Below are 72089 nucleotides of genomic sequence, written 5' to 3' on the forward strand. Positions count from 1 at the left end.
GTATTATATTTGTTTCGAAGTAAAGAGAGAAACAAGAAGAGAGAATTGAGAGTTTAAATCTTGTATTTCATTGAATGACAATAACTTTACATTTAGGAGCCACTGCTCTATTTATAGACAACAATACAGTAATCAATAATCTACAAGTATGCCCTTCACTAATCCTAACCAATTCTGTTGTTGCCTTAATTGTATATTACAAGAGTGCCACTAACTAACTCTTTCTAACTAACTATATTACTCCCGCCGCAAGCCTAATCGGATGAAGAAACGGTGAGCTCGGTGGATAAGTGGCCAAACCGAGGAGCAGCTAGGTGCTTAGTAAAGATGTCAGCGAGCTAATCCTTCATAGAAATAAACCGAATCTGAAGCGAGTTGTTAGCAACTCTATCGCGCACGAAATGATAATCAATCTCTATGTGCTTTGTGCGAGAGTTGCTCATTGGATTTGAAGCCAAGAAGGTAGTACCTAGATTGTCACACCATAAAATAGGAGTGGGGAGAGTAACATGGAGTTCGGCCAACAAGTATTAGAGCCACACAAGTTCGGAACTCGTGATAGTAAGGGATTTGTACTCGGATTCCGTGCTAGACCGAGCCACAGTGGGTTGCTTTTTAGAGCCCCATGGAATGATGTTGGAACCTAAGAACATACAAAAATCGGTGGTGGATTTGCGATCATTGAGAGAGCCACCTCAATCGACATCGGAGTAGGCATGAAGAGAGAGAGATGTAGCCGGCTGAATAGAAATACCATGTGAAATGGTACCTTTGAGAAAGCGAAGAATACGCTTCACGGCTGCCCAATGTGTAGTGGATAGGGATTGCATGAATTGTGACACTTTGTTGACCGAAAAGGCAATATCGGGTCGGGTGTGTGGCATATTGTAGAGCACCTACAATCGAGCAGTAAATGTGCGGATCATTGAAGGGATCGCCATCAAATTTGGAAAGTGAGAAACAAGAAGAAAGAATTGAGAGATTAAATCTTGTATTTCATTGAATGACAACAACTTATTATGGTATCCAGTCCAGTTCATCCTTCTACTTGTGTTGGCACTCAAACCAAAATTATGAAATTCTTCGTAATCAACATTGGCAGTGACTCCATTGAATGGTACTCATTTTGATGGATCAATCAACGTATTTTAGCTTGAAAGCATGAAAGCAGTACGAGCGTACTTACCCCAAGGACGATCTAGATATGTTTTGTGGTGTTTTTGAGGTCCGATGCTACTATGATGTTGCTTTTGTGGATGGAGATACATGTATAATAGTTGGGGCAATTGCGGTTACTTGCTGTAATGGTATTTGATTGTTCGTTTAGAGGTCGGCGAACAAGGATTGTGCAATTTTAAAACACAATTGATGAATCCCCAAATATATTATTGTATTTGATGGCATTTGATGGTACTTGCTGCGATGGTATTTGATTGGTTTTTTTTTTAAATAGAAGAGTCATAATATTTTCAGTATTTATTTAGAAGTGACTTTTAATATGGGATCAATAACTCAAATACAAAATATTTTTATTTTTTTCGAGTAATAATATTTAAAATTTTCTTACAGCTGTAAATAAAAATAATATTCTAATAAATCAAATGATATAGTATTCTATCTATTTTACAAAAAAATAAAAATATTTCTAATATTTCAATACAAAAAATAAATAAATTATAACATTTTCTAATTAAATAAAAAAACTATAAATTCATAATATTTTTTTACAAAAACCAAAGAAATCAATCAACAAATTTATGTTATTCGGCCGTCGAAATATTTGGCAGCCCAATTCATTTTTCAGCCACCAAGATTCTCATCGGTCTGGGCATTTTTTAAGTTCTTGAAAATACTTAGGCATTTGTATTATTTTTTATTTAATGTTGGATATTAAAAAAAATCGAGAGATAGTATATATATCAGAAAATACACTGTGCATCTTGAAAGTTGAAACATAGCCTTTCATGATTACGGAAAACTTTGGAACAAACACTCAAATGGAGAGAAAAAGAAAAAGAAAAGAAGGGAAAGGAAATGGTATAATGGTTTATAAGTGAATTTTAGAGTCTTAAATATCGTTATTTTACTATTTTGGATTATATTTGATATATTATAGAGTTATATAGGACAAAGGGTTAATTTTCTATGTACCCTTCAAAAAATCTTTGGTTTCTTATTTACCCTTCAAGTTTTCAATATATCTTATTTAACCTGTAATTCTCACAATCATTTCTTATTTGTCACTTGAGTTGTTTGGATTAAAATCAGGCAATAAACAATTTATTATTTCCAACTATACCCTTCTGTCTCCAACTATGTTCCATTTCAAATTTAACAATTAGTCCAAGACTATGTACTCTAATGGCTTCTCGTTCAATTTTCTTTCAACTTCTAATATCAAAGGACTTCTCATTTAGTGCTTTCTAATTATTTAACTAAATCATTCAAAGAGGTCTTGTCTCCCTAACCAGATTAAACTTACTTGAAATTTCAATTTATTTGATCACTTGTGCGCTAATCAATTCATTTGGCAACTCCAAACATGGCATTCATTAGTTAGATTTAAACAAAAAATGAAATACGAAATTAGAATTACCATGGCTATGTGCAAATTCAACAACTTAAAAGGTGGTTGTTTTACGTTACACTATAACTCAAATTTCTTTGGCTGTAATCAAGTTTCTGTTTCTTTATTTTTTCTACTTCAAAACCCCGTAGGTCTTATACAAATAATACACAAATCTATTACAGTGTATTGTGGTTTAAGCCTTAGTACCTAGATCATAAGCATATTATTGTCCAGTCCAGTGATGCCTTCAAATCAAATATGGACAATCCAATGAATCTGCTCAGTTAGAGCTTATCATAGTACCTTAAAAGCAACTAGGATTCGGTACTCGGTATCAGATTTGTTTGCTTGAATATGGAGTCTTGATCTGACTTTTCTGATTGTCCTCTTTTAGAGATTTAGTTAACAAATTAGAAAGTAGCTAGGGAAATAGATGAGAAGTCATTTGATAATAGAAGTTGAAAGAGAAATGAACGAGAAGCCATTAGAGTACTACAGTACATAGTTGGAGACAGAGGGGTATAGTTGGAAATAACAAATTATTCATTGCCTGATTTTAATCCAAATAACTCAAGAGACAAATAAGAAAGGTTTGTGAGAGTTGGAGATTAAATAAGATATATTGAAAACTTGAAGGGTAAATAAGAAACCAAAGAGTTTTTGAATGGTACATAGAAAATTAACCCTATGACAAATGTGTAAAATATTATAATTTTAAAGGATAAATATGTAATTACTGTTTTTAGAGAGGGAAATACATAATATTGAAACTTTTGAGTGAGATACATGAAATTTCGTCTTGTGTTTTTAGTTCATTTTTATAGAACATGAGTTCAAGTTTCTCCTAAACTAATATTTTTATGAGACTTTTTCAAATATGGGAGCAATAACATGGACCGCATATGTGGCTCCGCATATCTAAATATACAGACGACATATCTGTATATGTGGCTCGCATATCCAAATATACAGACGACATATCTGTATATGTGGATCGCATATGCAGCCACATATTCAAAGCGGCATAAGATAAATTGTATATGCAGTCATATTTAAAAATACCACAAGTATTTTTTTATTTTAAAAAAGTGTAACTATACTGGGAGTAATTAACATAATACATAGAAAGAGAAAGAAAAACCCTGCAAACTAATTTGTCCACCAGTCTCTTGATAAAGTTTGTTCTTGCTTGAAGACATGTAAGCTTTAAACTACTTGCTACATAGGGGTGTTAATGATATCATTTTATCCATTTATCTAACTCGTATCGTATTTGATAAGACAAGTAAGGGTAATAATTTTTCTCCGTAAACTTACTTTAGATATCCACATAACATGCCATAATATACCAATTAAAATGAAAATTCAGTTCATCATATTATATTTTTTTTCAAAGAAAACAAAGTATTTTATGATTGACTAGAAGCCTCATTTCAAATCATAGTACTTAATAACTTATAACTTTATAGGAAACACACAACAATTTCAATCTAACGACGCAATAGCCACTAAAATGGTTCTTTTGTGTATGAGACAGATGTGTTCTCAATCCACACACTATCATTCAGTATCCTATCAATAGTGAACTGATACACACTAATTTGGTTCATGTTATAGTATCCAGTCCAGTTCACCCTCCTACTAGTGTCAGCACTGAAACCAAAATTATGAAATTCTCCGTAATCAACATTGGCAGTGTCTCCATTGAATGGTAGCCATCATGATGGATCAATCAACGCATTTAAATTTGATAGCATGAAAGTAGTGCAAGCGTACTTACCACAAGTATGACCTAGATATGTCTTTGTGATTTTTTTGAGATTCAGTGTTGCAATGATGTTGCTTTTGTGGATTGAGATACTTGTATGGTATTTGATTATTTGTTTAGATGTCAGCAAACAAGGATTGTGTAGTTTTGAAACACAACTGACGAGTCTCTGAATATAAAATCTACCGTCCCAACTATAGTGCATTCACAAAAAAACTGTCGATGGCGATATACGTACAAGGTATCCTGGTATGCCAATATAGTGCAATGGTAGAAAATAATAAAGTTCTCACTTGTGCGTAGTGCTACAGCTTGAAATTCTTGTGATTCGGCAATATTTTCTATTGTGAGATTATGACCAATGAATTTGTCAGCTTCAATTACTGCAAAAATCAAGACACAAGATAAAAAGTGATCATTATGTAAACAATAAAATAAGACAAAAAATGATTATGTAAATAAATACTCAACTGTCTACCTCTGTTATTCATTTTTATCGATCAGTAGTTCAATATATACTATGCTACGTAATTATTTTTCAAAGCATATATATAGGTTTTGCCAGCAAATTTGTATACATATATACATAAAAAAATCAAAACCATCTCACATTCCATAGAATATGAATCTTAGTTTCTCTACTTAAATTGAACCATGCAACATTGACTTGTAATTAACATGATAATAGCAAAACAATTATTGAAAGAACAATCATTTATGAAATATATGATTAGAAAGAAATAAAGTTATTTTTAATGATAACTCTCATTTCCATTAAATCATTAGGATTTAAGATAATTTCTTTAGCTACTTTTTGGTGTAAGTCTAGATCTAAAAATTCATACTTAAAATTAAGTCTAATGCTTCCATGTGATGTTAATGACCTCCCAGATCTAATAATGGAAGAGGAAGATGAGTCAATCCAGGCTCTCAGAGCTGGCAGCCCCCCAGGTCAAATGTCTGGAGACGAGTTGACGGATGAGGATTTATTGGATGAGTAGTCTTCTAGAATTTGATTGACTTTTGAGCTTTTGTTAGCTTAGTATTCATTTTGTTGAGAGATTAGTTTTTAATGTGATACTGTTTTTACTTGTATACTTTTATGTCTTTTGATATTGATAGTAAACTGTTGTAAGACTTATCGTATTTGATTTTGGTGCCTATTTTAGGTACCAAATAAAGTATGCTTAATTTCTATGAAATCGATGGTCATACCACTACTTTTCAAGTGGGTACCATATAGTAAATTATCAGAGGAAGGTTGCTGGAGAAATTTTAAGGGGAAATGAGAAAGGAGGATTTATATAATTATTCTATTTTTTATGTGATTTGAACATTTGGACTATTTGATCCATCCACTAATTAAAAGTGAATTTATTTTTCATTAACTAATTATACTATTTATATGACATAATTTGAAAAGGACATATATAAATATATGAGGAATATTTCAATACCTCATGTCTTTCATACCTCATCATATTTTATATGTCAATTTGAACCGCTTAGTATGATATTCATACTAAAATATGTTTGGTGATGAAATTTTATAATTTTTGAAATTTTTTTAGATAGACAAAAAAATCACTGTTTTTGAACGGTCCAAATACAATGATTTTTTACCTTTAAAATAGTAAAAGAATTGCAAAAACTATAAAATTTCATTCCAAGCATATTTTGCTATAGATATCATATTGGGCGGTTCAAATCAATAGTTTGGACTTTGAAAACAAAGATATACAATATGAGGTATGATGAGGTAATAAGGGCATGAAATATTGGAATGCTCCTCTTAATATATATGCTAATTGTAAGTTACATCACACTCAACAATTTAGTACAATTTAGTACATTTATTAAATGGCACAAGATTTTTATTGCATTAATTATTCACGCAGGACATATATTTTTTCAAATAAATATTGTGTATTGTGAACAGATTAATTTTGATTCATAAGACCAGGATATTATGATGTGCTTTAACATTCAGGATCTAAACAATTTATTCCAAAAAAAAAGTGCTGTTGACATCTTATTAAGGTTAATTAATTGAATTCAAACGGTTTAAAAAGAAAGCACAACATTGAACAGATGTAATTACATATCAGAATATATATGTTGGTGAATTAAACAGCCCATAAATATCATAGATGACTCAGTAAAATTGTAGGAGATTTTTTTTTGTGGTAGTTTAGTTATCCCTAACAAAGGAAAAACAGTATATAATTTGTTCACAATGCAAACAAGTTTTATTTTATTTTATTAAGGTAAACCAATCAGATTAAATCATTCCTGAAAATTACTGGATGCATTTTTGGGTGCACAACAGACGAAGCATAAGAAATTGGCAACTCAAAATTACCCTTTTTTTTTTTTTTTTGGGCCAAATTACCCCGCAGAATTTCATTTAACCTTCTTAAAAGCAGATCTGCATATTGCCCCGCGAACTTCATTTAACCTTCTTAAAAGCAGACTTTTCTAGAAGTGGTATAGGTTGAATGTAATGTTACAGGTTGATTTCTGTTTGAACGAGCCAAATTAGTTGCAGTGTGTTGTAAATTGAATGAGGAATGTTGTTGCTTTTTTATTTGGTAGCCACTACCAAACATATCTAAAAATACGCAGACTTTTCATTTAACCTTCTTAAAAGCATAGGGGTTACATGTTGTTACATAAAGGAAAAGTACTGGTGATTTCACTCGTTACATAATCAACTCGAAGTAGAATGTTAGAGCTTCAGTCTCCAGATCCCCTCGCAGTTCTCCCCCGTGGTCCAGCCTTACTATTAATGAATTTCAACAGCTAGCACCAAATGTTCAGCGAGAGAGGATTAATGATCTTTCCCCATGTTTGGTTGTGGCCTAAAGCTAAGGAGGCCTAAATTGGTTATTCCTACTTAGGCTGGTCAAAATTATTCATATTTGGTTGAGGCCTAAAGTTAAACCATAGCTTAAACTATTCCTTGTTTGGTTAGAGTTGATGGAGGACTAAAGTTTTAAAAGCCTAAATTGGTTAATTATTTATAATAAGATACTAATTATATAATATTAATATATTAATAATAATTGTAATATATTATATATTATTATAAAATTTATTTAATATATTAACAATATAAATATTAATTATATATTAATAATAATTATTAATAATAAAAAATTAATTGTATAATTATAAATTAATAATAATTACTAATTATATAATCTTATTAAAATAATAATTTAATATATTAACAATATAAAATATTAATTATATAATTATATATTAATAATAATTATTAATAATAAGATACTAATTATATAATATTAATATATCAATAACAACTAAAATATATTATAATATTATTATAATAATGATTTACTATATTAAGAATATTAATTATTAATTATTAATAATTATTAATAATAAGATAATAATTATATGATATTAATATATTAATAACAATTATAATATATTGTAATATTATTATAATAATTATTTAATATATTAACAGTATAACATATTAATTATATAATTACATATTAATAATAATTATGAATAAGAAAATATTAATTATATAATATTAATATATTATTATATTATTATAATAATAATTTAATATATTAACGATATAGGGTATTAATTATATATTAATAATTATTATTAATAATAAGATACTAATTATATAATATTAATATATTATAATATTATTATAATAATTATTTAATATATTAACAATATAACATAATAATTATATAATTATTTATTAATAATAATTATTAATAAAATGATATTAATATATTATAATATTATTATAATAATTATTTAATATATTAACAATATAACATAATAATTATATAATTATTTATTAATAATAATTATTAATAAAATGATATTAATTATATAATATTATTATAATAATGATTTAATATATTAACAATATAAGATATTAATTATATAATTATATACTAATAATAATTATTAACAATAATATACTAATTATATATAAATAAAATATTATTATAATCATTCAAGTTAGGCCACGAGGTGGAATAAAAATTAAACCACCATGTGAGGTGGCTTAATTTAGGCCGACCTAAAAATCGACTTATGCCATCTTAGGCCGGCTCATTTAAGACACATTTGGTGGAATAACGAGGCCTAAACTCCTTATTCCACCATTTAGGCCACAACCAAACATGGGCTTTAGACATAGTTTTAAATATGTCAAATAAATACTCTTTTATAAAGCTTAAATAATATCACCTCTTTAATTTTTGTTTTCCGCATTTTCTAAGTTTGTCCAATTTCTTAAGTAATTATTCTACAGGAGTTAAAACCTTTTGTCCAGTTTTTAAGAAATTATCTTCAAATTTATTTTGGAACAGACTTAAATTAAAATTCCAACTAAATACCGTTGTCGAACAGGCTCGCGAACTTAATTTCAGAACCTCGATGTCCCGGTCCCCAGAGTTTAAGAAAAGTGTCCTCTTAGATATTGGACAGTGGAGCCCATAAATTTACGATCCAGATTAACTCTTAATTGGACCTAACTCAATCCAGTGCCTCTTTGACTATAGAAGATCAACTGTCATCTTGATCAAGCGCATGGATTCTTGCACATGAAACATAATGTTTTTCTTTTTATATAGATATTGTTCTACCTCTCTGTAGTGTATTATTTTTTGTTCTATGTAGTTTTACTATATATATTTTTACTATGTAAAATTTCAATGTATTTTTTTCCTCTCAACCGTCACACCGCCGAAGCAAAGTGAGGCATATTTCTGTTCATTCTAATTGAAAGTAAAAGAAACATGATTTTAGTATGAATTCTTTACGGGAGACTTATTTTATCTCAAGTAACGTGAGGTGGTTTCATGCTCAAAATTTGATTCAAACCAGATAATTTTTATCTTATAGTAAATATATAGATGTAGGTAACTAGTTTGATTATATTGATCTCTTAAATAATTACATAGAATAGCATTGCAATCTCTTTACAAATGCTAAATGATGATCAAACCAAGTTAATTTGAGTTCTTGATACGTTAAACTTTTTCCTTAGATAATTCAGATGCCTAATTACATATAACAAATTAAATTTTAGGAGCAATTTTTATTCACTAAAAACGTTGTAAAAAATATAATTACAAAATACTTTTGAGTTTTTCAACTTTTTACTGAATATAAATTAAATTCTAATTTTATGTTTCTTTTATGCATGGGCCTTAAACTTTAATTTGAGTTCATGATACGTTTGGTTCGCTCATTTGGTAGGCGATTCCCTCCTATATATTCTCGTGTCATTTTGTCCACTCCCTGAGTTTTACTCTTCTATATGCTTCCATCGTAGAAGACATGCAAAAATGTGACCACAAAACAGGAGAGCTACGACTTCTGCGTGACCTCTTTGCAAGCGGTACCGAAAAGTCGTAGTGCTGACAACTATGAGTTAGCAGTTATAGGGCTCCAGCTGTGCTTGGGCAACCACACGTACAACCTTGCCAAGGCAAAGAAGCTGCAGGAACAACCGCCATCCGGGTCAAACTGGACAAAGCAAAGCATTGATGTGTGTGTTGAAGTCTATGGGTCGTCACTTGTAGATTTAAACAAGGCAATTGAAAATGCTCAGAAGAAATTACCATTTAGTATGGATATAGCAACAGCCAGCATCTATGTGTCAACTTGTAAGCGAGCATTTGAGGAGGCAGGTGAGAAGGACCCCTTGGCAACAGAGAATGGAAATGCTTTTAAATTAGATAGCATTATGGGAGCTATTGATGCTATGCTTCATCCTCGGCAATAAATTTAAGTCCAAATTTAAAATGGTACACTGTCCTTTAATTTGAGAATAATATTTGTGCGCTTGCAATCAGTTTTGATGCTTAGCTCTTCTCAGTGGCTGCCAGGAATTCATTACTAAAAGGAAAATTACAGTAGATTGTCAGTCGTTTACTAGAAATACCCCTCTTCCACTATCTAGCTAAAACATAAGCTGCTCCCATCCCACTATACTGGTAAATTCCAAACAAGAGCTCCACATGTACACAGCATCTAAAACTATAAGAAAAAAAACACAGTGCTTAACTCAGCAAATCAAAATTAGAGTTTCTCATATGGCAGGCAACTTAGGCAGAACCAGTACCAGCAGTACCAGCCATACCTACACCACAATTTGCTTCCCACAGCGTCGCCAAGCTGCTCCAATAAATAAATATATGCGATCTCCTAATTTCTGTTTTGATAATAAATTACCCCCCTGCATTTCATTTTTTTTCTATTTTTTGTCAGATATCTATTAATATTCCAGCTTTTACGTTTTGGTGATAAAAGTAATTAAATGTGCTACTTTTATACCATTATTCAGTCCGATGTGCTACTGTTCTAGAAGTGGTATAGGTTGATTTCAGTTTGAACGAGGCAAATTAGCTGCAGTGTGTTGTAAATTGAATGAGAAATTTTGGAGCTTTTTATTTGGAAGCCACCACCAAATATATCAAAGAAAAAAAAAAACAGACTTTTCATTTAACCTTCTTGAAAGCATATGGGGTTACATGTTGTTACATAAAGGAAAAGTACTGGTGGTTTTCACTCGTTACATAGTGAACTCGAAGTTAGACTGTTAGAGCTTCAAGAGGATTAATGATCTGTAGACATAGTTTTAATTTTTAAATATGTCAAATAAATACTCTTTTATAAAGCTTAATTAATATCACCTCTTTAATCTTTTTTTTCCCGCATTTAATTTCTAAGTTTTTCCAATTTCTTAAGTAATGATTCTACATGGAGGAGGGTTCAAATGCACCCAAATTTTTGTGCACCCAAATGCACTCTAACTTTCAAATCCTTTTTCTCCGTTTTCAAAGTCCAAATAGTTAATCTGAACCGTTAGATGCGATCTATATATTAAGATATGTTTGGAGACCAAATTTTACATTTTTTGGAATTTTTTTACTATTTATTAAGTCACTTTGAAAATCGCTGATTTTACATTTTCTGGACCATTGGATCAGCGATTTTCAAAGTGGCTTAATAAATAGTAAAAAAATTCCAAAAAATGTAAAATTTGGTCTCCAAGCACATCTTAATATGTAGATTGCATCTAACGGTTCGGATTGACTATTCGGACTTTGAAAATGGAGAAAAATGATAGGGTGCATTTGGGTGCACAAAAATTTGGGTGCATTTGAACTCTCCTCACATGAGTTAAAACATTTTGTCCAGTTTAATTTGTTTTTTTTATGAAATTATCTTCAAATTTATATTTGAACAGACTTAAATTAAATAAAATTCCAGCTAAATACCGTTGACTATAGAAGATCCCCTTTAAGATTTCGTGCAAAGTTAAAAGAACGGTCCGGATCTAACGGATCTACTAATTCTAAAAGATTCCCTTGTCCGGTAAGAATTCAAAGTTCCAATACTAACTGATGTCTGATGCTCTCTTACTGTAGCTAAAAAGAGTTCCTTATATATGGGATAAGGATTATGTTTTAATGAAAGAGTTTCAAGTACACGTGTTTAGCAGTTATGTTCAAAGTTCTTCTCAAGCTTTTATTGAGAATTTAAGGAATAAATAGACTAGGACACTAGAGGAACTACAAGATGTGTTGCACAATAGAAACTGGGAATCAAATGCAGTTAAACACTACTGAATTATGACATAAAAGTAAAACAAAAACATAAACAATATATAAAACCAAATATGCTGAAGTTCATCTACGTATAAGTGGCAAGAGGTATTATTTGTGTTAAATTGTAGAGAGTAAATTTGTCCCAAAAGTCAAAATATAGAGTATAAATTCAAAAATGTTGGAGCAGAAGGAAATATATATGAAAAAGAGGTCAACAAACTGAGTGTAGCCTAACAATACGCAATGACTCGAACGGTGTCGTTACACGCAACTCTTTTTGCTTTTTATTTAACGGCCTTCCTTTCCCCTTTCTGTTTGCCTTCACATCTGCTATAGCCCAAACACATTGACCCAACTCCAAATCATAAGATAAAAGGCTGAATATGCCATCACATTCTATTGGTGGAGAAAGTGCAGGCCCGTCGTCAGTGATATAATTGACATACATTGGCCGGTCTTTAAATCGCTCAAGGTCTTCTGGGATGCGCACCACTCTCTCCACACCAGGAGATGATACCTGAAGAAAATTATACAGCTATGTATCATATCTCGACTTGAAGCATCTCATTCAAGAAATAAAAATATCGGGATACATGATTAGTACCTCAAAGGATACGTTATCAGGCATTCGTCCTTCAGTCACAGCCTCCTCCAATTTTTCTCGGTATGCTCTTGAAAAAGCCTCTATGTCATTAATACCTGGCGAACCATACCTAAAGTGGTACGTGTTTCATGAGAATATGTAAAGCATTTCTTTTCTTTTTTTCTTTCAGAAAATAAATTATAGGAAGGCTTTTCAGGCAAAGAAAAAAATACATACTTAGTGGAGAGCTTCTCTATACGAATATAAACGATCAACTTAGGAGACGTTTTAAAAGCATATATTTTGAGGTCTCCGTCAAATGATTTTTCTGACAACTCCTCTGCTATTGAGAGAGCTTCTTTCTCCCATTGTTTGGACCCAAGTGCGATACCACCTCCATCTCCTCCATCCCCAACCTAAAATTTCATCAAAACACAAATATGTTAAACAAAAGGAAGGTTTCAAATGTTAATCCCTCAAGTTTATTTATTGTGCATGTATGCAATTAAACAACAAAGAACTTGTAAGGTACACAAATTTGCACATGGATAAGACTTCGAAGATGTCTTTTACCCATTTTCATTGACTTATTTGCAGACTTTCAAGTTATGTGGGTCACACATGAATGGGGGTCAATCATATAAAATTTTCATACAGCGAATGATGGTCAATTAGGGTCAATTTTACAGTATCCATAGAATTTTTCTCTCGACTATATAGAAAATCATGTATAAGTACAGGAATTTTGAAAATTAATGGGGGTCAATTGACCCCCATTCATTAGATGTCCCTCTGCCCCTGGACTGAAGCATAGTTGAACTTGGCTAAATTTGTTCAACACAAAAGTTATGGGAAAACCATCACATATTGATATGGATAGAATTGGAACACTGTATATAAAACAACCAGAGTTCTATTTAAAAGTCAGTGAACTACCAACCCAAATACCCGCAAAGCACAACTTTAACCACAATAAGTTCAGACCTCAACCCAAGCAACTCACAAACCCAAAAGCTCAGGTAATTTGAATCCAATCTGATGGGAACAAAACCCAATTACGACATATAACCATCCAATCAGACAAATAACGGACCACACTAGAAGTACTTCATCTTTATAACCCCTAAGCATATGCCTTTTTGTTGATTCTAATTATAATTACATAATCTATATAGTAGATACATTAGGACGCGATTGATATGAAGAATTTGATAGTTCCTTAGTTTTAGGAAGATGCGATATTAGGGACTTTAGCACGTTCCTTAATAAGAGCATAAATATTTTGACAAGTGAAATTTAAAGAGAAGTAGTCTTACTTTAGTTTTCCTAGAAACATCTACAACTTCATCTTCAAATTCAAAATCAAAATCAAAATCATCTTCATCATCATCATCAACCAAAATTATCCCTACATATAAGTGAAAAGAGACAATGGACATAATTACAATATAATACTAAATGTCAGCAACAATAAGAGCAATTAAAGTATCAATATTCACCTTCGTCCAAGTAGTTATTTTTTCCTTTCTCTTCCTCCTCCTCCTCTTCTTCTTCGTCTTCACCAACTTCTTCATCATCTTCAAATTCCTCTTCATCGTCTATTTCTCTTCCATCATCATATTCACTAACTGCCTCATCATAGTCAAATTCCTCTTCATCCTCTTCTATTTGAGTATCGTGCTTTTGTTTAGACATTGGCCGGGCATAGGAATTCCTCTTCCTTGGATGTGCCACCACTGAGGCATTTCCACAAACAGGTGGTGAACGTGAAAGTCTCAGCGGTGGAATCCCTAATTGGTAGAACGGACCACTTAACGGGAATAAATTTCGAGATAAACTTTTCATAGTAGCACAATTGTGAACCGCTCGTACAGAAACAAATTCCATTTCTGGCACCAGATAAGAGGGAGAGAGGAGGAGCTCAGTTGCGAGCTTTTAGCAGAGGAGACTAGTATGTTCTTTTGCCGAGTCGAGTGAGAGAGCATTTCTGGCCAATCCGAGAGCTCAAGTTCTGACAGGTGGACCCCCGTGAACAAAGTATTTACATCCTTTTTTCCCAAGAAGACTCGGATCAAAATTTCAGCGTGCCTCAGGGCCTTTTTTGATGATTGACAATGACAAATACAGAGCCCTCGGCGGCTCGGCCCCAGAGCTTAGGCATGAAACTTCTCTGTCACGGAATAATAGACCAGGTCTATACCAAGTACAGAGCAACGAGACTAAAGTTGTTTAATTGTGCTGCGCTGCGCTGAAGAGTAGACCAAACCCAAACCCCCACCTGTCAGTCTCGGTTAAAACATCTCCTAAGTTAGTGATCCAACCCAAACACCCACCTCATTACTCCGCTGCGCTGAATGAGATGCGACTGACCCGGCCCAATCTCAAAATGAGCTGGTTGCATCGAAGCTGTCGATATTGACAGAACTAAAACAAAAGTTATAAATGAGGCATTGAATTATGAGTTAGGCTGGGTTGCTATGGATAGCATAGTGGCCTCTATGCTACGGCTCAATATTTGAGTTTTCAAAATTCAAACGGTCGATCCGAACCGTTCATCTTATTCTCCATATTAATATCTGCTTGGAGACCAAATTTTATAATTTTCTGAATTTTTTTACTATTTATTAAGCCACTTTGAAAATCGCTAATCCAACGGTTTTACTGTTTTGTGCAGCCACCGTTGGATCAACAATTTTGTAAAATACTTAATAAATAGTAAAAAAATTCAGAAAAATGTAAAATTTGGTCTCCAAGCAGATATTAATATGGAGAATAAGATGAACGGTTCGGATCGACCGTTTGGATTTTGAAAACTCGAATATTGAGCCGTAGCATAGAGGCCACTATGCTATCCATAGCACCCCAGCCTAACTCTTGAATTATATCATAAATAGTAATACATTTTCATACTATATATTTATTAGTTATTTTAATAATTTTAAAAGTCAAACAATCGATTCAAACTGTTCAATATGATCTTCATATTAAAATGTGTTTGAAGATCAAATTTTACATTTTGTTGGAAATTATTTACTATTTTTATAATTTTTTTAATCACTGATTTTTCAATGATGTAGAATTTCTGAAAACAATAATTGTGTACACATTTTAATAAATACTAAATAAATTTTTAAAAAAAATGTAAATTTTGGTCTCCAAGCACATTTTAATATGGAAATCATGTTGAACAGTTCAGATCGGCTGTTTGAATTTCGAAATGACAAAAATAACTTATAAACATGTAATGTCAAAATGTATCACCATTTTATGGTGTAATTGAATCCCTTCTCTTTATAAATATATAATTTTAAAGTTTCTTGGATCAGAAAAGTACTATTATTTGGGATTTTTTTTTTCGAGTAAAGTTGGAGATCAAGCTATTAAACTATTTTAATATTTTCATTTAAATTTCAAACCTGTAACCTATCACATTATTTAAAAATTATTGTCTTTATCACTAGACTAAATATTAATTCTCATTATTTGAGAATTATTGTCGATTTTATCAACTGTATCAAAATTTTATCCCCTAGATATTTTTGGATAAACAAAAAAATAGATTACACGTAATGTTATGAGATTAGAGTATTGGAACAATTTAAGAAAAGCTAATACGATTCAGAATAATACAAATATTAATTAAATTATATAATTCATATAAATTTTAATCTCTAATTCCAACGAGACACTATGTTAAAAGAGTAGCGCCATCCATCACTATTCTCAATGTAAATAAGTTTTTCGATTGCAAACGAATAAAAAATTGCTATGTAAATATGAGAGCAAAATTATTCTTGGCAATCCAATCAAGCAGTTGTAGTGGTGTAATATGCTGTAATAGGAAGGGTCCAGTAAGGGTGGCAAAAAAAAACTCGTGGTTCGATCGTGACTCGTATCTGATTCACTTGCTAACGTCTCGCCACTAGCTCAGTTCAGAATTAACGAGTTCAATCTAGGATCTAGCTTGTTCATCAACTCGCGACTAGTTTGGGTAGGCATCTATTTGTGAATTTCTATGAATTTGTGTGCATTTTATATTGTCTAGCTCAGTTCAGCTTAATTCAAAAAGTTTGTAAATTTCATTTTTTTCTTAAAACAAGATTTAGTTAGACCCAACAAGCCAGCTCATCAGCTTGCAAGCTAGCTCGGACAGACTTGTCACAATTTCAAGCTAAGATTTTAGCTCAAATGTCTTAAGTCCACCTCACTCAACTGTAACTCGATCTAGAATTAACAAGCTGAGTTAGAATTAGCTCAGATCGAACCAGTTCGTTGCCACCCTAGGGTCTAGGCTGAGGTTGAAATGGTGCTTCCAATTTCCATCAAGCACATTTACGCAATTCAAAAATAAAAAAAAAACTGAAATTTTAAATATACCATACCAATAAATGATCGCAGGGTTTGTGCACGAATTTCATAAATCTGCTGCGATCCTGCGATTCTAATCTCAACCGTTTATATTTTTTGAGATTCGTGCACAAAAACTATTTCTTTTTAAGATTCCCACACTGTAATAAATGAAGGGTTGAAATTGGAATCGCAGGACCCTGCGATCCTGTAGGATCGCAGCAGATTCTCACCCTAACTTATTATGCAAAATGGCGGGCGAAAACGGGACGGATAGTGACAAAATCATATTCATATTTTATTTTTATTTTTTGAATATAAATACATTAGTTATCAATTATATTTATTAAAATATAGTCAAAAGGGCGGGCGAAAGCGGGGCAGATACAGATTGATCATATATTTATTAAAATAATATTAAAAATATTAAAAAATATAAAAGTTCATAATATATATCTAATTATAATAGTTAATAACAATATTATTCTATAATATATATTAAAATATATGACATATATCTACTATTTATATATAGATAATTGAAACGTAAAATTATATCAGTATACATAGTAATACAAATATTCGGATGTCGGATATCCACATCTAATTATTTGAATAAGGTTTAAATATAGATAGGATATTATCTATGCTGTTTTCACCCCTAAAAATGGGTTATCAGTTCAAAAATGATGCCATTGGTGTGCCAAAAAATATTAATTAACAAAAAAGATCCAATTGAATCAATATCAAAATTTTATATCTAAAGTAAAGATAAGTTTAAGCGGCTGATTAGTTGAGGAAAAGAAATAAGTCGAAAGGAAAAAAGGACCAAATTCAATTCCTTTAAAATATTTTTTTTTGTAAATGACTCCATCTTTGCCATAAAGTAAATATACTTTAGTCCGGGGATGCAGCGAAATACAGAAATATAATTTTCTTTTCCTGTCGTCATTAAAATATTTTCCAAATCCACATGAAAAGGCTCCGATCACTTCGCGCTACAATCCGGCGCCACCGCTGCCACCTCCTCCTCATCTCCTCTGTAATTCTCCTTCTCTTCACCTCTGTTACTTTCCCCTCCTCTCCCTCTTCTTCCCCTCTCCATCTCGCCTGTCGTGCCACCCCTTTCCCTTCCCTCTGCATCTCCCTCTCCCCTTCTCTCTCCTCTTCTTTCCCCTTCCCTCTCTCCCTCCTCCTCTCCTCCCTCTCCCTTTCTCACTCTACCCTTCGCAGAACTTTACCCCTCGTTTCTCCCTACCCGACCTGTCAGTCCCACCTCATTCTCTCCTCTCACCGTCTTACTGCGGCTCGTGCCTCCCTAACTCAAACCCCCAAACTGCATTTGTTGAATTCTCGCGCTTATCTCTCGGCTGGGTTGCTTTACCAGTACGATTGTTCTAATTACCTCTCTAATCTCAACAAATCAATCTTAGTAAACCATAATATCTTCTCCGCCGTTACCCATCTTGCTTCTCTCACAAGCAATACTCTCTCTCTTCTCTCTTCATATCTTCGATTCGGGTCTGATTTCTCTCAATTTGCACCACCATCAACTGAGCGACAAGGGTTCTTTGAAGAACCATGGGTGTTGACTGGCAAAAGGATCTCCAGTTATTCTTCATTCTCTACTGGTGTTCGACCAAATGCCACAGTGTGTAAGTCTGGATTTTGTGACTACAACTCAATCCAAGATGCAATAGTGGCTGTGCCTGATTTTGTCTCAACCCGCTATGTAATCCATATCAAATATGGTATATATAAGGAAACTGTTGTAGTTCCATTTGAAAAGACCAATGTCACATTCATAGGAGACGGCATGGGTAAAACTGTTATTACCGGTGAACTGAATGCCCAAATGCCAAATTTGACCACAATTGATACTGCGACAGTTACTGCTATAGGAGATGGCTTTCGGGCACGTGATATCACCATTGAGAATTCAGCTAGTGCTAGGGCTCACCAAGCAGTGGCCTTTCGCTCAGACAGTGACAGGTCGGTTTTAGAATTTGTGGAATTTAGAGGTCACCAGGATACACTCTATGCCAGGTCGATGCGCCAGTTTTACCAGAATTGTTATATTACTGGTACAGTCGATTTCATATTTGGAAATTCAGCTGCACTGTTTTATAACTGCACAATAGAGACTGTACCAAGGTTAGAGAGACCTGAAAAAGGTGCTAAAAACATAGTAACAGCTCATGGCCGTACCAACCCGGCTCAGGCTACGGGTTTTGTTTTCCACAATTGTAGGATTGGTGGTAGTAGGGAGTACTTGGAGCTGTATAGGAAAAACCCACTTGTGCACCGGCTTTATTTGGGTCGGCCATGGAAGGAGTATGCAAGGACAGTTTTTGTTGGTTGTTACCTAGGTGAGATGGTGAGGAAAGAGGGGTGGTTGCCTTGGAGAGGGGAATTTGCTTTAGGTACATTGTATTATGGGGAGTATGGCAACTGGGGCCCAGGTGCAGAGACTAAAGGGAGGGTCGAGTGGAGTAGTCGGGTTCCAAAAGAGAGGTTGCATGTTTATTCGGTGGAGAATTTTATCCAGGGCCATGAATGGATTCAATAAAGAATTGGTGAATAGTGAGTAAATAGAAATATGATCTGGAAATTAATTTTTTGCATTAACTAGAGGAGGCAAAAGTAATGAAAAGTTGTAGATTGATTCAGAATAAAGGACTAACCAGTTTGTAAGTTACTGTTTTAAGTTTGGTTCTTTCTTTCAGTAACCATTTTTGTTTTTCTTTCTACAAAAATACATTTCACATTATATTCTTACGTATTAAGTTTGGTTCTTTATTTCAGTAACCATTTTTGTTTTTCTTTGGAGAGAAATACATCTTGAATTATATTCTCTGTTTAACAACAAAATGAACATATCATTAAATATGACAGTTGCATGCGAAAAAAAAAAAAGATTTACAAATGCTGAATTTAGATTTATCTCATTCTTATTTCTTTCGAATGGTAGTAACATGAATGAAAAATAAACTTGTTATTATAGACCATTTCTTGTCATCACTTGAGATACACGGTGAAACCAAAATTGTTGCTTGAACTCTCCTCCCTGCCACCACCTTTGATTATGGCAAAGCCACTTGCTTGGTCGTATTTCCCTGTACCTCCAACTACCGCAATCTGAGATACCACATCAGCACGATAAACTCCAAAGAATCTTAGAGTATCCTTTGATTTACCTGTAGTAGTAGCAAAAGTAGCCTCCAATGCCAATATACTACTTTTATCATCTCCGAGACTTGTCACTTGTACCCCTTCAACTTGCCCTATTAGTGGCATACCGATCTTTCTTTCGCCTTGTAGCTCCTGGTTTATAAACTTCAATTTCCCGGTTGCTAATGCATGTGGAGGAGTAAGAAAGGTTAAGAAGCTTGCAGATGGGTCAATTTGGTCTTGAACTTTGAAGAGACCCTCAGGCTTGACATGTTGTGGAGTTAATGGTACTGTACCTGTGATATAGAATGTGATTTTTCCATCAGGGTCAAGACTTCCTTGCCGTGCAGTAGCGGTACCAAGATTGAAGGTGACTAAGATTGAAAGAACCAACCAAGATATGCCATGTTTTTTGATGTGATCTTCACTTTCCATGTTGTACGCACAGGGATTCTGGATTAATTTGATATTAATTTTTGTATCGCTTGAGGTGGTGAGCTTATAACTAAGTGACTGTTTATGGTTTTGTTGCTTGTAGGGTTGAAGGTTTAGGTGACCAAGAGTTGTATGGATTAGGTACAGTGGTTGACAAAGGTTTTTTTTTTTTAATTATATTATGTTAATTTGCTGGAACCTGTAATGGGTGTTGTTAGACTTGAATTACATTAGTTTCTAATTAGGTTAAGTTGGCCCAAAGTTTACTGTTTTTTTTTTTTTAAAAAAAAAATAGCAAACTAATTAAATTTATTTAAGATGCATTCATGACAAAAAAAAAATGTGGGGAAAAAAGAAAAGAAAAGGAAAACTAGAGTACGCCTATCGCATCCTCTATGAGATTGCAATGGAAAAAGATGCCTTTCGTACAACAAAACAATATTGCAACAATTTACATTACAAAACTACGCAAAGTTTCCTTGTTCTTCTTCATTCTCTTCTTTATGCATATATCATCTGAGCACAGTCTCGTTCTTGGATCCTTTATAGGTCTCTTCCAATGGCCGTCCGTGTAGTTACCCTGTTTTGCCTCAAACCTGTCAGACTTCAAGGTCTCCTTTTGTTTTTCACCCAAAAGGCAGAAACTCTGCAAATATTTTGGCATTTTATCATGTACTCGCCACCACGTTTGATGTGCCACATCACTTGCGAACTCGTTCTGTGAAATGACATTCCAGTTACAGTCATAATCCCTGTAACAGAGCCAGGGCTTAATCCCAAGATAATGGATCACATATAAAATTGGTGGGTCGGATCCAAATAGGTTTGTTTTCTTCTCCTTCACTACGTCTGAATCTCCCTCCCAAAAATGCTTCAAAAAGTTCATGTGCATTGGAATCCTATGCCACCAAGGGAAAATCTCATTCAAATAGCCTTGATCCCCTCCATTGTATGATTTTATCTCATGTATATGCTTCATCAAAAGTTCAAAAGTGCAATTTGATGGTTCAATTACCATTATGCCCGAGTTGAAAAGGGTTCCATTATTACCCGTTGCTGTGATCTCAGGCATGGTGAATAATACATCGATATTTTGTAAAATTAGGAGGTCAGCATCAATGAAAATAACTTTGTCATAATCAGTTAGTTTCCAAAGCCAGAATTTGCTGTAGTTCCACTCATTGTATGCTTCAGGCTCAGCATGCGGATTGCGGATCCGCTTAATGGAGCGGATCTTCCAGCCAGCTGTTTCAAGCCCGACTCGGTGGTCGGCACTTATTGACTCGTCAACCAAGAGTACCAGGTCATGCGTTGATCCAGTCATGCGAATGCTTTGGGCGGCTGTGATTGCGCCACATACATATGCATTTTCTGAGTGGAGGATTGTAGCATATGCAACACGGCTCGGGGAAGGCACATATTTTCTCCCTGTTTAAGGTACATTAGGTAGAAATGATAAATTGAGAAGTTAGGTCAACCATACTAGCAGTATGATAGTAACTATGTAAACAACATAATTCTTCTGTGTAGCCAAGAATTAACAAAAATTACAAATAAATGTAACATAACTGGGTAAAAAATAAGACAAAATAATTGTCATAAAAGCTAACCTATTTCATTGTAAGGTAGCGCAAGTTTGGATGACCCAACCGGCAGCCTTAATTTCTCGATCAACTCATCCAACTCAGATTTGTAAAGCCAAACATCTCCTTCCCTCGTAACAAGTCTCTTGCACTTGAACAAATTGGGTATTGGAAAACACTTGCTAACTATCAAGACATGCACCTTCTTTCCACCTCCAATAAGTGAGTCTACCGCAACTCTAGCTGCACTCAACTGCAGGTGCAACCGCCCCACATCCCTCGACCAGTTCCCCTCCCTCCTACATGGCAACTTGACCATGACTAGGTCGAAATAAACCCCTTTTGGAGCACTAGGCTGGGGTAATTTGGGACAGGTCGGTACGCTATACTCTTCCTCTTCATCTATCCATTCAGGAAATAGTTCGTCCCAGGTGGCATTTGATTGGTCCAGATGTATGTTTGACACAGCAGAATAAGCAAGTAGGGTTTGAGATTTGTTGAACTCATCTTGGTTGAAATTCAGAAGGCCGACTTTTAGGTTCTCTTTCGGAATGCCAAGCTTGTCTACGGCTTTTGATATTTTCCTCCAATCAATTGTGGAGTATGAAGTGTATCCTGAGTCGGGTTGATCACTTCCCCATAACCATCCCATTTTTACAAGCTTTGATCTGTGTAGTATCACAACAAAGATCGATATGTCTATTATGGCAAGATATATCAGAACTCAATAGTAGTACAGGATATATTTAATTGTATATATAACAATGATCTTCTTTTCCAAAAAAAAAAATGAGGACATTTGTGCAAATTACCTGCCGGAATGCATTAGAACCTCCCCATGAGAAATGCTTGAAGAGCTGAGCAGAGTCATGAAAGAACCACATGTTGTGAATACCAGAATAAGCTTCAGAAGGTGAAATCTGCATCCAAACCCCTCTGACAAAATATATTTGCCAAACTTGTTGTTCTCCTTAATTGAAAAGCTGTTTTTATAGTACTTCCTTTTGCTTGCATTAAATCTGAAATTAAGAAACTTGTTACTGTATAATTTAGATATATACTAGGATAAGGACTAGCAAGTCACATGAAGAAAAACTGAAACAATATTCCATAAACACTTTTTCTTAAAATAAAATTTGTCCATTTTCGTGTATATATATTCCTTTTGCCTCATTGGTGAATTAAACCGTTAAATACAAAAATGTGAAAGTCGACATGACACGATAAACTTACTGGATTCCGGCGAGACGATGCCTTGTCTCTTTATAAGCAAAACCATATCCCGCATGACTTCTCATATTGAAATTCTTGTGTCTGTCGCAGTTATACTTTCCTTGAACTTAGCACAAAATGACATTTCTTTGCATCTTAGAATCTTCTAACATGTACGTACCAAATGCAAAATGACATCCATACATGTGAGTATTAAATGAACCAAAGTAAGTACAATTTAAATAGAGAAGAAAGGTGGAGGAGGAAAGCATTTTTCTAACCTAAGGGTATCTAAGGGCTTTTATTGTGAAAGGACAAAAAGAAAAAAAGCTTTGTTGTCCCAATCATTAGGAGAGCTCTACAGCTACCGATATTAGTCAAACTATCTAATTGGTATTGTCGTTTCCTTAATATTTCTCCCAACACTTTCAATCCAATGGACATATGTGGTATTCATGTATAATTGTTGGATGTTGAAAATAAAATTCTTAATTTGGTGAGATTTAACTGAAAGCCAACCATTTTATTTTAGTATATAAATATATATGAGCTGCTTTGCTGTCATTTTCTTTTGTTCTATCCCTTTATATCGTATATATTGCTTCAAGAATAACCTAGTTCTCAATCTTGAACGAGAGTAAAGCGAACTCTTAGAGAATGACATGTGATGTGCATTAAAAAAAAAAAAAAAAAAACAATAGGAGATGTGAATATTGGTTGGATGTAGTTCCACTAACCTTAACACTTTGGAGGCTACCAAATCCAACTAACATTTTAGAAATGTGCATTCGTCCAGACACCTAATATATGATCCGTAAGGGCCCAGTTTGGAAAAAACCTGAACATTTTTTTGTGAATATATATGTGTTTAATTAATTAGTGGTCATTTGGATCCCTAGCTAATATGAGACAAACAATTGCAAATGATCCTAAATTATTAAGAGTAGAACTAGGGTGTTCTTAAGTTCATGACCAAGTCCCTTGCCAAATGAACTAGGGTGTTCTTAAGTTCACCAAATGATACTAAATTTTAGACAAATAGTTGCAAGGGACTCTTGGTGAACTCAAGTCTAAAATCCATCAAATTGATTTCAAGTGATGAATCCGAACGGTTGAAATTCTCCTACATTACGAGTGATGTGTCTACATGTGAAAATTTTAAACATTTGAATTAATTTAGTATAAAGTCAAGCGGTCAAAATTAGAAAATAAATAAATTAATTTTTATGCATTCATTTTTTGAACTTATTTTGACTGCTTGACTTTATACTAAATTAATTTGAATGTTTAAAATTTTCACATGTAGACTCATCACTCTTATGCGGATTTCAACGGTTCGGATTCATTACTTGAAGCCGATTTGACAGATTTTAGACTTGAGTTCACCAAAAAACTTAGTGAACTTAAGAACACCCTAGTTCTACTCAATTATTAAACTAGTCACTTCCCTTTGTACTGGGTTTCAAGTAATTTTCACTTCAAAATTAAAGACAGAAATATGTATATTGGGAAAGGGGGTTAAGCCCCTTATGAAGTGAATTTTTTTATTCTCTCCTTTAATATTTTTAATTTATATAAAAATTATTCCTATTAGTCTCCCTTATAAAATGAAATTACATGTCACATATTTGATCATCCATGTCTTCAATATTAATTTTTGACTCTGCTTCAATTGGATTTTGGACTTGTAACAACTTCGACTACAAGAATGAAATAGTATCCGCGAGGGTATGCTGTCAGAAATGTGTTTTTTCTATTAGTGACGGTAGCATCTGTGAGGATATACCGACAGTATCCATCGCAGATACTGTACCCATTCTTGTAGCTCCCACAGTATTAATCAAATATAAGAAAACGAAGTACAATTTAAAAACAATAAGAATCAAGTCTTGTGAAAGTCTTAACAAATAAATTATAAATTTAAAATCAAGAAGGAACAATCCATTGTGGATATTAAATAGTTGGGTGGCTTGACTTCCCACTTAATTTACTTTAAAAAAAAAACTTATAGATTTTAAACATCTATTTGGTTGACTTAATTAATCTTTATTTTTTTCCTCAATTATATAAGCTTGGTAGTATATGACGAAGCAAGATGAATCTACAACTCAGCATTTATAATCTCAAGATATACAACATGCCAGTTAATTATGTACCTAAAGGCTAAAGCTGTGATGAGAGGGTACGTGCATCATATTCACGGTGGACCAGGGTCTATCTAAAATCTCCACTAAGGATGTACATGGTGATGTCTCAAAGTAGTTAACTTTCAGACCAAGGGATAAGAGAGAGCAATACATTTGGTGAAAAATATACATCTATGGATTGGTTATAGTTTCAGATGAAACACAGAGAACATTCTCTAGCTAATCATACGACAAAATCACATAAAGCTTGTACTTTGAACTAAAAAAAGTAACAAAGAGTTTGGCGAGACATCTTCTCAACTCATCAATAAATGTTAAAAGGTTTGTCTCCTGAGGAATGCATCCTACCAAATTAGAGTTTGTGAGATAAAGTAAGATAACCCATTAATGTGATGATCCAATTAGACCCACAATTAACTAGCTAGGAAATAAACATCAGGCGTCTTCATGTATTGTACCATTGAAATAATTAATAATTAGTAACAATAACTTGTTAGCTGCGACATCAAATCAGTCTAAATAAATATCATCTGAAATATGCCATGTATTAATGTAAATCATCATGTTCATAAAGTAAATTCATTCTTTCAAAAAACAAATAAAATAAAGCAAGCGCTATAGTATTACAATTTTGTTTTCCTTACTTTCGTCAGATGTGCCTCATCAGTCATCAGTTAATGTTCTTTCTTTCTTTCTTTTATTTAGAAAAACCCTATGAGTGAATGTTGTAATTAGTTCTGTTGTGTAGAGCCTCATCCATTAATTATTTCCCATTAATGAACGTAATGAGTAATGAGTGAGAATCCATGTTACCTTTTAACAGATTTTGTTATACCTAATCCACAGTGTTTACTAATTATGTTAAAATTAAGCCCATCCAGCAAATTGGTCTCATGAGCTTTCTTTCAGGCCCAATAATCTATAAAATTTAACCTTTAATATGGAAAGAGGCCCCAAAATTTCGAGGCCCGTTAAGCATAGACGCAGTCTATTTCAACACATGGGTTAAGAACTTGAGAGTTGAGATCGATCATGGGGTCTGGGTGACATGAGCCAAGTTGAAGACAACTTGGATTTAACTCGCAAACTTATGAGTCGAGTTAATTCCGAGTCGCTAATTTAGTTCCAAGTAAAAAATTCTAATTTGAAATCAATTCACGAGCAACTCGAGTTGAAGCGAGTCGACTCATGACTCATAATGTGGTACATAATGAGACAGTCTAATTTAATTCTAACAAAAAAAAATATTATATAGTTTATCAAAATAATACACAATTAAAGACAATACATAATAAATAATGGCCAACACATAATTTAAAATTACGAAAATACCAAAATAGTACATAATTAAAAATTACCAAACTGATAAATTAAGTCTAACAAAACAGTACATAGTCTAATAAATTAACAAAACAAAAGAAATAGTACATAGTTCATCAAATTACCAAATATTACGATGTCTAACAAAACATTACACAATTATTAAATTACCAAACAAAATTACCAAAAAAAAAGTCTAATAAAGCAGTACGCGGTTCTTTTCTCTACTTTTCTTCCTCTTTCTTCTCTACTTCTCTTCATCTGCTGCAAATTGCTAACAAAAAAAGTACTAGTCAAATAAAATGTTGGCAGTGGCAAATATTTCTAATTTTTAAGGTTTTGGGGCGTCTAAAAAATTAGAAATATATGAATTAGGATTTGGTGTGATGAGTCCAACCGAGTTAATTCCGAACCGAGTTGGGGATAACTTGGAATCGACTCATAAATCAACCGAGTCAGTAAAATTGAGTCAGTTTTAACTCGAGTTATAATGAGTTAAATCCGAATTGATTCCGAACTGAGTTTCGAGTCATGAGCTTTTTGCGCACCCCTAGGTCTGGGAGACTGGGACCAGTAACCTTTAGATAGGGATCCCGGATCCATCTCATCCGATGATTAGTTGTCACAAATATATTCTATCGATTGTGTAAACGTGTCTGAACCTGGCATGTCTCTTGTGGTATCCATTCCGTTTACGGGTGTCAATGATGAATTCACATCCTCTGAGATATCTCATATTTTGCGTGACTTTATAGAAAATCGTAACTGTTTAAATACGGTTTGCACGAATCTCAAAGCTTAAATAATACTGGCCCCTGCGGTATCCACGAATAGGCACCAGACACGTCGGTCACACAAAATATGAGATATATCAGAGGATACGCACTCTGTCAATGATACTCTTTCATTAGTTTATCTGATCTATATTATTTTAAGATGGGTATGAATATTTTTTTTTATTAATTTATTGGATATAAGTATGGATTAAAAAAAATATATTAGTTTATTAAGTAAAAGTATATGTAAGAATTATTTGTTACCCGTTACTTTTAGAATATTAATTTAATAAATATAAAGCTATATATGATAATATTTTCATTTATATATATAACTATATAATTTTATTTTTATAACTAGATTGATTTATATTATATTCATATAAAATTTTATGTAGTAATTTGTGGTAAAATTATTTATTTATCATTTTATATAGTTTTTAATTAGTAATTTATGACTGATTTATACAGTATTTTATCATTTCATTAATTATTATGAGATCATTTTTTTTTCGTGTATCTAATGTATATGTTTATTTGTTATATTTTTGGATTTATATGCTATCAATTTTTTTTACTAATTATCGTTATTTGTTTTCTTATTTGCTATCTTAATATTAATAGATAAGGGTAAGGGTAAGGTATGAGAAAATTAATATTTAGAGAAATTTAGATATATGCCCATCATAACTTCATCAATTAGATATTTTTCCATCAAAATCTTAAAATTAATTAGTTATTTCCCCATCTAAATTCACATATATTATTAATATACCCATTTGTTAATTTAATCACTTAAAAATAAAAATTAATATTAATAAATGATTAAAAGGACATTTTTGCCCCTAGTTCAAACTTCTGACCCTAACTCTTCCCTCTTCTCGGGATCGTTGTTGTTTTCTCTTCAGAAGCTTCAGTTGGTACCACTGGTACCAAATCTTGCATGAGCACTTCATTTTCTCCAATCTTTCTTTGTTAATATTCTTCCTTCACTCAGCAATTGAAGGTTCACTGACAGTTGTTTCTCTCTACATTATGATGCGAACCCTGTTCGTGCTCTGTCCCATCCAGTTGTATCGTCTCTCCTCCTTGAGATTCCTTTACTGCCTCTCTGTCTCTCCGCCACCTTATTCTCTCTCTGGAAGGGAAGTTATAGCATCTCCTTTCATATTTGAAACTTGAGTATACAATTGAAGTTTTGATTTCTTCTTCTCTTTTAAATTCTACTCCCCTAGTCCCCTGCTTCATCCTGCTCCTGTGCTAGTGATGTTAATGTTAGACTGTCCCATTAGCTTAGTTTAATTAATGTCCAGGTGACAATTACTGTTCTTATTTATTGTTTGTGATTTACTGTGAGTCTCTTATTTACCTTGTTTTTCTCTTAATGTTATCTTGGTGGGAAATATTATTGTTGATGTGTTATATTGATGTAGTCTACCGCCATTTTGATATGTTAAATTGACAATGCTTTCTTTTATGTTGACAGCACTTGTTCCTCCAATTCCCACTTTTCTGTCTATTTGTTACAAATTAATTTTCTTATTTATTCCGTTTATTTTTCCTATTATGTCTTGCTTTTCTTTCTTTGGTTAATGAACACATTGTCTTCCATCCTGATTCCTGAGTTGGCAATTTCTTTTATAGTTCAAATTTCTTGTCATAGAAACACGATCCTGATTTTGTTAATCCAAAATTTATAATGCTTGCTCTGTTGTTATTGTTCGGTAACAGTATGCTCATGTCTCTGAAAAAGAAAATATTTTCTTTTTGAAGGTTTCTTTTACCAATTTTTTGAAGGTTGAAAAAGAAAATATTTTCACCTTGCACGCCCTTTAAAATTGAAATGAACAGGTTGTGGTCAATTTAATTTGATTTAAGAAAAAACATCTTGCAAAACTATGCACGTTAATTTATTTTCCCATGAAATGCAGTGTCTACTTAATTATCTAGTCATGCCTAAGGTATATGTATTATAAGATGGGACTATTGATGGTAAGGAAGAACTGGGTAAGGAGGGAGTTGCACGGTAAGAGGAGAAGGGAAGGAGAAGAGTACATGAAGGGTAAAACAGTCATTTTATTTTTAATTAATATTTAACTATATATTTAAATGCTTGATGTAAGAAATGGTTATATTAATAAAAATATGTAAGTTTATACGGGGAAATAACTAATTTTGAAGTTTTGATGCGAAAATATCTAATTTACAAAGTTATGATGGGCATATATCTAAATTTCTCTAATATTTAAAGGGTACAGGGTAGGTATGAGTATGGAAAATTGAAAATGCATCCATCCAAGTAAGCTATTGAGTATTGACACTACTAATTCCGTTTTAAGTACTTAGATGTGATTAATATCTACTGTTGAATAGTGAAAAAATAACCAGAAAGTTTTTTAGTTCAAAACAGAATCTACATGAAATTAAAGGAATCCGTATCAACCCAGGTATATGAGGTGCAAGCCATAAATCTGGATTGTTCTTTTCATGTGGTACGAATCTCAAAGCAGACCCTCCTAAAGTTCCAACCGGCTCCATATTGAGTTTGACCCAGCTAGATTAATCTGGACCGTCCATATTTTAAAATTGTACCTCAAGTACCTGTGGGAAGAGACTCAAATTAAAGAGGCCCTGTCCGTTTCTTCTTAGGCCTGAATTTCGATTGGACTGTCTAGATCTAAACTAAAATATTTTGTTACCCCAGAGGTTAATTATGGATTCTTTAATCATCGCTTGATGTGCATTGCGTATTTGCGTTGCCCACAAACTAAAAAAAATCAGTTTTAGGGAGCAGAGTTGCCGTCAAAAGAAAGAGTCTGTGGTTATGTACTGGGGATCCGTACGTATCCTCCCAGGTACCTGACTCAAGACAATTGACAATTGAAACGGACATATCATATTTACTCTCAGCCGGTCGGTATTCGGGATGACAGAGGGGGCAGGATTATTTGTGCTTTGAGATGCGTGCCAATTCATTTTCGGACCGTCCGATTCAATTCTACGTACTCAGTCAGGTAAGCTGAAGGAATACAAATTCATGTACTGGTGTGTGTGTGTGTGTGACGAAAGTGCATTAATTATCCATAAAATCACTAAAGAATGCCTGAGAGAAGGTGGTTCACGCTGCCACGGATGTCAGCGCATTTGAGTCTAGCAATGTCTTATCATATACTAAAATCTGTGACAATATACTATATTTTTTTTTAGGGTAGACAATATACTATAGTTACTGATCATATATATCAATAGGTAACGTGTCATGTCGTCACATCCACAAAGTAATTTCAGTACAAATTGAATTATTCATCATTATATGATGAATATTGGTAGCATATATATAGACCAATATGTTATCAGAATTTTGTACAAAAATTTAAGCTGCATAAACGAACCAAGAGAAGATGCATTTTTCTCAAGTCAAAACCTGAGGTTTCAAATTTATTTAACAACATCGACAAAGATGTTAATCATGAGTATGTGCGTCCTTAGACAAAAAGATGAACAAGTCAAAATATTTGTTTAAATGATGAGCAAGAAAAGACTTGTACTCATACTTAATTTTAGTGTTACTTTCATATTTCTGTACAAGTAGATAATTAATAAGAGCACTAGCTAGTTCTTTACGATGACCTAAAAAAGTGAGTTCCCAAAAATCGTAACTTCCCTTGCAAATAATGCCCGGGGGCATATGCCACTTCTCCATGTATGACCATTCCCAAGTAAAGCTCAAAAAAATAATAGTTTAGTTTCCTTTAGTCAAATATTAGAGGGAAACTATCATGAGTTGGGTTAGTCCATATATATTAGAGGAAACTATGGTTAAAATACATTATTGGTTTTGTGTTTCAATTATGCTTTATATTTTTTTCTTTGTTTTCAAATATCTAATGGTCGATCTAAACCGCTAAACATGATCATCATATTAAAATGTGCTTGGAGACCAAATTTCATATTTTTTTGAAATATCTTTACTATTTTTATATAGATACATAATCACCTGTTTCCATAACATTATGAACCATCCAAAACAGTGATTTTTTATCTAAGCTAAAAATTACATTTTTTTTTGTTTCAAAAAATATAAAATTTGGTCACTAAGCACATTTTAATATGAAGATCATGTTGAGCGTTTCGGATTGATTATTCGGACTTTAGAAATAGAGATAAAAATGTGGAGCTTTATTGAAGCACAAATTAAATCAATAGTCTACTTGTTGATATGTGTAGCCTACTATTTATATATATGTAGGGGCAGAGCTAGACTCTCGAACTATGGGGGTCAATCATATAAAACTTTTCTACAAAGAATGAGGATCAAATTTAAAGTACCATAACATTTACTCTAAATTATACTGAAAATCATACATAATTACAAAAAATATAAAAAATGGGAGTCAATTAACCCCGTACCATGTATTTTAATCCGCCTATATGCATATAAAACACACAAGATGTATTTCGAAGTATAAATCCACACACATAATTAGTATATTTTTATTGGTTATTTATTTTTTAATTTCTTAAGATTATATCATATACATAATTACTATATTTTTATTGAAGCATAAGTACCTCACTAAATTGTTCTTAACATGTGATGTGATAAAATTCTTATAGTTGTGAAAACTAAGAATATGAAATTTTATACCAAATAAACTAGATAAAATGCATATGTTATAAACATTTATATGTTAGATACTTTTTTTTTTATAAAATAAGTTAATACCATGTCTTATAATAAATTTTTAAAAGACCCATATGTTGAAAATATTCTACATATACGCTAATATTATACTTTATGATTTTAGCAAATAAAATTTCACACTTAAATTTTTTATTCTAAATCACTTATATACACATAATTAAAAAGTAAAATTTATTCAAAACCGAAATGAAATCACAATTGTAAATTTTACTTAGGCAAAGAATAATGAGAGTAAATATGGAGGAATGAGAGGAAGGGAAGGAGAGGGAACAAGTGGGATCGATCTACAAAGGTATTTTTGTTAAGAATTTTAGGAGTGTATTTTGTTTTATATTTTGAAAAAAAAAGACACTTTGTAAAAAAATTTCGCTTTTCTCTCTGATTTGAGTCTTTTTTTCTGCATATATTTGACATATTTAATTGCCATCAACTTATTTTGAAACTTTTTGTGATGTTTTTGAATTGATTTATTGTCACGTAGTTCATAACAATTTAAGAAATGATAAACATTAGAAATAAAATAAAAACATTTATTGTACAAAGGCATCAACAGATAAATAATATAGTACGTAGGAAAAATAATTTCGTTATTCAGTTGGGTCGTGTTTTGTAGGAAAATAAAGTGGAGAACTATAAAAAGATGTTTTATCGCCAATCTCATATGTAATAAGAATTATTTCTTTTTTTACTCTTATCCAATTTAATTCATCTATCAAATATAACCTAGAATCGTGACATCATGTTACGTTCCTATATAAAAAGCAGCCATTAGTTTTTCGGCGTGTGAAAGCTAATTAGATAGATAACTCAAGACACATTCAAACACATGCATCCACTTTACTAATTCCGTTGTTAGGTTATTAATTCGATATTTAACTCAAGACACATTCAAACACATGCATCCACTTTACTAATTCCGTTGTTAAAATTCAGATTAGTTTTCTCCAATTGTATGAATTTTCAATTTAAGTCAACTGACAACTGGTTTCCAATGTATAAATACTACGTACGTACGCAAGGGATCTGTATCCTCCCAGGTACCTGACTCAAGCAAATTAAAACTGATGGTCCAGATTTGCTCTCAGCCGGTGCTTATTCAGGATAAGTTTAGGGTACAATATTATTTATGCTTTGAAATTCGTGCCAAGTTAAAAAAAAGATTACGGACCGTCCGTTTCAATTGTCCTCATGAGTCAGGTAACGTGAAGACTGAAGAATGTGAATTCGTACGCAAACATATACTGCAAATTATTATTATATATATATGTACACCCAGCCGGCCTGGTTATCAATAGCTTGGGAACATGTATATATGAAATAAGCTTATACATTAAGACAAGTTAACAAAAGTTAGCAATTGATCGATGACATAATTAAGCTTATACATTAAGGCCATGTTTGGTCGTGGGTGTATAAACCTCTTAATTATTCCTCATTTAATTAAGCTGTTATCAAATAAGGAGTAAAAATAGAAGTAGCATAGAGTAAAATCTGAGTTATTGTAGAATTGTACGTAGTAAGCTACACCACAACTTGAGACGGATCAACATTAACTTACTCTGCATTTATTTCATTTGTAGGATCTAAAATTATAGACAAAGATTTATTTATATATTATTCATCCGGATGAATTACTTTAAGTTGTAATAAATATAAAATATGAAGAGTAAGATAGAGTAAACAAACTTAATTCTCCTTAAATTTAATTAACAATTCAGTATGACCAAAGTATATGTGTTTATATCCTTGGATGGCTTCCCATTTGTTATGGACGTACGTATATATGCACAAGTCCTGATTTTGAAATTGCTGATAATTTCTAAATCATATATTTAAAATAGAATTAACCTCATGACCTTAAGAGTAAATTAATGTGGTAATAATATTCCTTCAATTAATGTTAGTTCGAAATTGACTACATGATTTTGAGCAGATATTAAAAATGGGGTTGAAAAGTACTATCATTAGTACACTATAGTTAAAAAAAAAAAAAAAAATGCTGCTGCGTGTACTGTGTCCGGGGCCCAACGAAATATATGACATCTGGTAACAAACTCTGTCGTCGTTACGGTAGCTCTCTACGTACCTTTGATCATTGGCAGTTGTCATATTAAAAGAGAAACCCATTATCTTGATCTCCAATTAAAAAATCGCCAAATGATGACTTCATTATATATGGGACTTGTTAGCCCCCCTTCCCTTGTCCCTATAAATAACTCTCAAACTACAATATATTTGCATCACAAGAATAAACATCTCCAAACTATTAGCACTTTCAACAATGAATGCACCACCGATTCCAACGTATAACTACACCTCGCCACCTCCTCCAGTTATAACACCAGCGCCATCACCTTGTTCACCACCGCCGCCACCACCTCCAGTTATAACACCCCCAGTTACAACACCACCGCCACCACCACCGCCACCAGGCGATGGGCCTCCTATCGTAATAATAGTGGTACCAATTTGTGGTGCACTGCTTCTGGCCATGCTACTCCTGCTTTTCTTATATAGAAGGCGTAGGGAAGCGCCATGCAAGGATGAAGAAGTTGTGGCAGTTGAAGCAGAAGAGACGGTGGTCATTGAGGAAATAGGGAATGATGGGGTTGTTCATGAATTGGTGATTCATGAAGAAGAAGAGGTGGTTGTTGTTGCACACGAGGGGGGTGCCGGCCACTACTGAGGAGGCAAAATAGGTGCAGTGAGGGTTTGAAGAAGCATTAAATAGTTTGATTGTGTGAGAATATATATATATGTTACTGAAATGAACAATTTGTTTGTATTAGTGTGGAAGATATATATTTCATGCAAAGGCATGCATGAACACGGAGCGATTGGTGTGATGTGTTTGCTTCGTGTAAATTAATGAACACATGTGCATATATATGTTATTCAAAATTTCTTGATACGTCTGTTTGATGTTTATTCCGAATTTGTATATTATTTATGCATAATATATATGTTATAATAGTTCAATAGTGAGGTGATCGATGGTTGCAACTACAATAGTAATGATATATAACTACGTACCATACTTATTTAATTAGGCAATCGTTTCACTTATGATACTTAATTAATTAGCTAATATTCATTCATGATGTAAAGTTGTAATATAATGCTTGTAAGCGCAACCCATATATATGGCCTATAAAAATTATCCAAAGTATAGATATTCCACATATGAAAAAGAAGGAAAAAAAAACTAATTCAGAATTACAATTACTCCAAATCTTAAAATATATCCATATCCTAATTATGAGTAATTAGACGTTTCCCGTTATGTATTTATTGTCAAACTGTTGATATGTTTAATATTACAATATATATATATATATATATATATATATATATATATATATATATATGTATATAGAGAGAGAGAGAGATAGGCTAATATGCTTTCGGTAGCACTTCGGCCGAAGTGCTACCGGTCCAATTTTCGATTTTTAAAATTCAAACGGTCAATCCAAACCGTTCATCTTATTCTCCATATTAATATCTGCTTGGAGACCAAATTTTACATTTTTCTGAATTTTTTTACTATTTATTAAGTATTTTACAAAATTGTTGATCCAACGGTGGCTGCACAAAACAGTAAAACCGTTGGATTAGCGATTTTCAAAGTGGCTTAATAAATAGTAAAAAAATTCAGAAAAATGTAAAATTTGGTCTCCAAGCAGATATTAATATGGAGAATAAGATGAATGGTTTGGATCGACCGTTTGAATTTTAAAAATCGAAAATTGGACCGGTAGCACTTCGGCCGAAGTGCTACCGAAAGCATATTAGCCTATCTCTCTCTCTCTCTCTCTCTCTCTCTCTCTCTATATATATATATATATATATCCATTCTATTATTAAGCACGTTGGGTGTCCGATCCGCCAACGGCTACGATTGAGAGATGAAACTTTGGATTTGATCTCAGCTCTCCAATTATATAATTTGTCTTCTTTTGATTAAATGCATCTCTTTTATGTATAGAAATCTAAATTTAGTTAAAAACATACCCACCACATGTGCTGCCACACGATACGTTACAATTTAAAATGAACAAATTCTGAAATTTAGCGATATATTTATTTGTTTCCTTATTCCTTTATTTTCATATTTCTCCTCTTCAATTGAGAAAACTCAACCTTCCATTTTCTTATTTATTATTTCCTTCTTCGTTTCTATACGAATCACAATGAAAATCATATATTTTTTTTAATTTCCTTATTTTTCTTTCTTTGTTTCTATATATATTGGTGTGGGCAATTTAGAATATATTTCCAATATATAATATATCAATGTGTGTATGTGTGCGTGCGTGTGTGTATTCTAAATTGGAACGTGTGTGTGAATATATATTTTTCTTATAATATGTGTGTGTGTGTGTATATATCCTATACATACAAACGATAACACTTTTTATTTATGTTTTTTTATATCATATTATATGTTGATATTGAATTGTTGTATGATATTTGATATTAGATTCGAATCGAGTTATTATTTGATATCATTGGTACTTAAAAATAAAGAATCATCACATCATCAAATTGTTATCAGAGATCACGATTAAAGTTAATTAAAAATACATAATCATATAAATTTTCTATTAACATGTGTTTTAATTTTTAGATAATTATTATTTTCATTGATATATTTGTTTCTTATAATATGTCCCCGTTGCAACGCACGGATATGATACTAGTATATATATATACACATTCACCAAAAGTAATTGCCCATATAGTTTGTTTAGTAAAAGATGAAGCGTTGAATTAATTTTGTTTATTGATCTTTTCACCTCTTGATCTAGCTAGTATCAAATGATCTCTAATTTTTGTAATTTATTGTAAACAATTACTCCATGTAACACTATAAAAAATAATCTAAAATATGAAATGTATTAATATAAATGAGCATGTCAATATAGAAAATCCATTCATTCAAAAATAAATAAAGCAAACGCTATATATATTATATATTCCTATTTTGTTTTTTCTTACTATTACATATTTGAGTAGATCCTTTAATTGTTTGATGAGCAAAACAGAAATTTGTCAGAATTGCCTCAGTTAATTCTGTTGTGTATAGCCTCATCAATTGTTTCCCATTAGTGAGCCTAATGAGTGAGAATCCATGTTTCCTTTTAACAGATTCTTTTTTTTTTTTTAGTAAAAAATGGAGGTTGGACCACTCAATTATTTACCTATATTATTCTATAACAAAAAATTTCACTATCCGCATTTCAAACTCATGACCTGTCGTATTAGAGTTCTTACCATGTGCCTTTGCTTAGTTTTGCAATATCTTCTTTTGACAAATTTGTTAGCTTAGTCAACGGTGTTGTCTATTTATGTTAAATTTAAGCCAATCAGAAAATTGGGCTAAAGAACTTTCTTACAGGCCCATAAACAGTAAAATTTAACCTTTAGTATGACATGGAAGGCCCATAATTTCTAGAACCGTTAAGCAATGTTCGAAATTTAATTGGGTTTTCGCGGAGCTGCGCGCAATTTGATTAATTAATTAGTATAAACCAAACTGCGATTGATGATCTTAATTTTAATTAGACATTTAAGATAATTGGACTGTTCTTAATTAAATCAGAGTTAAAATTGTCCATTAAACCCATCAAACCACATTATCTGATTCTCAGCGCAACAACGAAAAGAGAAGGAACAAAAAGAACATTAGAAGGAAAATAAAAAATTGGCATTAAATCGTAGTTATCTGAAGGAGAAAATCAACATAATTAGTCTATGTAAGAAACAACATTACAATTTCTTAAATATCTTAATAATTAGTGAACTCAATCAGAAAGAACCAACAAATAAAAAATGAAAAAACAATTTCAATTTAAAATAATTAGTGAACTCAATCAGAAAAAAATAAGGGCTCAGAGAAGTAAATGAGGCTTAGTGAAGCCATGGTATTTGAGAAGATTGGGTAAATTTAGAGTGCGGTACAATTGTATTTTTTCTTCTTCTTTTAACTAAATTACTCAAATTTCTTCTGAGAAAAAATAGAGCTGAAGTATATTTTGAAGAGTTCAAATGTCCATTTCTTTAAAAGTAAGGCTACGATGCTATGGATTGCATAGTGGGCTACGATGCTATGACTTAATATTTGAGTTTTCAAAATCCTAATGGTCGATCCGAACCGTTTATCTTGTTCTCCATATTAATATGTGTTTGGAGACCAAATTTTATATTTTTTGAAAATTGTTTACTATTTTTTTAGATAAGTAGAAAATCACTTGATCTAAAAAATTCTGCACCATTTAGATATTTTATTTTCTACCTATCTAATAAATGTAAAAAAATTTCAAAAAATGTAAAATTTGGTCTCCAAACACATATTACTATGGAGAACAAGATGAACGGTTTAGATCGATTGTTAGAATTTTAAAAACTCGAATATTGAACCGTAGCACCGTAGCCCTCTATGCAACCCGTAACACCGTAGTCTTACTCTTTCTTTAATATATCATTGTGATCCAGAAACAATTAACTAGTTTTCCCCACCACCTCATGCATTAATTGAGTGTAGAGGTTTGCTAATACCCTAAACGGGTTATCCAAACCCGGTCTGCCCATACCCGTTACCCGAGGTACCCGTACCCGTGCCCGGGTATAGGTGGGTAAACGGGTACGGGTTTGAGATGGACCGGACACCAATATTTGGAAAAAAAAACCCGTCCAACCCGTACTTGCCTTACCCGTACTCGAAACCCGCCTACCCGGACCCGTTGTACCCGTACCCGCACCCATTTACCCGAACCCGAACCCGCATACTTTACCCGTTCTACCCGCACCCTTTACCCGTTTAACCTGTACCCATTAACCCGTTTAATTTGAAATTCAAATTTAAAAAAAAAATCCCGCTGGTTTGTAAAAAAAAAGAAAAAAAAGAAAAAAAAAACAGTAAAAAAAATAGAAAAAAAACACAAAAAACAGTAAAAAACACAAAAAAAACCCGTACCCTACTCGAGGTACCCGTTACCTGAGATGGGCACGGGTATCAAACGGGTAGGGTACAGTTTTTAAAAAAAAATACCCGTCCAACCCGTACCCGTTCTACCCGACTACCCATCCTATCCGTACCCGCCCTACCCATTACCTATCCCGGGTTTACCCGAGGTACCCGTACCCTACCCGAGAACACAACACTAATTGATTGATTGCCCGACACTATTCCCCTCGTAGGCAATAGCAGTACAGGAGAAGCCTCAGGCCCTCAGGCCTCAGCTAAGTTTGCAAGCAGTTTTTAACTAGACCGGTAAAAGGCACGGGTCCGGATCCCGTAAATTAACTCAATTTTTGGGTTTTGGATCGGGATTATCCAATTTGAATTCATTGCTCGAGATTGTCTCGAGATTCAGATTCGTTGCTCGGGATATGTGCACTCCACTTTAGATGGATCGTCGCGGATTCAAGTCAGACTATCTTGATCTAAAATCCAGAAGGGTCTGGATCCCCTAAAGTAACTCAACTTTTGTGTTTTGGATCGGAACCGTCCGATTCGATTCCATCGCTCGAGATCGCATTAGCATTTATTTTGATCAAATAATATTTGTTTAATATTTTTTAGAAATAGAAAGAATAATTAATAATTTAAATATTCTAGAAAGGAAGTTAAATAAAATAGATAAAACATCTTATAATTTAGATGTACTAGAAGGAGTACGTCCAAAATATTCTTCATACAAGATTTTTTTTCTGTTGTAAAACAAAATTAAACTATTTTCTAGTGTGTTACTGAAAAAAATAAAATACTTCGTATCTGAATTATTGATTCCGGTTCAAATTAAAGTCACTTCTAGTAAATATAGAAATTATTGTGTTCTTTTTATTTCTGAAAGTTGTTAAACAATTATTATAAAAATCAAATAAATTTGAGGTTTATCTGGATCAGCTATAGCATTTGGCGGCCTCCCTTTTTTAAGGCCGCTGGTTTGACGACCTGGATAGTTTTTGAAATCCTTCAAAGTCAAAGTGTTTTATTTTTATTTTTTATGATGGTATAAATTTGATTTTGAGCATGCATCTACTATATGAAGAGAATGTTTAGGATCGATCATGTTACGTTTTATTTTCAGCAAAGAAGTTTTAAGAAATGATAAGCTAGCCTAGCATTAATTAAAACTAATATAAAAAGGAAAAACATTTGTTGGAGAAGAGCATCAAGTAGGTAGCGAATAATACTTTCGTCATTCAATTGGGTCATGTTTTTTAATTCAGCATGTTTAATTGACTCAGTGTACGTTTCCTCGTACAGTGAAAGTTAATCTAAAAACGGGTGGAGATTAAAGGGCTTTGGACAAAATTTTATTAAAAGTCTGACCAAATTAAATCAGTCCAATTCGTGTCAATGTTTAATTGTATGGACAATTTAGATTTATGAAGCCGTTCAAATTTATTAAATTTTAAATATGTTCACATGAATCTAGATGCAAATCTAACGGTTTAGATATAATATTGGATAAATTAAGTTTGTCCAAATTACTTTGAACAGAACTCAATCCCTTTAAAAACTCTGAGACACATTCAAACACATGCATCCACTTTATATTTTAATTACTAATAATTCCATTGATAAAAGTCAGGCATTAGTTTTTTTCCAGCTATGAATTTTCAATTGAAGCCAACTGGTGATTGAGTGTGCCAATCTATAACACTTGATACATTCGCAAGTCTATACTGCACATTAATCATATATTATCTAGACCCAGCCTGGTTCAATAGCTTGGGAACATAGATCACATAATTAGCTTTTACAATAGCAAGTGGACACAAGTAAACGGCGCCGTTGATTAGAAGCTCTCAACATGTATGAAATGCTAGAATTTATCCTTGGCTTCTCATTAATTATGGGCATAAGCATGAGTACATATATATGGATATTAATGATGATTTTAATCATATAATATTGAAAAATAATTAATCTGACCTTAAGTAGAGTAAATTGAAGTGGTAATTAATAATGGGAATGGCTATAGATGCAAAGAAATTAAAATAATAATAATAAAAAAAGAAAGGTAAGTTGTACATATTGGTAAAAAAAATTAGGGTTAATATATTTTTGGTAAAGAGGTAAGTTGTACATATTGGAACCCTTCTTATATGTCTGTATTGGAAGTTAATTGATCTTCATTTATTTAAAAAAAATTATTTATACATAATTTTATGTATAATTTAGAGTAAAATCTTACAGGTACTGTAAAATTGACTCATATATATACATAGCACGAAATTTATGTGACTGATCCCATCCAAATTTGACCCTTATACCTTGAAAGTCTAACTCTGCACCTGTGTGTTGGGCTACGGTGCTTCACGAAATAAAACAAGTATTTTACTTCACACTCATATTTTGCGATTTTAAAGTTCAAAACGTCGATTTGAACCGTTCAAGTTGATCTCCATATTAAATTGTGCTTGGAGACCAAATTTTTTTATTTTTTGGAATATTTTTACTATTTCTTTAAATTTTTTGGAAATCGTTGTTTTTGATGGTCTAGAACTTTCTGAAAAACAGTGATTTTTCAAAAATTCTAAACAACTAGACTTTTAAACTGGGATCAATAACTCAGATTCAAAATATTTTTATTTTTTTCCAATAAAACACAGAAATATTTTAATTTTTCTTACAGCCGCGAAAAATCCGGCCTAAAAAATGTTGTTCCGGGTTATTTGTCGCAGTCTTTCTAATAAATTAAATTATATAGTATTTCATCTATTTTTAAAGAAATATATAAAATATTTCAATAAAAAATAAACAAATTATAACATTTTCTGTTTTTTTTAATATGCTTAGAACCGCAAATTATATTTGTGGTTTTGGAATTCCAAAAGGAAAACTGCAAAAAAAAAATTTGCGGTTTTGGGGAATTTCAAAACTAAAAAATAAATATGTAGTAATATTTCGGCCTAAAACCGAGAAATAAATATGTGGTTTGGGCAGTTTTCGAAATCTTGTTAGATATATAGGATATAGATTTTGAAATTTAATATTTATTTTGGATATTAATAAAAATTTCGGCCATAAAACTATATATCATATGGCTTAATTACTTGTCCGCAGTCGTCTATTCACGTGTAAAACACACAAGTTATAAAGATACATACTAACTAAGAGAATAATATGTATTAATTAACCCACTGTTAATCGTCTATTATAACACACAAGTTGTATTAATTAAGTAAAGAAGAGGTTGGGAGTCAAGCCACGTCCATTTGTTATATTCATAGAATAATATTTAATTATACTATAATTTTGAACCCACAATTTTTCATTGGAAGAGTGTTGTCTTTAACTACTCTTAGATTTTAAACTCTTAGATTTTAAATATATATGATTTTTTACACAGATAACATTATAGTTAATTGTACTAGATGCGGTTTTTGAAACTCTTTCTTAAGCAAAGATGATTTGTTTTATTATGTAAAAGGATGGGCTCGATCAGGCCTACATTTTATTTTAGATTTTTTTTTTTTTTTAAATGGAATTTGGTTTTGAACCCTGCATGCACCTCTCCTTTATGAAGAGAATGTCTAAGACCGACCATGCATCCATGTTATGTATGGTAATTCATCAAAGAAATGATAAACATCAGAAATATAAAAGCATTTGTTGTAGAATAGCATCACGTAGGTAACGATAACTCCTCATTCAATTGGGTCATATTTATATATCACATATAGCCTTGAAGTGCAAATTCCTTCATTTCATATAAAAAAAATGGTTACTAACTTCCGGCCGGTACCAACTAAATTCACATGTTTAATTCATTAATTGACTCAGTACATGTGGAATTGTGGATTAAGGAACACAAGAGTACACATTCAAATACATGCATGCATGCATGCATCGACTTTATATATTAATTACCAATTCTGTCTACAGAAGATTTGAAGTTAGGCATTATTTTCTTAATTTTCCCCTACTATGAATTTTCAATTCAAGTCAACTGGTGATTGAGTGTGCAAATGTATAATATATTATAAGAGGAGGGATCAAGTTACAACAAGTTACCACAACCATTTTCTACATTTTCAAAGTCTAAATCGTTGATCTAAACCGTTTAACATGACCTCCACAATAAAATGTGTTTTCAGATCTAATTTTACATTTTTTGAATTTTTTTTTACTATTTATTAAGATGGGTACAAAATTCAATGGTCTGAATTTAACTAGTTTTTATACCCATCTTAATAAATAGTGAAAAAATTTCAAAAAATGTAAAATTTGGTCTCCAAGCACATTTTATTGTAGACATCACATCTAACAGTTTGGATCGACGATTTGAATTTTAAAAATATAAAAAATAGTTGTGGTAACTTGTTGTAATTAACTTGATCCCTCCTCATATTATAAATATATTATACATTAATCATATATTTTATATGTAGATCCAGCCTGCTTCAATAGCTTGGGAACATAGATCACATAAGCTTTTACAATAGCAAGTGGACATATGTAAACTTAGTTTTGCAATGAGTATCGTTGAGAGGTCTTTCTCATTAATTAATTAATCCGTGGCTTCTCATTTGTTATAGACATAAGAACAAGTCCTCTGGAAAATTGCTGATAATTCTAACCGTATGAGCAAGTCGTTATTGGAAAAGAATTAATCCAACGTTAAGAGTATATTCATTTGGTAATACTGTGAATGGATCTAGATGCAAGAAATAAAAATAATAATAAAAAAGGAACGCAAGTACGTTGAACTGTTGCTATCATGTATGAAATTCAACCTGTTGTTTTAACAATATTTTTAATGTCGCAGGTAAGACTTGTAAGGCCTACGGGCATTTTCACAATAAAAAAAAAAAAAAAAAGTTCGAATAAATCAATTGCAAATTAATAAGTTTTTTATTTCTTACTTTTTAATTGTACTAATTTCATACGTAGGCTGTTTTGAAGAAATCTAAGTTGAAGAAGGCTCACAACCAATTCTGTGATATGATTGAGAAACAGCCTTTTTTGGTCCTTAGCAGAAATGTTATGATGTTTGCAATACTTTTGTGATGCTTTTATAATTTCTGCCTGGTTAGTTTAGAGCTATGCTTTTACTATATTCTCATCTTGCATCTGTTATGCACAATTGTCAGGTTTGTGATGTAAAGACATTTATCAGGGGTTAATACTAGGTGTTTGGTAATTTGTACCAGTCCTCTGTTTTGAATGGTTTCCTTTATAAATGAAATCGATTGGGTAACTCCCACTATTTGTATAAAAAAAAAAAAAAAAAATACTAATTTCAAACAAAAGTTCATGTGGAATAATTAAGAAACAACTTTTGATCTAGTGACAAAAGATAATGTACTCGGAAAAGTCACAGGTTTGAAACTCAATTGAGAAACTTTAACTTGAGGAACATATATAGGAATTTGCAAGAATTCAACCTCCATCTTTCTTTAAAAAAAAGGTTCATGTAGAACTATACCATGGACTTGAGCAATTATTTATATGTTAATTTTGTTTCTTTTATTTAGACGATATATAAGTGATATATATCGCACATTGTAATAAAACTCTCTCATGCAGGAGACTGGATGTTCGAAACTGATTACATGATTTTGATCAGATATTAAAAATGGGGTTGAGGAGCCCTTACATTTACTCAAAAAAGAAAGAATGGTAAAATGGTAACTGAGCCAAATTGATCACAAAAATTTTGTTCCCATAGCTCTCTGCGTCTGATCATTGACATATGTTTTAAAAAAAAACACACACACAACCTTGGTAGCTAATACCAAGTTTTCAAAAACAAAACACACACACACGTTTTATTGTACAATCTCTTTTATAATTAATTAATTAAGACTTAATTAAAAAGGGATCACATAATTATATTCTCCAATCAAAAATTCACCAAAAATGATGATGACTCTCCTTATATATACAGTACTATACTAGTCCGGCCCCTTATCCCTATTAAGTAACTCTCAAACTTTGCAATATTTACATCCCAGCAAAAGCAACTTGATCAAACTATTAGCACCTGCGCAACAATGGATGCACCACTGATTCCATGGTATAACTACAACTCGCCACCTCCTCCAGATGCACCACTGCCACCGGCTCCAGATACACCATCAACACCACCACCTGTTTCACCACCGCCACCACCTACAGGTACACCACCAACGCCATCACCTGTTTCACCACCACCTCCGCCTACAGGTACACCACCAACGCCATCACCTTTTTCACTGCCACCTCCGCCTACAGTTACACCACCAACATCATCACCTTTCTCACCACCACCACCGCCGCCTACAGTTACACCACCAGTTCCGTCACCTTTTTCACCGCCACCACCTCCTACAGTTACACCACCACCTATAATTACACCATCAACACAGTCACCTTTTTCACCACCACCACCGCCTCAAGTTGCACCGCCAATGCCGTCACCTTCTCCACTACTGTCACCAGGCCACGGCCCTCCTATCGTAATAATAGTGGTACCGATATGTGGTGCACTGCTTCTGGCCATGCTACTGCTGCTTTTCTTATATAGAAGGCGTAGGGAGCCGCCATGCGAGGATGGAGAAGTTGTGGCGGTAGAAGCAGAAGAAACGGTGGTAGTTGAGGAAATAGGGAATGACGGGGTTGTTCATGAATTGGTGATTCATGAAGAAGAAGAGGTGGTGGGAGTCGCACACAAGGGGGGCGGCGGGTATGGAGGAGGCGAAATAGGTGCAGCGAGGGTTTGAAGAAGCATCAATTAATTTGTTTGTGTGAGAATATGACTGATAAAACAATTTGTTTGCATTAGTGTGGATGATATTTCATGCAAATTAAGGCATGAACACGGATTGATCGGTGTGATGCATGCGTGTGCTTCGTGCAAATTAATGAACATGTACATATGTATGGCAAAATAAAAATGAACACGTATGTACGTGCATAACTGCATATGTTATTTAAAATTTATTATATTGATACATTCCGTTTGATGTTTACTCCTAAAAAAAACATAACCCTTACATCATAGAGAACAATAGTCTATCTCATTATTCATGCATAATATATATGGATACTATTTCCCTAGACTAGAGTGGTGGTATATATAACTTGCATACTTAATTAGTCAATCGTGTTGTGTTAGTTTTTTACTCCGGTTAACCCTATCATATATGAACTCAAAACATACAATCAATGGAATTTACATTATATTATCTATACTGTTACAATTGTTATAGTAGTTCACAAGCTGATGAATATTTTTAGATAGAGATAGGATGAAGTATTCTAATTTTAAACATTAAAGTTTTAATACTTAATTTTCTAATATTCATTATGTATAGTTGTGATGTAATATGCTTGTAAAGCACAACCCTTATGCCCCATCCAATTCCTCGAAAGTACTTTAATATTCCACATATATTGAAATAGAACAAAAAAAACTTCAGAAGTACAATTATGCCAAATTTGCAAACAACAAAATGCCCATATGCTAATGAATAATTAGAAGTTATCCCGTTATATATTTATTATTCATATGTATATTGTCCTGGGATGCACTTACAATTTTTTTGTTTACACATGACAGCATATTACTATAGCAATAATTTAATTTGGTGATTCCAAAACACAAAAGTGAACTATTGATCTTGTTCAATATATATTACAAAAAGAAACACATTCACTAAAAAAAAAATATTGCATGTAGAATTTGTCTGATTAGTAAAATATCAAGACGTCCAAAAATTTAACGTCTGGTTTGAATTAATTAACTTTGTCCATTAATTTTCACCTCTTGATCTAGTATCATCAATGATTTCCAAAAAAATATCCATGTGATTTTTAAAAAATTATAAATTTGTATTTTGAGATTGGAAATTTAGAGTATTTAATGTAATATAAAGTGGCCTCATGCATGTTGCGTCATAAAAAAATTGCTATTTGTTGCTTTCTCATATATATTAAATACAAAGGTCGGGCAATATTAGTAATATAATTAATTGAAGCAAATCCTCTTTGCAAGAAACCTTAGGTCAATTAATTACTTGATTACGTATGATCCCCATTTAAGTTCCTAATATTTGGCACGATGTTTGATTTGATCAAGGGAAAAGCGAGCATGCGCAAATACGCAATTGACACATGAATGGGTATGAGCTGACTAATGGGATATAAAGTCCCAATGACAAATGCACTTACAGAAGAGTAGTCATTAATTAATTAACAAATGCACTTACAGAAGAGTAGCCGTTAATTAAATAACAAATATTATTTTGTCACTCAGTTGTACTCGTCACAATTAAATGTAGCAAAATAAGGGCCGGGCCGGATTTATGGTCTTACAAACGCAAAATGGCGGCCCATGGGATATGGGCCTACAGACATGTTTTGATCTTTCATTTATTAGCGGGAAGAATATTTGAGAGAATGTACAAATTGCTCTTCATTTCCAAACCAACAAACAAAATATCTCTCTTCATAATTATTAACAAAATGTCCTTGTGGACTCCACTTTCTTGTCCCTTTTCTCTCTCTCTCACTTCTCCTTATTTACTCTCCATCATTTTTATTTAAAATAGAGAGTTAGCAACATACTAACAAATATAAAACACATTTCTTTATTGCATAAAATGTTATGTTTTATTAAAGAAACCAATCTCTTTATGCAATTTTTTATTTCAAATGGAGGATTATACAACAGACCATAAAATATAAAACACATCAAAATTAGTTTCATATTCAATGTTGGTGATTAAATTGCTTTTAATGTAAAAATTGTAGTAAAATTATTTATTATTATGCTATTAATATTTTCTACTAGATCCATTTAGTATGTAGTGTATATTATTTTCTTAATATTTTGTTCCGCAATGTTGATAAAAATTTGTTCCTGTATGCAAGCTTGAAAAAATGATATAACAAAAAATAAAAATAAAACATAATAACAACAATAAATGCAAACTCTGTTCCTGCTCTATACAGACCGTGAATATTGAGCATTAACAATTAAAAACATAATAATAACAAAAATTAAAATATTTTACTAAAATTCTAGATTTAGCATGATCTTGTTATGAAGTTCTCTCTTCTTTTTTTTTTTTGAGAAGTTGCATAACAGAAGCTGTTAAGAAGTTCATTTAATAAATTTTCAATTTTGATAATTTATAATTTATAATACGTAACTAAATTTACAATCAAATGTTATAAGTATGATATATATGATGGAGTGAGTCTATGGTATTATGCATATCACGGGTTGTTACCGTGCTACGGTTCTATATTCGAGTTTTCAAATTCTAACGGTCGATCTGAACCGTTCATCTTGTTCTCCATATTAATATGTGTTTGGAGACCAAATTTTACATTTTTTGAAATTTTTTTACTATATTTTTAGATATTTAGAAAATCACTTGATCTGAAAATTCTGGACCATCCAAAAATAGTGATTTTCAATAAATCTAAAAAAATAGTAAAAAAATTTCAAAAAATGTAAAATTTGGTCTCCAAACACATATTAATATGGAGAACAAGATGAACGGTTCGGATCGACCGTTAGGATTTGAAAACTCAAATATAGAGCCGTAGCACGGTGCCAAATCGTAATATGCATAGTACCGTAGACTCACTCTATATGATGCATATATCCTATTTTATAAAAAATCTTAAAGTTGGCCTTTATGTGCCACAAAACTAATATGGATAAAGTATAAAATATTAAGAAAATAATATTCGCTACAGATTTCATGAATATAGTAGAAAATATTAATAACATAATAATAAATAATTTTACTACAATCTTTACATTGAAAGCAATTTAATCACCAATATCAAATAAGAAATCAATCTTGATGTGTTTTATATTTTATGGTCTATTGTATAATCCTCCATTTGAAATAAAAAATTGCATAAGGTGATTGGTTTCTTAAATAAAACACAATAGATTATGCAACAAGTAAATGTGTTTTATATTAGTTGGTATGTCATAACCCTTCATTTTAAATAAAAATGATGGAGAGTAAATGAGAAGAAGTTAGAGGGAGAGGAAAGGGAGGAGAAAGTGGAGCCCACAAGGACATTTTGTTAATAATTTATGAATAGGGGTATTTTGTTTGTTGGTTTGAAAATGAAAAGCAATTTGTACATTTTTTCAAAAATGAAGGTATTTGAACTCTCCTTTTTTTTCATATTTTGAATGTAAGGAATCAAAGCTTTCCTCGGTAGAAAGAAAATTCAAATTGGCAATATTTGCATGTAAACAAAGACATAGTGCTATCTAAAAGGACTTGGCAAAGGTGCAGGAAAGGTATAGAGGCTCGATCTCTTTCTCAGAAATCTAAGCCAAACTCTCATTTTGACTATATAAACTGAAACCACCCACTTATTCTTTAGTCTTTTTACACTTAAGTTGACGCACTGACAGCTTCATAAAAGAACCGATCATTCTTTTAGTTTTTCCTTATTTATATGCGGCAGCCCAGAATTCATGTCTAGATTTGGAAGGCAAGGTACCCAACTAATAAAAAGAGGAAGTCATCCCCAGGGGAAAAAAAACTTTGTTTGTTCTATATGCTTTTTTGATAGTAGAGCTTACATCCGAAAAGGTAGGGAAGGTGCAGGGAAGGAGAAGAACTGAGCAGAACGTGCAGGAAAGGACTTGGCGAAATGGGAAGAACTTGGCGGAAGGGGGAGAGTCGCATGGGAAGACAAATGTCATGGTAGGATTTAACGATCCAAGATTTTAAAAGGGGGGCAAAAATGTCAATTTAACTATTAATCATTATTAATTTATGTTGTTTAGGTGAAAAGTTTAAAAAATAGATATATTTATAATGAGGTTCAAATACCTTTATTTTTGGTGTCTCTTTCATGTCTCTATTTTAAAAAAAAAAATTTAACTAAAATTTTAAAAGTTAAAAGTCAAAATAAAACTGTTGAATATTATCTACATTATTTTATCTATACACATGTGAAATATTACGATATTTCAACTTTGTTTTGATTGTTATCAAGAAATCGTAAAAAAATGTACTAATATGGATAATTTTTAGATATTGATTTTTTTAACTTATTAATTCATATAAAATAAAATTGAAATGTGATAATATTTCATGAGCAACATAGATCACATCTAACGATTTTGTTTTGACATTTATAATTTAAATTTTGAATTATTTAAGTTTTTAGAAATGGAAGCATGATAGAGGCACAAAAATTGAAGACATTTGAACCCTCCTCATTTATAATATGGTTATATTTAGACGGGAATATAATAAATTTTGAAATTTTGGTGGGCAAATACCTAATTAAATAAGAGGAGGGTTAAAATGCACCCTCCCTTTTGTGCTCCTAACGTGCACCCTCCCCTTATATTTTCATTTTCAAAGTTCAAATAGTTGATTCGAACCTTCCAACGTGTTTTTCATATTAAAATGTGCCTGGAGACCAAATTTTACATTTTTTAGAAATTTTTTACTATTTTTTCAGAATTTTTGATTAAACTCAACAATAATAAAAAATTCAGCAAAGTGATAATTTTCAAAAATTCTAAAAAAATAGTAAAATTTTTTCAAAAAATGTAAAATTTGGTCTCCAAGCACATTTTAATATGAAGAATACGTTGGAAGGTTCAAATCGACTATTTGAACTTTGAAAATGAAAATACGAGGGAAGGGTGCACGTTAGGAGCACAAAAGGGAGGGTGCATTTTAACCCTCCTCATTAAATAATTATGATGGGTATATATTTAAATTTCTCTTTATTATTTAATAAATCGTTTGTCCCCTTCCCCTTCCCGGCGGCCGAAGGTACCTTGTCGACTTGAGCAATGGCGAAAGCAAAGATGAACCAACCACTGGCTCCCTGCCGATCAAAATCTGGAGCGGCGGCAGCCGAGGAGGAGAATCGGACGAAGAGAAGCAGGTCGACACAAGAGTACTCCGGCGATCCTAATAAAAAGCCCAGAGACGCCGCACGAACAATCTCACAAGAGGAAGCAAAACTGCTGGAACTAAAGCTGTTAGCGAACCGCAAGGTGGAACTCTTCTCGGACCTTCCCCTTTCTCATGAAACCTTGAAGGCTCTGCATGAGATGGGTTCCGTCGCCATGACCCAGGTCGGTTCAACTCCTCTCAAGAGCACAGCTTCCCTGATTTTCTCTTCTGTTTTATTCTTTCTAAACTTTGTCCTTTTGTAATGCTCTTCCGGTCATGCGTGGCAAGGGAAGAGAAAGCAATTAAATATATACATGGAAGCAATAAATTAGGATGTTGAGACTTTTCGGCCGTTAGTTCTTAGTAGCTTTGTTTATATATTGAAAATTCTAACATCAGTTTGTATTATTTGGATCCATGTAGCCATCTATAATCTAGAAAGCAACAAAAAGGAGAATATATATGTCTGCCCCAGGGTGCAGATCAGCAGATGCACTGATGCAAAGGCCCAAAGCCAACTTAGTGCTTCTCAAGTTAGGGGACACGTGCCACCAGTCATTAATGGACTCTAAAAAGATTAAAATTAAGTTGACTAATTAGAAGGAAAAGAGTAAAGAGGGAGAAAGGCTCAGAAGTGAGATTATTAACATGTTCCTATATTGGGCTAATTTGGCCCAGTCAAATTTTGTGCAAGGAGCTGTCAAAAAAGTACTTGTGCGACTGTATCCAATGCATTTAGTTGTATCAAGGTCTGTCAGGCTGGTCCCCTCTCCGACCTTGGACACAGGGCAGCACCTTTTTGTTGTAAAAATACGTGCTCTATCCAGATGGTGATACACGTATATATTCAAGATTATTTTGTGAGTCAGTTGGCCGCGGACTTGCAAACTGATTGTTGCAGTTCTGGTATAGTCTGTTGCTGTAGTAATTTTGGTACAGGTATTGTATCAGATCTAAGATTGTTATTCTTAATGATTATTTTGGAATTGTAGATCCAATCAAGAGCCATACCCCCATTGTTGGGCGGTAAAGATGTCATGGCTGTGGCTATGAGAAGTACTGGGAAGACCCTTGCTTTCTTGATACCTTCTGTAGAAATGCTGTGTAATCAACATTTCTCTCCAAGGAATGGCACTGGAGTTATTATTATCTGTCCAACAAGTGAGCTTGCAATTAAGGTATGTTCAATATATGTTGTACTACATATTGTACATATTTGAGCATCTCATTGTATTATTGTTCTCTTCTTACAATTTACTAATCGGTTGGGTAAGGACCCATCCTTTTCCCTTTTTAAATGATTAACGGTTTTTACCATGTTATTTTTATATTTGTCATTCAATTGCAGTTAGTAAAAATAATGGTTTCTAGAATTACTGAAATGCAAATTAATGCAGTCATTTTAATTTTAAGTTGGAATGCAATTGTAACACAAGAATTAAGCAAGCAGTTTTTGCGAATTTCTTTTTACATTGTTGCTGATTCCAAGTTCAAAATAAAGGATTTGATTAGATGTGATTTGCCATACTTGTAGCTGGTTTGAATTTGATTATTTCAAGCTGTCTGTTGAGGTATGTTATTGCAAGTAAAAAAAGTTAGGTCTCATACCAGCTGTTTGGCACCATTGTATGAATTCTTCTGTTCAATGGAAAGTGTGGATGTAATTCACTTTTATCAAAGAAATTGAAAATAGTTCAATTGCTTTTTAATAGGGAGGAAGTTCTATTCTAGGCCTTATTCTTTTACTAATTCTAAATCAAATCTGAGCTATGATCAAGGCTCTCTTTAAGTACCTTTAGCATCAAGAATTAGAATAAGAATTTGCTTCAGTTCTCAGTCTTGCCTTTTGTTTTCATCATAGGTACATACTGATGCTAAGGCTCTCTTGAAGTACCAAACACAGACCTCAGGATTAATCATGGATGGTAACGGATGGAGAGGGGAAGCTGAAAACCTTGTAAAAGGTGTTAATTTATTAGTTGCAACTCCTTCCAGGCTTTTGTTCCATCTTAAGAACACAAAGGGGTTCCTGTACAATAACTTAAAGGTTTTCTTTCTTCCTTCTTTTTCTTTTCATTTTTTTCACTTTTTTCTTGATCGATTTTGGTTGACCGGTGATCATTCTATCTATATTGTCATGCCTTATTTACAATACTTCATTTCCTTCTGATACTTAGATAAAGTATATGTTTTCTGTGTACTGCTTGAGATGTTACATCAATTTCTATTTACTATAACATAATGTACAAGGTGGGATAAGATCAACTCGCACCACAACCACCTGCAAAATTACCATATAACATTGTTATTTTGCCTCTTTCATGTTGGGTTTTGCTTTTGATTAGTAAGGTTTGATACAGTTATCACATTTGTATAAGCATGTGCTATGTAGGGAATTTTGTAGTTTACAATTACATACAATGGCTCTTTATCTTCAAAAGATATATGTTTTCTATTTTAAACTTCTTCTGCAAGTAATGGATTGTAAAACAAATGAAATACACACACGCGCGGGCGCACACACTCTGTTTCTTTCAATGCTTATGATCAACTGATTTGTCTTTTAATGACAATGGACTAGAAACATATTTGCCTAAAATTTGGAATGGAACTGTCCAATTGATGTTCATCATTTGTATTTCATTCTTTGTCATTGCATTCCAGTTAAAATATGTCATGCTTTTGCATGTTGTAGTGTGTGACAATACATGATGCTGATCAGGGAGGAGTTATCTTAAAGAAAGAAATCAAGCATATATTCAAGTTACTCCCGAAGGTTTGTGTTCTTTTATTAGTAGCACATAACTTGCAAAGGTATAAGATCGTTGTATTGAAGGTAACACTACTTCCAAAGGTCTGTGCGCTTGTAATGATAAAAAGCCTTTATTCTTCCTTAGAAAGTACAGTTACTTGCCAACTTAATCAACAAAAAAGTTTTTATCCTGGAAGCCCTATGGTGAAAATTGTTCATGTTACGTACATATCAGAGTTGTGATTTAAGAGTTAATTTGTTTGGTTGGAAGCGAGAAACCTTCTGTTCATGAAATTTACCTTTTTTGTTTCTTTTTCAAAACCATCATTGATTTTTCTGTAGAAGAGGCAGAATGCTCTTTTCTGTGGCACGCCAAGCAAAGAGGTAGTTCAATTAACTTTTTGATCTTGTTATTATTCTTTATTTTTGTCATCAATTTCGCTATAACTGGAACAATACTCTTGTCAGACAGATGAATTGTCAGAGTATTTGTTTATGAAAAAGAAAGAGATTGAGCACCACGTTCTAATAACTCTTGCTGATGAGAAACCAAAGGTAAAAGAAAGTCTCTTTTCTTATAATTTTTAGACCATCCTGTTCTATTGGAGAAGGTTATTAATTGACATAGAGTGTTTTTATGGGTGTTGTTTCAGGTTAATTTAGATATGGTGAGGCAATGTTACTGTATCGTCCCAAGCAATAGAAGGTTGATCAGTCTATGTGCTTTCCTGAAAAGAAATATGTCTAAAAAGATTATGGTCATGTTCTCATCCAGTAACTCGGTACAGTTTCACTCGGAGATATTGAGGTACCTGCAAATTGATTGTCTCTATATCCATAGCAAGATGACGCAGCAGAAGTAAACTTTGACTTGAACTGACTTCTGTAAGGCAGACAGGGGCATATTGTTGTGTGCCAATGATATAATTGCATCTGCATTTCACCTCCCTGCTGTGGTTCGTTTAAATTGCTTGTTCAATTTTCCAACAATCTGTTTATTTTGCATATTAATTTCCGTTCGACATGGTATGAATAAACTTTGTTTTCATGATTGCAGGACTGGTTTTTGCAATATGAACCGCCTGAAAATCCCAAGGTTAGAATTTAAGGATGGTCGTGTCCCCCCGTTAATTGCTGCTTTACTTTGCGAAACAGTTAGTTATCTGTAGTGAACTTTTTGTCTGTTTCAGGATTATATTTATACACTGGGTCAAGTAATGGCCAGCCAGGAAGATAAAAAAGCGCATCCCATGTTGTTTCTTATGCAAGAGGAGTTGAAATTTCTCAAGCTTCTTGAGGTATTTAACTATAGTTCTGCACTCTGTGTTGACTTATTTTAGCCATGCTGCCACCACTCTTAATGATGGTAATAATAAAGTATGCTATTAACTTTGTTTATGGTGTTTTCTGCTAGGATGTTGGGATTACCTTAGAAGAATACAAATGTGATAAAATAACGCTGCTGGATTTGCCATCTTGCCTGGTATTCTTTTCTTTACTGTCCTTAAACAATTATTCTTGCGTTTTAAGTCGTTCCAGTAGTATTTTAATCTTAAAAGTATTCTTGGGAGAAAACAACACAATGCTTTGATTGTTTTTGTTTTGAAGGAGAAAGCAGTAGGAGAAAACTACTATTTGAACCAATTAGCCAAAGATGCATACAGGTCATACCTCTTTGCATACAGCTCCAAGTTGTGCAAGGATGTTTTTAACACACAAAATCTCAATTTCCAGGTATCAATTTACACACCCGTGTAATTACTATTTGTCACATACATCACCAGGCCCTTATTTTTTTTTCTATGTATTGGCTAAAATTAACTTCAAATAAAGGCACCCTGCCAACCAGTACTTGTATTCCTTGTATTCCATGTGAAAAAGAAATAATACCTTTTACTCGTTTAATACTATATATTATTGCTTGAGAATAGTACATTTTTCAGAGGTTTGCGAGATGACAAACCATCTCGTTATGAGTTACATTTTGTAGTGTCATCCCATATTTCCAACAAGATATAGTCAAGGCTTCTTGGATAGCTCTTAATTAGACATTTTTTGTGTGATTTTGACAGAATGTGGCGGCATCCTTTGGCATCACCTGCCCTCCAAAAGTTGCCCTTTCAAAATAAATTTCCTTAGTAACTATTTGTTTTCCCTTTTTTGCAGTACAACTTGATAGCATCTCAAAAATATTTTTCATTAATTATGCGATTATAACATGCCTTGAGGGTGCCCCTATTCCCCTTGCTGGAACTTGTGTATAGAGGGCTTTCAATTCTGAATTCATCAATATAATTTAATTAGTTAGTTTGCCTCAGTGCTAAATAGCAGCTCAATTAATTTGACTGATTTTCATTTCAAGTTTTCTATTATTCATTTATTTGGCTACTCAAAGATAGTTAAATTGTTAATTGCCAATATGTCATTAAATGTCACGTTCTTTTGTTGCTCCTCGGAAGTTTGAATCTTGACATATAGGACTGATCTGGTCCATTTGGATCATCACTACCCATTTCCGTGCTGGTAAAGCGTGTTAGGAACTGGTAAAAATTAAAAGTTCTAGCTTTTGGATTTTTTTCCCCTATTGTTTCGATGGAAAGGATAAAAGAGAAAGAAAAGAAAAGAAAAGAGGCGCAAATCTGAGCAAAAAGGAAAAGGAGTTTGGCTAGTATAACATGAGTCTCAATTCAGTCTATATAACACTAATTCTAAAACTTATTAAATAGACTTCGAACGACTAATTCAAATCGTTCAAACCGATTTACATTATGAGTGATGCATTTACATACAATTTTTTTATATTTTCAAGTTATTTTAGTATCAAATCAAGCGGTAAAAATATTGAAAAATGAATATATTAAAATTAACTTAAAAACTTACACATTTGACCGCTTGACTTAGTACTAAATAAATTCGAAAAGTTATAAATTTTGCATGTAAATGCACAATTAATGAAGTAGATCAGTTTGAATGGTTTGGATCCACCGTTTAAAATCGATTTGATAGGTTTTAGAGTTGATATTATATAGGTTGAAATTGACGTTATACTAGTCAAACTCAAGGAAAAGACGTGGTAAATAATTTTTCTTGGACATGCCGTTACAATTTTTTTTTAAATCTCTAGCTGATTTTGATGCATAAAATTATGAGAAGCACAACAAGTAGGGGGTGTAAATGGATCGGATATTATCTGATTGCGTTCGAATCCAAATCCGAATTCAAAAAATTACTTAAATTATCTAATTTGTATCTGTATCTGAGATCATCCGTAATCGTATCCACATCTGAAAAATTATAACGGATAAAGATACGGTTAGATTTTTAACTATTCGTATCCGACCATTTACACTCTTAAACCACAACAAATGTACTTTATGTTTTTTAAATTGATTATTACATTACATATTCATACCAATGATTTATTAAACTGTATATACATATATTTTTTAATGAACAATATAACACATTGATATAATTAGTGACTAATATTTTGATAATATGATATATATTTTGTAATTAATAAATTTATTATGAAAAATATTAGATCTAATTTATAAATGAAAAAAAATTATATTTACTATTATTCTTTACTATAATGTACATTTATTTTTAATTATCTAAACTACATTCATATTATCCGTATCCGTCTGATATTCGATCCGTATTCATAGCGTTTAATATCTTATATGTATATCTCCTCCTTATTAAGGAGTTTAATGTCTAGATTCTGCAAGGGTCCTGATTTACTGATTTTTTTTGGGAGGATGCGCAGCCATTGAATTTCCAGATCGCACATAGACGAATTTTCCAAATTATGCGCTTCAACACTTAAAGCATGCACTGGTCGCACCGCATATGATCCCAGCACCCGTAGACTGCGCGCCGCACCCGTGGACCGCGCCTCTGAACAACGCACGGCGCCTGCAGACCGAGCCTATGCACCGCGCACCCTTTTTTTCTGCTGAAGGCGGGATTCGAACCCAGTTGGGTTCTGTTGGTGCCAAAATTTTTACCACTACACTAGAGTTCACATGTGTTATCTTGTAGATAAATATAGTATTTAACTATTTTTCTCTACAAATTTGATTTAAATTATAATTATATAAATATCATATATAAAATATTAAAAATATATATATATTAATAGCCGTATCGTATCCTTCATTTTTGAAAATTGCCGTATCGCTGTATCCGTATCGTATCGTATCGTATCAGTATTATTATTGCTTTGAGATTTGTGCAGCACGTATTTGAACGGTTGATTTTCAAAAAGGTCACACAAATAATGAAATAATGAAACACTTGATCTTCTTCATTTTATAATATTTTATAATGAAATAATATGTTTTCGTTGCAACGCACGGGTACGATGCTAGTCCATATCTATATCTGTATCCGAAAAATTATAACAGATAAGGATACAATTTAACCACTATCTAATCCAATAGAAAAAAAAATTATACAACGCCGATAGAAAAAAAATGTAAATTTTGCATTTAACGAATGACATGTTGAAGTCGTTATCAACTTTATACGGGGCATGATACTTGTATAATCTGATTTCATGTGCCCTTCTTTTCGATCCATTATACGTGATAACCAAATTCAAGATGTTGTCATTAAGCCGCCACACATTGTATGATAGATTTTCAATGTCTCACGGGATTTTGTATTATTTAGTCTACCTTTTATGTTTGAGAAAATTAGATTCATGCCACTTCAAATCTCTGAATTTAGAAAAATGCTATTCCAAATTTTTCATTTTGCTAAATGCCACCTCAAATCTCATATGTTCAGAAAAATACCAACCTATACAAATTATTATACATTTGTATTTAAAAATAAACATAATATATTATATTTTGAGTAGTATTTTTGTATATTCCAATAATACCCTCACCCGTCTCCTCTCCTCCTAGTCGCAGCCACCCCAGTTGATCCTCTCCTCTCTTCCGTTGAGCCTCTCCTCCCAGTTTTCCTATTTATTGCAATATTACATATGGATCTGTACTGGTTCTTGATACACTGGTACAATGTGCTCGGTGTTGGCATAAGATGATTCAATTATAGAAACAAAAAGGAATGAATGACTATCACTGGTCATTACCTATAATTCATGAATCAAGCAAAACAATTAAATTCAAATGAGTCACGAGAATAGGCCTGATATCAAGCTACAAATATTATACTTTCACTTGAGACCCAACCATTAATATAGAAATGAAGTATCGCCTCCTTCATGAGCCTCATCCATGAGTCATGTCAACCATTAATATAGAAATGAAGTATCGCCTTCTCCATGAGTCATGACAGAATCCTTCATGAGTCATGACCAAATCTTTCATGTAATTTACATTCCAGAATCGAGGAAGGGCTCACAGGAGAGGAATGGCAGAGAGGAGAGGAAGAGCAGAGAGGAGAGGAAGGCGGAGTGGAGAGCACGGTGGAGAGGAGGCGTACGAGCCCAAGGTTGAGGCCAATGGAGAGGAGGCAAGCAGAGGTTTAGGGTTAGCGTTTCATCTGTTTAATAGCTTCGTTCTGGTAAAAGAAAATTTGGATCCCTATACTTCTAAACTTCTGAGGAGAAGAAAATTTGGATCAAGGTTATTTTGGTAATTTCAGTTATTATGTAAATTGTTAAATTAAAATTATATATTAATACTGTATTGGTGGCATTTTTCTGAATATATGAGATTTGGGGTGGCATTTAGCAAAATAAAAACTTTAGGGTGGCATTTTTCTAAATTCAAAAATTTGGAGTGGCATGAATCTAATTTTCCCTTTATGTTTTTGGCAGCATTTACACTGCCAATTTATTATTGGTACTGAGTCAACAGACGGTTTCATCTAAAAAAAGAAAAGAAAAAAATGACTCTATTATTATCCATATTATTATCTGATAAGCTAAGAAGAAAAAAAAATCTTATTTGTACCCATATTCATTAAGTTAATAAAATAAATTCTTATTTATATCCGTTTTATTGAATACGCTATGAGTATGACAAATAGTTAAAAGGGTTTGATGATAGAAATATGTATAGCTAATAAAATTTATTATTCAGTTTTTCAAATGAGTCGGATTAACAAGTGCATAATTTTAGCGAATAGTATAATTGGGTGTCAATCTGTAGGAAATTATTGTTTAGGCTTTGAATGGCTAAATCTCAACTTTTCGAAAGGCTAGACAAAATCTGAAATTTGAAAATTACTATTTTGAACTTTTGATAGAATTACCAAAAGTAACGTAATGTGAAATAAGATGATAGAGCGAATTTTTAGGATTTCGGCTTACTAATGCTACTCAATTCATTTTAATAAGTTCTTACTCGATATTGGTTTTCAAATATTGTTTGAAAGTTTCTAATTTAATGAAACCGCTCTCGCGGATTGCTCTATCTGACAAGGAATCTGGCTAAGAATTGTCTTGGTAGATACAAGGGGTACGGTCCTGTTATTAGTCCAAATAATTCTAAACTTCATTGCTACATTCTTCGCCTATAATTTTTGGTTTTATTAGGTGTTCTTATGGTGAGACACGGGAATGATATCTCCTGTTATGGTTTAGGGTTTAGTTCTCTTTTAGGTTTCATGCATGGAACATGTCTATGTATCTATCTTCAGCCGAATTGAATTTAATGCATGAGAGAAAATTAATCCTAATTATGGATGGATCTTAATTAATAAGTGAACCGGCCGGCTTATTGTCATTAATTATGTTCAAGCATTTACAAACAGCTAGCAAAAATTAAAAACAAAGATCTACAATCATTAAAGGTCTAAAATTTCAGTTTTTACAAAAAGTAAACTGGTTGAGAAATTTTAATAATTGACGTTGAAAACAATTAAATTAAAATTCTTCATTAATTTTTAGTTTCACAAATCAATTTGTGTAACGTTAGTGTGCGAAAAATGGTATAAGTACCCCAACATTACCCTACTAGATACTTATCTAAAAAAGCGAAGAAAGCAAAAATTATGAAAAAGAATCAAGAGATGGGGAGAATGGAAATCAAAGTTGTTCCCCTTTGCATCGCTTTTATGTTTCTTCTCTCGATAGGTATTCCATATCTCTATGTAATGTTTTTTTATCACCATATTTAATTTAATTGAATCAGAACTCATGTTGTAGGTACTGTTACGGAACTATTATATGCAAATAATTTTGAAATTTGAAATTTTTAGTACTGCATTTGAGAAATTATGCAATTGTACCAATTAATTTATACTTTCTTCTTATTTAAATATGAAACAAATGTTGTACTAGTTCTAACAAACAAGGATATCTTCAATTGAAGCAGGAATAGAAGGTTGTGAACATAAGATGCTTGTGAAATCCAGTTGGCACGATAATTTGATTTGCATAGACTCGGTATGTGCATCATCATGCAAGTCGTATTCTCAGTACAAGTGGGGCAAGTGTCTTGGTGGTGGCGAAGACATGTCGAACACTGCTCCACGGTGCTGGTGCATGGACAGTAGTTGTAAGACACCGCCAACAATTGCAAAAGCAAACCCACCACTACTATCTCACTCAGTAAACAGGCGTTTGCTGGTATAAATAAAAAAAATTGTAATTAACTACAACATGATGAATGCTTGATGAAAAGATTAACTTAAATTATAGTTTGTTGTCTATTTTGAATAAGATATTACTTCTAATTTTTACTTTATCTTTATTATTTATTTTTGTTAATATAAAGTTACCATTATAACTGATATGGAGAACAATATGTAAATGGAACTCTGCTTAATAACAGCTTAAATATGGCCCACATATGTTTTTTTTTTTTTTTTTCTTCTGAAAAGTATGAACCGCATATGTTGAAAAAGGAAAGATTTGTGGTTTTGGATAGGGCTGATTTGTTTAGATACTTTTGTGTTTTTATTTTTGTAATTAGAAAATCAAGATATGTCATAAAATTTATTTATTTACAATACAATTTAAATTTAATATCATACAATTAAATTTGCTTACACAATTTTTTTTGTAATAAATTTAATTAAAATTGAATATCATATAATAAAATTTGCTTACACAAATGTTTTTGCAATAATTTAATTCGATGCGAAATTTACATATGAAGGAAAAAGAAAATTAAAATTCCTTGCTTCCAGAAAAATTTTTTTATTATAGGGAGTAACACCAAAAAGATGGCACTCAACTGGCTGATCTGCATTTTCTCAAGATATTCATGGATGCTGTAAAAATTCTAAGCCTTTCGATTTATTAGTGACGATTGAGATTACTGTGTGCACTCCGAATTTCCAACCAAAATAGAATATAATCTCAAACTAGATGGAAATAAAATTAGTAGCGGACACCACATTTAATGGTGAAAAATACATGACTAATATGTTTTGACTTGGCCAGATCACATTGTACGTAGCACGTGATTATAATATCATCCACATATACTAAGATAATGGTAGTGTTATTTCTTTATATTTTAGTAAATAAGGAATGATCGGCACTAATCTTAAAATTGCAAAATTTTAAATAAGAGCTTAGTTTGCCATACCATGCCCTTGGAGATTGCTTCAATCCATAGATTGCTTTCTTCAATTTGCAAACTAATTTATGGTTTCTTTCTTTTTCATGACCGGGTGATAAAGTCATATATACCTCTTCTTCAAGCGTTCTTTGAAGAAAGACATTTTTGACGTCCATTTGGTATAATTTCCAATTTTGGTTAACCGCAATAGAAAATAATATTCTCACTGTATTCATTTTGGCCACGGGTGCAAATGTCTCATGATAGTCTACACCATAAGTTTGGGTATACTCTTTCGCAACTAAGTGAGCTTTGTACCGTTCTACGGTACCATCCGAATTATACTTAATTTTATATACTCATTTACAACCTACGGATTTTTTACTTTTTGGTAATTACACAATGACCCAAGTTTCATTTTTTTCAAGAGCTTTTAACTCTTCTTTCATGACTTTGGTCCATGTAAAATTTTTTATGGCTTCCTCATAATCGTTTGGCTCTTGTTCTTTTGCAATTGAGGTCAAAAAAACTTTATGGTTGGAAGAGATATTACCATATGTAATAAAATTTTGAATATGATAATGTACCTTGTAGGTTATAAAATCCCTTAGCCTTGTTGAAGGTTGTTTTGTTCGACTTGACCTTCTCAATGGTGTTTGTTCTACGTTTTGATCTCCATCATTAGGGGAAATTTCTTTTATTTTCTCTTCATTTTCATCTTCACTTTCGTTTACTACCCCAATTTCATTTTCGTTCTCATTCCCATTTTCTATCAATCTTCTCTCGTCTCTTGATGGATTGTATTGAGGTAGTATAATTCCCTTGAAGGTTTCTCTAATATCTTCCTCATTAATTTTTTTCTTTATAATATGGCTCATTTTCTAAAAAAGTTACATCCCTAGAAATGTATAATATTTTTTCTTTGGGATCATAGCATTTATATTTCTTTTTTGGTGATGAGTAAGCCAAGAAAATTGCCTTAATTGAGATATAATCCAATTTATCTTGTTTATTTTTGTGCACATAACATGTACAACCAAATATTTTTAGATGCTCAATATTAAGTTTTCTTTGGTAAAGAATTTCTAATGGGCTCTTATAATTCAAATTAGCACTTGGCAACTTATTTATCAAATATGTTGTAGTAAGAAAGGCATCCGACCAATAAGTTTTTGGTACATTGTTTTGAAATAAAAGTACGCGAGTCATTTCAAGTAAGTATCTATTTTTCCTTTCGGAAACACTGTTTTGTTGAGGTATATAAACATACGTTGTTTGATGTAAAATTCCATTTTCCTTAAATAAATTTGAGAAATTGTGATTTATAAATTCCATTCCGTTATCGGATCTAAAAGTTTTAATTTTTTCTTCATATTGATTTTCTATGAAGTTATAAAAGTCTAGAAATTTTGAGAATAATTCACTCTTATTTTTTTAATAAATATAACCAAGTTGTTTTAGAGAAATCATCAATAAAGATAACAAAATATTTGTATCCATTATAAGAATTAATTGGGACGGGACTCCATACATCCGAATGAACCAAATTAAAAGGTTTTTCACTTTTATAACTTGATAAAATTAAATGGTAACCTAGTGTGTTTCCCTAACTTACTTGTCTCACAACTACTATTGTCTAATTTTGAAAAATTAAAAAGACTCTTTAAAATCTTGTCGGAAGGATGCCTAATTCTTTTATGCCAAAGTATGCTTAATTCTTCATTTTTGGTTGTGTTGAGGTTGAGTTTTTTTTCATTTAAAATATAAAGTTCATTTTCTAGAAATCCTTCACCAATCATAATTTTGGTTATCCGATTATGAAAAATCACATTTTTTTATCAAAAAATGAGCTCACAATTTAACTCATTTGTGATTTTACTAATGGATAATAAATTTGATGAGCAATCTTTAATATACAAGACATTATGGATTATTTTTGAGAAAATAGTTATAGAACCTTCTCCAAGAATTTCCATTTTATCACCATTTGCAACTGTAACAAATTGTTTGGTTTTGTATTTTTTAAATGAAGTCAATAAATTTATATTACCGGTCATATGGTCAGTTGCACCCGAATCCAAAATCCATCTAGAGTTTTTTGATGTGAAAGATAAATTAGAGACACAAATCATACCAGAGGTCTTTCTTGCATTTTCTTGTTTTTGATTTAACATCACAGAGAGTTGTTGGAACAATTGTCGCACCCGAATTGGCAGCCTATCCGGATACAGAATAGGATGGCGCTCCAGTGAAATTAGCGAAATTACACGCTGAGTTCGCTCCAGCGTTAACGCACCCAGCCTCTGAGTTCGTGCACCCAGTGATATTCGCGCACCCGATCCATCTCTTTTCCTTCCGTCAAATAAACTCCTCTATTTCCCTTCTACCAATTCACCCCAACGTCGCCTCTTTGATCTCCTTTGCGATCTCCCCTCTTGTGCCACTTTGGCTGGAGGTGAGGATAGAGAAACCAACATACCTCTTTGCAGTGCCCCTCTCTCTTGCAGTGCTCGCATTTTTCGACCCCTTGATCTCCTCCTCCTCCCTCTGACCGAAAATTAGGGTTTGGCCTTGCCATGGCAACAAACCCTTTTGCCTCTGAATTTTTAAGATTTTGTGACCCCATGACCTCTCTTCTTGTCTCCTCTCCTTGAATCATGGACGCTACTTAATCTGGAGACGGCAGTTCGGCCATGAGAAAGATTTGTGACCTCACCGTCTCATATGATGAATCAAGACAAGAGAGGAATTGAAACATGTCATCTTGTTCTTCTCTTTTTTCAAGTTCAGCGAGGTCAGTGGTAGGGGGTCGATAAACCCAAATTTCATCTTTTTTCTTTTGGAGAAATCCAAACAGATTCATGGCTGGTTGACCTTGTTGTGCTTGTTGCATTTCTCTTTGAATTTGATAAGTATGAGCGTAATTTTTTTTGTGACCATATAATTTTTCTGCTCTTTGTCAAATTTCTAATGCCGTATCTTTGTATGAAAGTAAGTCGGATACCTGTGGTTCCATTGTTGCTAGTAACCACGTGATTACCGTGTGATCACTTACTTTCCATCTCGCTAATGCCCTTTTTTTTTTATTCAGTCGGAGGATCAGACTGTTTGGGGGCTTTGTTCTCCGAGTCGATATGATCGCTCTTTTCTTAGCCGCTTAAGGCGAAGACAACTTGTTTTGCCCATACGTGGTAATTGTTGCCGTTGAGCATCACCCCGGTGAGTATTTCTTGGTTTTGCGACATTTCGACAGCTGCTTGCTGTTTGCAATTTTTCCCTTTTTGACAGCTACTGGTACTGTCTTCTTTCTCTGATTTTACAGCTGCTGGTGCTGTTGCGAATTTTTCTGTCTTTGAGTTAAGATCTGAACTACTGCTCTGATACCATGTTGAATTTTTTAGTTTTAAGACAGTAAAGTTTGAATAAGAATTTTTGTAGTCTCATACTTAATTTTTATAGTACAGTATTGGGTCTTTTATAGGCTAAGAAGAAAAAAATATAGCTGTTGAGAATAACAGCTGTATATGCATCTAACGGGTGCCTATACTCTATAAACAAGTGAAAAAGTTAATAGCTCTATTTAATTCTAAACGGATCTAAGCCTAAAGAGGTCTAACTCATTATTCATTCTCAAAAATATCATACCAAAATGTACACCTTATGGCCTTAATTGAGAAAAGTTTGAATCTTGGTAAAAAAGAATTTTCCACTTGTCACTGCTATACTTTTGTCTAGATATCTTTGCTGCTCGACTAAACTAAACACAATAGTAGAGTGGAACCCACAAGCGACAAAGACGATAGAAAGCAACTTAGTAACGAAAACGCGACACAACCCATTTCCCATTAAACTCCTTATCGTTGACAATCAGCCTCGCCCGATAACTAACTTGTGATATTAGTCAACTAAATATAATCACTTACTATTCGTACGATAATCACTTACTATTCGTACTATTCGCCCGATAATCACTTACTATTAGTTAAAAATGGAGGTCCTCTACGCAGGCACCGCAAATAGCAGAGGTAATGATAGATCAAACTTGAGATTGACCATCAGATGTTATGACCCGGCCATCATACCTCGGCTCGCCATTGTTCACTCAGATCAAAGCTGGACCTCTTGTACGATCTCCATAATAGGGTGGGAGATGGAGGATGGCAACACTCCACCCGATTTCAGAGGCCCCACTTCGGGTGGCTCAATGGAAGAGGTCCCTTGGACTTCGGAGATACCATTCAGACCTCCGGGGGAAGATGCACCTATCAGAGACCTGCTTCAACAAGCACATATGATGCAACTGCAGCAAAGACCTGATCGTGGAGAAGAAGATGCTTGGTCTACAGATCTTGCTCGTGAACCGGGTTCTGGCAAGCAACATTGCAGAAATAATTTGTCCCCATCCAGGAATGTTGCAATTTGGCACCTTGGGAGAATCACGCCCCCTTCCTGTTCGAAGATGAATAATGCCAAGTTCATTGATCTTCTGAACCAAAAGTGTATCCCCCTGTATAGGGTGCGCCTACTCAAAGCAAACCACACAAGGAAAATAAAATGCTACAAAATTCTCTCACAGCTTTGGCCGCAAAAAATCCCTGGGAGGTCTACAATAGAGCCCAAAATACCCAATAAACAGCCACCACGTTGTGAAAAAACTTCAACCTCAACACAACCAAAAATGCCGCTTTGGTTCAGCAGCAGTGGCAAGCATTCGGGCCTCCAATTGTTGCCGAAGTGAAGCTGTTCTTTACTACTGGGCTGATGAAGCAGGCAAATGCACATTCCAACTTAATTCTGATTCCAAAAATTGAAACTCCTCTCAAAGTCACAGACTTTAGACCCATCAGCGTTTGCAACCTAGTCTATAAAGTGATCTCTAAGCTGTTAGCTAAAAGAATGCAGCCATTAATGGCTAATATCATCTCAAATGCACAAACGGCTTTTATACCCGGCCGGGAGATAGCTGAAAATGTCATATTACTGAGAGAAATCATCCACAGCTTCAAGAAGCCTTTCAGTAATGCCCAGCAATTTGTCCTAAAAGCTGATCTAGCCAAAGCCTTCGATCGATTAAATTGGGACTATCTCTTCCACTTGCTGCCAGAATATGGGTTTCCGTTAAAATTCTTCCAATGGGTGAAAGCATGTGTCACTTCTGCAAAGTTCACAATCCACCTTAATGGCCATGGCGACGGATTTTTCCGACCGGGTAGGGGCTTGAGGCAAGGATGCTCGATGTCACCCTACCTATTCATCATTGCGATGGATCCGTTAGCCCGGCTATTGAACAAAAACCTTAAAATTGGAAGAATCGAAGGTCTCAAACTGGCAAGAGCAGCTGCCCCGCTAACTTGTTCCTTATTTGCTGACGATCTGTTGCTGATGGGAAGCTTGACACATCAAGAGGTATCATCTCTTACCTCAACTCTAAACAGGTTCTCTGAAGTGTCGGGATTGGCGATTAACCCGGTGAAGTCAAAGGTTTGGTTCTCTACCAACTCAACGCCGGCCTCAAAAAGCATTTTGCTGAATGAACTAAAGGTGTTAGAAGCTGGGTCGGATGAGAAATATTTGGGGTGTCCGATTGCTGTGGAAGGGGATAAGGCATTTGACTATCTGGTGGAGAAATTGGAGCAGAAGTTGAACCATTAGAAAGAAAATTTCCTTAACCATGCAGGCCGGTTGGTGCTCATAAAATCGGTGCTTGATAGCCTTCCGATATATGCAATGGGTACAATCTTAATCCCACCTAAGGTAATTTCCAAGCTCACAGCCATAACACGAAATTTCTTTTGGGGAGGGAGGCAATACAAAAAAAGCATGGCCTACGTGGCTTGGGATGCGGTCACGACGCCAAAGGGCATGGGGGTTTGGGGTTGAGAAGTCTCAAGGAAACTAATAAGGCACTAGTTCTAAAAGTAGTGTGAAAACTGGCTATGGGAGATGATGGTCAATGGATCCAAGCTTTTCATGCTAAATACTTTCCAAGGGGATGCTTTTGGTCAAATCAGAGAAGACATCGGTGCTCAAAACTTTGGAAACAAATAATGGTCTTAAGACCATTACTGGAGCCTCATATTGCCTGGAAGATTGGTAATGGAGAGAAAATTGCGTTGTATTCGCAGCCATGGTTTCCGGGTTGGCAAGAATTCAGGGGGTCTACACAAGCACAGAGGAATATGACAGTATCAAATCTCCTGCTCTCAACCTCTCGAGTCTGGGATTTTGACCAGCTACAACAATTGTTTGGATATAGCCGAGCTCTGATAATTTCCACTCTAGATTCGATCAAACTTGCCCCAGCTCCTGCCTCTAACACGCTATTATTCACTCTCTCTAAGGATGGAAGATTCTCGGTACGAAAAGCGTACCAGCTGCTTAAAGGATCCTACTCTGCTGTACCGGACAAGGACTTTTGGGAATGGATATGGTCGGGTATTGCTCTAACTCCAAAGTTAAAGATGTTTATTTGGAGAAGTGTACACGGGGCATTGCCGGTCATGGCGGTATTAGCAGCTCGTATCGGGCATCTATCTCCTACATGCCCGTTATGTAAAAGGGAGCAGGAAACGGTAATGCATACCTTTTTTCACTATGAATTTTCACAAAGAGTGTGGCTGGTGTCTGCGATACCCATCAGAACTGGAGGCATTGTTGTTCTAGCAATAATCTTTTTAGTCTATTTGACTAATTTGCAAAAACATACAACTATTGAATTTTACGATTTCTTCTATTTTAGAATTATGCAGGTTTAAGTCAAATGGAATTGCAATATGGAATACTTGAACTGAAGAAATCATGAAGACTTATCAAGAATGTAAATTGTAAAATCTAAACTTGGTAAAGTGTTTTTGATGTTGTTTCAACAGGATAAAAACGTTGGTAACGTTTGTAAAACGTTATAACGATTATACCTTAAGAAAACGCTGTGAAACAACTTGATCAAAGGCAAAGGAATCAAAAAAATATGCTGTAACGTTTTAAAAAGTTACAACGTGTTCTGTAACGTTTTAGAAATTGTGCTGTAACGTTTTAAAAAGTTACAACGTTTTCTGTAACGTTTTAGAAATTGTGCTGTAACGTTTTAAAAAGTTATAACGTTATGTAACGTTTTAATTAAATTCAGCCTTCAAACAATTCCTGTTTTTGATCAAGATTTTACAGAACAAAATGTTATGTAACGTTTTACAACCGTTGTAACGTTTTGGATCGATTAGCTGAGCTGTAAGAAAATTGAAAACCTAAAATCGCATTATAAGATAAAACGTTGTAACGTTTTTAGAAAACGTTGTAACGTTTTAGCTCAATTTGCTCTTTCTGGAGCTGTCTCTATAAATAGAGCAGTGGGATCTCTTCCCCACTTAACCCTAGCCGTCCCTAATTGCAAAAGAGGCGATTTTCTGTGAGCTTGGTTCCACTATTGTTGATTGAGCTTAAAACTTCAATATCTCTCAATCAATCTCAAACAACCTCAAACCCACTTCACTAATCTCTAATTAGATTAGGTTAGAGTGATCTATTGAGTGTTTCTTTTGTTCTTGAGTAGCTTGTGTGACTTCCCTTGTTTGTAAGGGCTCGCCGGCTCAAACCTCGAGTTGCTCGTGTGACTTCCCTTGGTTGTAAGGGCTCGCCGGCGCTCATCTCTCGTTGGCCGTGACTTCCCGTTTTGTAAGGGCTCACGGTTCACAATTGTAATCCTTTCATATTGGGTAATAGAAAGGCGCACCTAGAAAGAGGTTGCGACGCCCCGGAGACGTAGGCCTTTGTTTTGCCGAACTCCGTTATCATCCCGCGTGTCAATTTCTCTAAACTCATCTATTTACTTTTAATCGCATTTATTTTCAGTTTTTGAGCTAAATTAGCGGTGCCCCTAGAACAACAGGCATGACTGACGGGTTTCGCGAAACTATCTCTAACATGGCCAAGGTGCTGTCCGGTGAGGATATATGCACCTTTATTTGTATCATTTGGTCAATTTGGAGAATGAGAAATGAAGTAATTCACAGGGCCAAACTTCACTCAATTCAGTCTTGTAAGGGCTTCTTCAAGAAAGAGATAGAGGCTTGTCAGATAAGGAGGCTGACGGAAGGCATGATTCCAACAAAGCACCTAACCCAATCCTGGGAACAGGTAAGAGATCCCCAACAGGACCAGCTGGACTACCCTTACCAGTGCTATGTTGACGGTGCATGGGACAGTCAAGGCAAGGCTGGAATAGGGGTATATGTGCAGCACAGAGGAGAAGTCGTGTGTTGGATGTCAAAATCAGTTCAGGCAATTAACCCGGCTCAGGCAGAAGCCAAAGCAGTGTTGGAAGGGTACATGATTCTGAACCAAATAGCCCAAGGCAAGGGTTTGATTTATTCTGACTCTAAAGATACAGTTGCAGCGCTAGGAAGCATAATACCTATGATAGCAGATTGGAGGTCTTTTGATGATATATGGATGGCGTGGAATCTTCAAGTGCAGCAAAACACTGATCTCAAAACAGTATATTGCTCCAGATTAAATCCAAATCTCATAAAGGCTCACAATTTAGCAAAACAGGGTAGGCTATATGGGTGGGACAATCAGGGTAGCTTGGAACCTGTGTTTTAATTTGGAAGAAGTGATGTAGGCCTACGGGCCATGTAAGAGCCCAAAAAAAAAAAAAAAAAAAAATTTAACATTGAGAACATTTTAGTCTTTCTAAATAATTGCTTTATTTAATTCAACACTATCTTAAAACCTTATCTTCAAAATTATTGTCAAACATTTTTTCAATCGAGGGATAAATAAAAATAAACCTTGTCACTTTGTCAAACTAAACCATAGGTGAAAATGACAAGTGACGTTTCTTAGAGAGAGCTATAATTTCAACTTCGAGGAAACTAGGACTTGGAAAAAAAAAAAGTGTGGACAAAATTGAACGACCCGTAGTTTCTACCTCTGTCCTCCGGTCACAAAATGTCTAAGGTCACTGTTATTGTATATGTCTAATTAGACTTTCACACTATGAAGTCAAATATGAATGAGAATCAAATATATAAAAATTTTCTACTATGAATGAAGTCAAATTCACACTATTCATAATATTTTTATTTAAAATATATTAAAAATAATATAAAAATATAAAAATATTGAAATTAAATGGGATCAATTGATCCCATTCAAACAATGTAGATTCGCTTTTGTGTCCGACTATCTAAATGCCACTGTTATTACAACACAAGTAAAAAATAAACTATTCGGCTTGAGAAAATGATCAGTTAGAGAATAAAATAATTTTCTTACACAGACTATATATTTTTATTTTAAAGAGGGGTGAAATGGATTTTTCTTTTAGAAATTTAAAATGAGTTTTAATAGAAAAGTCATCAAATTGGGTATATTTGTGATTTTTTTTAATTTAGAGGGGCAAGTATGATATTATGAATTTTAGAGAAGGAAAAAATGTAACGTCGAGATTTGTGAGAGTTATACATGAGATCACCCCCTTGTATAAAATGTTTAGAAAATTTGAACATAATTCACAATTTTCTAAGTTTTTTTTGTATGTGGCGAACACATGCGGTAGCTCATGATCAAGGATCTTAATTTTTTGGTGATTATTTTATATTACATTTAAAAGTTTTAAGCATTCACTATAAAATTTAACCCAATAAATGTCAAAATTAAACTTTTGGTTTGGTTTAGTTTTCAACATTATACGGTGGAAAATAGACCCCCTCTCA

General features: G+C 33.2%; 5 protein-coding genes and 1 pseudogene across 7 annotated transcripts; 3 read left to right on the top strand and 3 right to left on the bottom strand.

Annotated features, from left to right (window-relative positions):
• Nucleotides 1-9567: 9567 nt before the first annotated feature.
• Nucleotides 9568-10125, top strand: LOC144566621 (putative invertase inhibitor). Its single transcript, XM_078316666.1, has 2 exons — nucleotides 9568-9579; nucleotides 9673-10125. Exons 1-2 carry the CDS (start codon nucleotides 9568-9570, stop codon nucleotides 10123-10125), a joined length of 465 nt encoding a protein of 154 aa, XP_078172792.1.
• Nucleotides 10126-12061: 1936 nt separating this feature from the next.
• Nucleotides 12062-14525, bottom strand: LOC144566366 (uncharacterized). Its single transcript, XM_078316384.1, has 5 exons — nucleotides 14036-14525; nucleotides 13853-13944; nucleotides 12774-12952; nucleotides 12558-12666; nucleotides 12062-12470 (listed from the first exon to the last, which is right to left on the bottom strand). Exons 1-5 carry the CDS (start codon nucleotides 14421-14423, stop codon nucleotides 12165-12167), a joined length of 1074 nt encoding a protein of 357 aa, XP_078172510.1. The 5' UTR covers nucleotides 14424-14525; the 3' UTR covers nucleotides 12062-12164.
• Nucleotides 14526-17844: 3319 nt separating this feature from the next.
• On the bottom strand, nucleotides 17845-20683 carry LOC144566585 (dirigent protein 9-like). The gene has a single exon (XM_078316636.1). The coding sequence runs from the start codon at nucleotides 20487-20489 to the stop codon at nucleotides 19902-19904; it is 588 nt and encodes a 195-aa protein (XP_078172762.1). The 5' UTR covers nucleotides 20490-20683; the 3' UTR covers nucleotides 17845-19901.
• LOC144566584 (putative pectinesterase/pectinesterase inhibitor 51 pseudogene) lies at nucleotides 17857-19612 on the top strand (annotated as a pseudogene). The gene has a single exon (XR_013515229.1). The product of XR_013515229.1 is annotated as a putative pectinesterase/pectinesterase inhibitor 51 pseudogene (transcript).
• Nucleotides 20684-20784: 101 nt separating the features above from the next.
• LOC144566583 (UDP-glucuronate:xylan alpha-glucuronosyltransferase 1-like) lies at nucleotides 20785-23564 on the bottom strand. Its single transcript, XM_078316635.1, has 4 exons — nucleotides 23306-23564; nucleotides 22885-23091; nucleotides 22100-22740; nucleotides 20785-21917 (listed from the first exon to the last, which is right to left on the bottom strand). The coding sequence occupies exons 1-4, from the start codon at nucleotides 23368-23370 to the stop codon at nucleotides 20941-20943; spliced, it is 1890 nt and encodes a 629-aa protein (XP_078172761.1). The 5' UTR covers nucleotides 23371-23564; the 3' UTR covers nucleotides 20785-20940.
• A 27392-nt stretch (nucleotides 23565-50956) lies between these two features.
• LOC144566483 (DEAD-box ATP-dependent RNA helicase 27-like) lies at nucleotides 50957-56318 on the top strand. Of its 2 annotated transcripts, XM_078316515.1 has the most exons (12): nucleotides 50957-51314; nucleotides 52125-52310; nucleotides 52994-53179; nucleotides 53828-53908; nucleotides 54227-54268; nucleotides 54353-54439; nucleotides 54538-54840; nucleotides 54942-54980; nucleotides 55075-55182; nucleotides 55299-55367; nucleotides 55493-55618; nucleotides 55957-56318. In XM_078316515.1, exons 1-7 carry the CDS (start codon nucleotides 51027-51029, stop codon nucleotides 54745-54747), a joined length of 1080 nt encoding a protein of 359 aa, XP_078172641.1. In that variant the 5' UTR covers nucleotides 50957-51026; the 3' UTR covers nucleotides 54748-54840; nucleotides 54942-54980; nucleotides 55075-55182; nucleotides 55299-55367; nucleotides 55493-55618; nucleotides 55957-56318. The 2 variants fall into 2 exon arrangements, with proteins under 2 accessions (XP_078172641.1, XP_078172642.1); XM_078316516.1 differs by lacking the exons at nucleotides 54942-54980; nucleotides 55075-55182; nucleotides 55299-55367; nucleotides 55493-55618; nucleotides 55957-56318 and having other exon boundaries at nucleotides 54357-54439; nucleotides 54538-54675.
• The last annotated feature ends 15771 nt before the right edge of the window (nucleotides 56319-72089 follow it).

This window comes from Carex rostrata, chromosome 15, assembly GCF_964058835.1.
Source record: "Carex rostrata chromosome 15, lpCarRost1.2, whole genome shotgun sequence".
NCBI classification, from domain to species: Eukaryota; Viridiplantae; Streptophyta; class Magnoliopsida; order Poales; family Cyperaceae; genus Carex; species Carex rostrata.

Excerpts from the sequence above, each read along its gene's own strand:
- LOC144566585 (XM_078316636.1), bottom strand. The coding sequence starts at position 20,489 with ATGGAAAGTGAAGATCACATCAAAAAACATGGCATATCTTGGTTGGTT.
- LOC144566483 (XM_078316515.1), top strand. The coding sequence starts at position 51,027 with ATGGCGAAAGCAAAGATGAACCAACCACTGGCTCCCTGCCGATCAAAA. Across the intron at positions 51,315-52,124 it reads GTTCCGTCGCCATGACCCAG|ATCCAATCAAGAGCCATACC; the intron begins GTCGGTTCAACT and ends TTGGAATTGTAG. Across the intron at positions 53,909-54,226 it reads TATTCAAGTTACTCCCGAAG|AAGAGGCAGAATGCTCTTTT; the intron begins GTTTGTGTTCTT and ends ATTTTTCTGTAG.
- LOC144566583 (XM_078316635.1), bottom strand. The coding sequence starts at position 23,370 with ATGAGAAGTCATGCGGGATATGGTTTTGCTTATAAAGAGACAAGGCAT. Across the intron at positions 22,741-22,884 it reads GTTCTAATGCATTCCGGCAG|ATCAAAGCTTGTAAAAATGG; the intron begins GTAATTTGCACA and ends GATACTACACAG. Across the intron at positions 21,918-22,099 it reads GCTACCTTACAATGAAATAG|GGAGAAAATATGTGCCTTCC; the intron begins GTTAGCTTTTAT and ends TACCTTAAACAG.
- LOC144566366 (XM_078316384.1), bottom strand. The coding sequence starts at position 14,423 with ATGGAATTTGTTTCTGTACGAGCGGTTCACAATTGTGCTACTATGAAA. Across the intron at positions 12,953-13,852 it reads ATGTTTCTAGGAAAACTAAA|GTTGGGGATGGAGGAGATGG; the intron begins GTAAGACTACTT and ends ATGAAATTTTAG. Across the intron at positions 12,667-12,773 it reads ATAGAGAAGCTCTCCACTAA|GTATGGTTCGCCAGGTATTA; the intron begins GTATGTATTTTT and ends GTACCACTTTAG.